Source organism: Raphanus sativus, unplaced genomic scaffold, assembly GCF_000801105.2.
Source record: "Raphanus sativus cultivar WK10039 unplaced genomic scaffold, ASM80110v3 Scaffold0201, whole genome shotgun sequence".
NCBI classification, from domain to species: domain Eukaryota; kingdom Viridiplantae; phylum Streptophyta; class Magnoliopsida; order Brassicales; family Brassicaceae; genus Raphanus; species Raphanus sativus.
In genome coordinates, this window is record NW_026615521.1 from 1 (window position 1) to 53605 (window position 53605).

Here is a 53605-nt window from a genome sequence, read left to right on the forward strand (position 1 = left end):
CCTCATATATACTTACAAGATTTGCCGATAAGGCTCAAAACAACTAACCAAGATTATCTCTAAATAACCGAAGTTATCTCTAAGTATATTACATGTTTATCTATATAGTTAGATATGTACTATTCTAGATAAACATTATCTCACAACACTCCCCTCAAGTGGGAGCATGCGGATTACAAATGCCCAACTTGGACATAAGATTCCTAAACTGAAACTTCCCCAACGCCTTTGTTAAAACATCTGCAAGCATCTCCTTTGTGCCAATGTAAGCTGCGTGATAAACTCCTGCTTTAAGTGCATCTCTGACCCGATGACAATCGATCTCTACGTGTTTCGTCCGTTCATGAAACCCCGGGTTAGAGGCAATATACAAAGCTGACTTACTGTCACAAAACAAACGAGCTGGAGTTCTTGGACGAAAACCCAAGTCAGTAAGAAGCTGTCTCAGCCAAGTAACCTCTCGAGTAGCAATGGACATTGCTCGATATTCTGCTTCGGCTGAAGAATGAGACACGACATTCTGCTTCTTCGTTTTCCAAGACACCGGCGAGCCTCCGATCATGGCTACATACGCAGTAAGAGATCGCCGCGTCAAAGGACATGCTGCCCAATCAGCATCACAGTAGATGGACAACTGCAGGTCTGAATCTGACTTAGCAAAATACCCTGTCCAGCCGATCCTTTGAGAAACCTGACCACCCTTAATGCTGCTTCAAACTGTTTCTCTCTCGGCTTCTTCATAAATTGCGTCAAAATGTGTACTGAATAAGAAATGTCTGGTCTGGTATTTGACAAATAAATAAGCCGTCCAACCAGCCTTCGATACCTAGCCGGATCAGTCATAAACGAACTCTTATCAGACGCCAAGTGATGGTTCTGCTCCATTGGCGTGTCAGCTGGTTTCGAACCAAGAAGTCCGGTTTCCTTCACTATATCCAATGCATACTTCCTCTGAGTCAACACGAACCCTTCACTACTTCGAGCAATCTCGATCCCAAGGAAGTACCGTAGCTTTCCCAAATCTTTCATTCGAAACCGATCACCAAGATACTGCTTAAACCTCTGTATTTCTTCACCATTGTTACCACAAATAATAATGTCATCGACATAAATGACTACTCTTATCTCCACTCCATTACGAGAATAAACAAACAAAGAGTAGTCTGAATATGACTGTGTGAAACCTGCTCTCGTAAGTGCCGTCGTAAGCTTCTCAAACCAACACCGCGGAGCCTGTTTCAGTCCGTAGAGAGACTTATGTAATCTGCAAACCTTCTTGGGATCAGAACTCTCAACACCCTGCGGAAGCTTGATGTACACTTCTTCACGAAGATCGCCGTGTAAGAAGGCATTTTGCACATCCATTTGATGCACCTCCCAATTGTTTGCAGCCACTAATTTCAGAAGACTACGTATCGTTGTCATTTTCGCCACTGGCGCAAAGGTTTCATCATAATCACAACCTTCCTTTTGACGATTTCCAAGTACCACCAACCTTGACTTGAACCTTTCTATTGTTCCGTCAGCATTATACTTGATTTTAAACACCCACATAGTTCCCAAAGCCACACGACCTGGTGGTAAGTCAACCACACTCCAAGTATCAGCAACCTCAAGTGCAGTTATCTCCTTATACACCGACTTAGTCCAACGCTCATCTTGCATTGCTTCTCGAAAGCTTTTCGGCTCACTCTCTGCACACACTGAAGCAAGAAATGCCCTATGTTCTGCAGAAAAACGTTCATCGGAGATATACTCAGTGAGAGGGTGAAGTGTATTTACCTGGAACCGGGTCGAAGAAGACGCTGTAGGAGAGAACGTGGGGGGTAACACTTTTGTTGCAAACTGTATTGTAGGTAACATAATCAGCTAACTTCACAGATTCTTTCTTAGTTCGCTGTCCTCTTCCTAGCTCTTCGTTCTTATCAACCGCGGAGCTTGAACCCACTGTCTCAACTGTCTCCGATGGCACAACTTCACTAGCCACAACAGGTGTATCTGAAACCGCTCCTACTTCTTTAGATGAATCGATTACAGGAACCGTGATCCCCACGTCATGTACGCTAAGTTCCTGCTGTGGTTTCTCCAGGTCCAATTTCTATTATTGCAGGGTCAGTGATCACGCCACTACTCCCTGTTTCCCTCAACTGGAGCTTCAGTTGTTGTCAGCTCATCATCAAGCATCTCAGTGACTCTTGGAACTGCTGTCTTCTCACATTTTTCGTCAGAGAATGGAAACTCTGTTTCTTCGAAAAATTACATCTCTGGATACAAAGAACTCTTTTGTATCTAGATCATACAACCTCCAACCCTTCTTCCCATAAGGATATCCAACAAATACACACCTCCTGCTGCGAGAAGCAAACTTGTTTTATCTCTCAGCTGCTTATGCGCAAAGCACAACGACCCAAACACCTTGAGTTCTGAGTAAGACGGAGGCGTTTTTAGTAGCAACTCTCTTGGACACTTCCCGTTTAACACCCTTGTAGGAGTAAGATTAATCAAATGAGCCGCAGTTAGCACTGCCTCTCCCCAAAACTTAACTGACATGCCTGCCTGAAACAACAGTGACCGAGCAACATTCAGTAAGTGTCGGTGCTTTCTTTCTACTCTCCCGTTCTGTTTGCGGCGTCCCCACGCAAGAGGTCTGATGTATGATTCCTTTGGACTTGAAAAACTTGGTTAAGCAAGTAAATTCAGTCCCATTGTCGCTTCTAATTGTTTCACCATCTTGCCCGAACTGAGTTGCAGCAAACGCAATGAACTCTTGTACAACCCGCTTCACTTCAGACTTTTCAAGAAGTAAAAACGTCCAAACTGATCGTGAATAATCATCTAGTACTGTTAAGAAATAAGAAGCTCCAATAGATGATTTAACACGATACGGCCCCCATACATCTAGGTGAATTAACTCAAAACACTCAGTACTTTTTATTATAACTTGCAGGAAACTGCTCCCTAGTTTGTTTAGCCTGGAAACATACTTCACAAGCCAGAGAACTTTCTGAAACACCAACACCAGATAACACAGAAAACGAAGATAAAACCGAAAATGCAGGATGTCCCAACCGCCTATGCCACAGAGCCGCATCTTCTACCTTCACAGCTTTGTTCACACGAGCAGCTTTGACATCCGTAAAGTAGTATACCCCACCACGTTCTTCACCTGCTCCAATCAGCGTCCTCGAACACCGGTCCTGTAAAATACACAAAGTGTCAGTGAAGAACGCAAAGCAATTTGACTGTCTCAGCAGCTTCGACACTGAGATCAAGGTACAGTTTAAATCTGGTACGTATAGAACATCATATAACGCAATACGATCCGAAAGAGGCAATACGCCAACTTTCACAGAGACTGTAGTACTTCCGTCAGCAAAACCGATTTTACACGGTGACGTGTCTCTGAGATTAATAAGGAGATTTATGTCTCCTGTCATATGATGTGATGCCCCAGTATCAAGGATCACATCTCCCATGTTCTTACCAGACATCTTGTCAGAAGTAGAAGGCTTCTCGTTCAGAATCTGAGTAATCGCACGCCATTGCTCAGGTGTGAGGTCACTTGCAGAACGCTCACTTGGATTTGCATTCGTCGCGTAGGCTGTATTTGACTGGCCTCTTCCTCGTGAAAGACCGCCACGTCCTCCTCCTCTACTAGCCCCGCGAGTTCCTCTGCCTCCTCTCTCTGTGAACCACTCGGGATATCCGACAAGTTGCCAACAGTTACTCTTATCATGACCACTTCTCCCACAATGTGAACAGTTTCTGTCTCTTCCTCTGTTCTGCGGAAACTGAGACGCTGACTCATCACGCGAGCCACCCCGTCCTGTCTCTCCGCCACTTCCGTCTCGTCTAGTTGCAAAACCAACTGCTTCCTGTTGTTGTTCACGACTCTTAGCAGAATTCAGTCGATCTTCCTCTCGAACAACCTTGTTGTATACCTTACCAAGGTCAGGCAGAACATCAGCCTCGATAATAGCTGTGACAATATGACCAAACCTTGATTCATCAAGTCCCATTACGAACTGATGAACTCTTTCATCCTCTCTCTCCTTTTCGTATAAGACTGCTGCATCACACGTACAAGCCGGAGGTGGCCTGTAGGTCTGCAACTCCTCCCACATCTTAGCCAATCTTCCATAGTAATCAATCACCGCATCACCGTTTTGTCTGCAGGAAGCCAACTTCGACATCAACTGATGTATTCTTACCTTGTTTCCAACTGAAAACCTCTCCTTGAGATTTTCCACAACTTATGTGCGTCCGTGATGAACGTCACAGTAGATCTCACGCGTGGTTCGATCGATGTTCTCAACCATCCTACAATCATGGAGTTCACAGTCAACCAGCTCTCCAAATCTGTGTGCCCTTCTGATGGTTTCTGCAAAGAACCATCGATGAAACCAGCCTTTCTCTTAGCTTGGAGTGCGTTCATCATCTCCGTTGCCCATTCATTATAGTTTTCACCCTTCAGTTGCACCGAAGTAATAAGCGCTCCTGGATTATCCGATGAGAATAACGAATAAGGAGAGTTTCTGCCTTTATCACCGGACACGCCGGCCACTATAGTCTTATCGTCGCCCATAACTTGCGAAATACGTAAGAACTAGAAGAAAATTTGAAAAACGATTGATAGATGGATCTATAGCTCTGATACCATGTAAATCAAGTATTTGATGAATATTTTCGTGTGTCATTAGAACAGAGGCAGAACGTCCTCATATATACTTACAAGATTTGCCGATAAGGCTCAAAACAACTAACCAAGATTATCTCTAAATAACCGAAGTTATCTCTAAGTATATTACATGTTTATCTATATAGTTAGATATGTACTATTCTAGATAAACATTATCTCACAACAAGTTCAGAAAACTAATCCACTCCTTTTATTGATATTCTGATTAACAAGCGTTTTGAAAGTTGAATTCATTTTTTTTCTGCTTTTTTCAGATTTTCGCGGTTGGTGGCGTTCACGATGGAGACTGCGATATCGACCATGTCCAGAAACGCGGAACGGAGCGTTGTTATTCTCTTCGATGCAAGTAAGCCTTTAGTAGTAGTAAAGTTGCATTTTTGCCCCCCTAGTAACCATCCAAACCTCCGTGCGTGGGCTCTGTACTAAACCGTGAGTTCTTGGCATGTTTGGTTTTATTAATTTGGATTGTTGTGTGTCGGGGACCGGAATTTTCGGACATATGTATATGCAGATGTCCAAATTGTCCCTTTTATGTGTCGACGCCAAACTTCCTATGTTATTATCAACAAAAGGTGTATCTTCATTATAGTTCTTGTAGCTTTTATTTTTTTGTTTAGAAAAACTGAAGTAGTTTTGATCATTCAAAAAAAAAAATCTTCTTCTATCTAATTATCTCGTAATTTACAGCCGAAGATAATAAAGATATGATTACCATTTACTTCTCAAAACTGAAAAAGTCAAGTCTGATTAATTACCTAACCTTTTGCTCATTCTGTGCGAAGCCTTATTTAAGTGCATCATTAGTGGTAAGTTTCTTGAAATGTGGGGTTAACTATATTATTATTTGTAAGATTATTTATTTTGTAACTTAAATTTAATGAAACGATTATACCATTTAAAATGAAAAGTGGCGTATGGATCTTTAAACATTTAAAAAAAATCTGAATGAATTTTTTTTTTTAAAATTCTCTTCTTTATCATTTGCTTTCATATTTTTTATTTTAATATTATTTTGATATTTTTTTTAAAAAAACCATGATGATACTCTAAATATTTACTTTACAAAACAAATGTATACCTCATTTTACAAATATTTTTTTTCTTGTCTTTCTAATTCGCTTTCATATTTTTTTAAAAAATATGATTACCATAAAAATGAATAATTAGTATATTCGCTTCAAATAAAAAAGTGAAAAAGATTAATTAGTATATTCGCTTATAATCACGCTTATAAAGATTTAAGCTTTTTTTCCTGCACAAAAGCTTTTTTTCACCTTTTTATTCTTTTGAAGGAAAATGTACAATTTTAGTCTATGCAGAAATACATCTTTAAACCTGATTGTACAATTAGTTATTGGTGCCACTTGATTAATATTCTCTTTGCTTTTTTCTTTGATGATAATGCCTACAAAAATAGGCTTTTTCAGATCATCGTCTGCCTTTGCAAATCTGCTTTTGGCGACCCTAAAGATTATTGCAGATAATTACCCATGCCGACTTTACAAGGCCTTTATCATCGATCCTCCCTCCTTTTTTTCTTACATTTGGAAGGTAAATAATAACCTTCGCAGGTTTAATAATTATCCCGACTGTAACTACGTGGATAACTCAAAATATGTACTTAATTGATTGACAGGGTGTACGTCCTTTCGTGGAGCTATCAACGCTCACGACTGTGATCACGTCGCTGGACTACGACGAGACGCTAGATATTAGCCACGTTGCATTAGCATCATCATCATGCTCTAGATCTGCCTCCCTACGTTTCAATGCATCGTCGATTAAATCAACGGCCACGAATGGTTCAGCTTCTTCAAGATTCGCCTTCACCGTATCTCATAACTCCTTAAAGCCGTGGTACCTTTCCTTCACCGACACGTCTCCTCTTAACGCCGCTGTCTCCACCGCAGCCTCTAAAGTTTCTCCGATCAACGCACGGTCGCTATCTTTAGCGTCTCCGGCGGCGCGTGGCTTAATAGACGCGAGACCAGCCGCATGCAGAAAGAGTGTGTTTCCTTCGACGCCGTTGCCGGAGAAGACGTACCGGAAAACACCACTTCCGTCTTTCTTTCAGTCTCCGGTGATGTTTTTTCGCGGGGATAAAAATGTTGTCGGAGGTGAGAAGTCATCACGTGAGGCGTTTGCACCGTACCTGAAATTCTACCGGAGGCCGTACGATGAGACGGCCTATAGGTCTAACCTACGGGGTCCACGTGGATTTGTGTCGGTCGTGTCTTCGCACGTAAGATGTCGCCATGCGTCTTTATCTCAACGGTACTAGCTAGGCTTCTAGCTATGACGTTAAGAATACGAGATTAAGGAACAAAGTATATGCTATTAATTAAAAAGTACTACATTTATCTGTTCCACCACTCTATTATAAACTATCAGTTTCATTACGATGATATGTAATGTTCAATGAGCTTGTTTTTTAATTTCATTTGTTTCTAGTTGAGTCCAAAACAAAAGTTCACTAACAAAGAATATCATCATGTTCCTTAACAGTTAACATCCTCTTTTTCCTATAGATGCATGCATTATTTTTTCATTGTCAAATAGAATGCATGCATTGAATATCCAAATGACGCAGCACGAGCCCACACCCGTCTCAGATCCATTGAATAACCAACGTTGCCCCATAATGTATGTTAGACTAAATTACAAAATGAAAAGGACCCTTTCGTAATTTACAGAGATCAAATTATGGTACATGGATCATTAGCTTCATGTAGAATCCAAACTTTGAAAAACAAAAATTAAAACTGCACGTGCGACGTTTATAGGAATTCGAAGTCAATTGTTACATTTTAAGACACCGTGGTCGTGACGTTGAACAACTTATCTAACAATATTTATATGCTCTTTAATTGGCGAAGATTTGACTATACGCCTGTAAATTATTAAAATTTCAGTGTCGTTTTTGAGTTAAATGCACTTTGCATTTACCTATATGAAAAAAAGCTTTCAACCAACGACACTGATATGGGAAAAATGTCGCATGTCGTCCTTATTTTACAAATATTGTAGTTTAATATATATCTATTTCTTTTGTCATATACTCGTTTGTATTTTCAGTACCGAACTTTAAACAAAAGCTCAAATTTACCATTATTACTCTAGTGTAATAGTATTTGGCTTCGAATGGAAATGGCATCACGCCCTGCACCACAGTTAACAGTAACCAACACTTTTATATATACCATATATTTATACGTTTTTATAACTGTTAAAATCACACCGCAGTTAAAACGCTTGTCCTGCACCGCTCAATCCGTAGTCACCATTCGGAGCCTATAAATATTAGGTAAATAGTCTAGGCAGAATCCAACGTGACTCATTTTTTTATAAATAAATACCATTTTATAATTTATATTTCATATAAAAATTAATTTAATTTCCAAAAAAATTCACATGAAACGTAGAATATATATATATATATATATATATATATATATATATATATATATATATATATATATATATGCTTATATTTATTTATAGAAAATATTATAAGTGCATATTTTTATAGTTTTGAATTACAACTAAAATCCAAATACGTCAATACCAATAAAATATACATCTTTTATTAATTTAGGTAAGTTACTCTAAATTTTTAAATTATATCACTTTGTAATAAATAAAAGATCTATTTTAAACATTTTTTTTAAATCAGAAACTTATAATAAATAGAAGAGGTATAAAGACCTTGTAAACTAAGAGATACAAATATGATGTGATTCAAGTCGGTTCTGTCGTGACCAAAAGTGTATGAATGTGTCAGAACCGAAAATATGCAGACGGACTATGAAATAAAGGATGAGAATTGAAATTGGGATCAATGTTTTCAGATGCGTAAAAAACAGATAAATCAAAAAAAAATATTAAGACAACAATATAATTTTGATCTAAATAGATAATTTATGTTGGTCATAAAAGGTCATGCTCTTATATCACCAACACCACGGTTGACTTTTAACATTTCTTGATGATATTTCGTTCACATATTTCAGCAACGATCCATTCTTGCCTCTTCAATCATGATCTATTGACACCTTTTTGGTTACGACTTATTCGCATCCTTTCAATCACAATCCATTCATACTCTTTTGGTTACGATCCGTTCACACTCTTTCGGTTATGATCCGTTCATATCCTTTTGGTTACGATCTATTTGCACTTTTACGAAAACAATCCATTCACAACCTTTCGGTCACGACTATTTGCACTTTTGGTCACGTTCTGTTTGCATCTTTTCGGTCACGATCCACTCACAATGTTTCAGTATACACTCGCAATGTTTCGGTCACGACCATTTGCAATCTTACAGCACAATCATTTGCACTCTTTTTGTCATGGTCAAGATCCATTCGCACTCTTTTAATCAAGATCCATTTCACATTATTTCGGTTAATATCTGTTTGTACGCTTTCATTCATGATTGTTTGCAGTCTTTTCTTTACGACCCTTTTGCACATTTTCAGTCATGACACTTCCGTACCCTTTTAGTCAGGACACTTTCGCACCTTTTAGATCATGGTACATTTGTATCTCTTGGATCACAGCACGTTCGTACCTCCTAGATTATGACGCGTTCACAACACATTTACACTTCTTCGTTGATGATACCACATAAATATTTATAATTGTTTAATCAGTGTTAATATGAAAATTATGTCTCTTAAATTTTATATGAAAATTTTATTTATTAATATTGAGGTGAAAATTTATTTATTTTGTTTTTACATTAATCATACATATATATTTTTACTTCATAAATACTTGAAATTTTTTATATCTAAAACTCAGTGTATTAATATGAAAATTTGAATCTCTTAAGTTTTAATATATGAAAGTTGCATCACTTAATTTTTTAACATGAAGATTATATTTATTAGTTTTTGGGATGAAAAATTGTGTCTTTCACTTTTATTTGCTCATTTATATTAATTAATATTATACATAAATATTTTAATTGTTTTATATCAAAAATAAGTTTATTAACATAAAATGAATCTCTTAAGTCTTATAAACGAAAAGTTGCATTTTTAGTTCTTAAAATGAAAAATTTCATTCATTTTTATGAATAGACACAACTCTTAAAATTAATAGATTTTAAAAATATAAAGAATGAAAAGATACAACCTTTGACATAAAAATTAAAAAAACACCAAATTATAGACAAACACATCATTTCATAATTGACAACTTTTCAAAAAAAAAATGTATTAGATATGAGATGCAACTTTAATATCAAACAATTATAAATATCAAAAAATTATAACTATTTATGTAAAATATTAATAAATAGATATGAGCAAAGTAATAGTGAAATACAAAACTTTTCATCTAAAAATAATAAATACGATTTTCATGTAAAATATTAATAGATGCAACTTTCATGTATAAACTTAAGAGATTCAAATTTTCATATTAATACACTGTTTTTTATATATAAAATAACTGCAAATATTTATAAAATATTAATAAATGGATGTGAGCAAAATAAAAACGGAAAGATAGTTATTTTGATATGATACTTATATGAATAGTTACAACTTTTAAGGTTAAACGAAGTTATTTGAAATGATACTATTACAAAATATATTTTGAATTGACATATCATCTCAAAACTGTAAATTATGAAAAGACACCTTAGCAATTTTAGAAAATATATTTTTTTATAGACACATCATTTCACATAACAACTTTATTACACAAGACACCTTAACTATTTTAAAAATCTATTTTTTCTTTTACAACAGAAAAACATGTTTCTTTACACTAACTAATACACAACTCTTAAAACAAATAACGAAAAGATAATTAACAAGAAGGAAATTCCTATAAAAAACACACAATTTTTCAACATTGTTTAGGTTTGATATTATTGATAGATAAGTTTATTAAGTGTTTGAAATAATTACCTTATAAGGAATATAATATAAAGTTTAAGAGAAACATTTAAACATAATTAAATTAAGTTTTGTTCAAAAATTAACACATAAGGGGGAAATTTCTCTAAATAGCATCATGAAAAGGTAAACGTAAATATATTTATATATTTGGATTTAGAGTTCGGTAATTAAGATTTACACTTGATTTACAAGACCATGACACTGAGGTAATTAATAAATCTATTTTTAACTAATCTTGTCTTTTCTAATTATTACATCATTTACTAAAATAATTATAAATTTCTGTAACAATAAAATAAAATCTACACTTTTCCTATTTTATAGGTTTCAACACGATCACAATAACAGAGTTTTCTAAAATTAAAGCCAAAATATTATTGCTAAAATCTTGCCTTTAATTATTTTGTATATTTTCCTATAAATAATAATCTAATGTAAATTAATTATTTTAATTTTAATTATTATAAAGTAAATAGTATGTAAAAAATAAATAACATCCTTAAGCGGATGTACGGGACATATTCTTAAATGTGATACAATTAACGAATTACAAGACAACATATAATACTCAATATAAATTATAAAATTACTGTATTTAGAAATATCATAACAAACGATTATATTTAAAATGATCACTTACACAAAATGAATATTTATTCATAAAAGAAGTAAAAACGATAAACCCGTACACTACAAATTTTTAAAATATAAATTATCATTTACACAAAATAAATATTCAGTTATACAAATGTAAAAAAACCTGCACGAAAATTTTAAATATAGATTATTACTTAGACAAAATTAATATTCATTTGTAAAAGAAAAAGATAAAAAAATATGCGCATCAGTACAGATCAAACTCTAGTCTTTTTATTTTAAATGTCATTTTATGTTTTTAATACATTTATTTATAAGTTTTCTAATTTTATGCATACTTTTTAGTTTATTAACTAACATAATCAATTAAATAATGTATTAATTAGATATAAAATAATAAATTTAATGATTTTTGTAAAAAAAACTTAGCGTGAAACAGATAGAGTATTGAATAGTACACTTGTCATGCCAGATTTCAAATGCTCTTAAAATGATAACTAAGAACTACTTTTCTATTTTGTAGGAGTGCCTCAAAATCCTCTTCGTTTGATGTTCTTTTCCTCGAAAACAAAAGCTTTATATGACTTTAATAATAGAGATTCCTAAATATAGCTTTCATATCTTATCTTATGAGATTTTATTTCGTGATGATACTACATGATAACACTTTTTATTCTTTTTGTTAAAAATATATTATACCATGACATAAAAAATTTGATATATTTATACGAATCATGCATTCCACAAGCACACAAAAACATATTAAAATGGACATTTACATTGTTCTAGAAAAAACTAGGACAATTAAGATGCAAATAGCTTTACATAATGATGGAAAGTAATACAAATTAAGAAGTATATCCACGCTGAGCAACCTGGTGAATGGTATGACATGAACAATGAGTGATCTGTCTCTAGATAGAGACACTGTTTGGAATTCCTTTACCAGTAAGTCCACCTTCCCTTGTATAATCCGTAGTGTTCGGGTACAAGAGAGTGTATGGTATGTTAACCGGTCCGGTCCGGTTCTTCAACCTCTTATCGTTGTTTCTCCTTATAATATTGTTCTCTATCACTTCTAAACTCTTCCCAAACCGGTTGAACGCCTCTAAAGGCTCATCATCCGCCGTCCAGTTCGGTGAATCTCTCTGCCCTAAGTAAATCTCGTCCGTCGAATGCATAGACAAAATCTCAATGATGGAGATACCAAGCAGAGTTTGTAACTGCGGCGTGATGGTCTTCAAGAACGCCACTTCCTTGTTTTCCTCCAGCTCAGTGTACTCTTTCGTACCCGGTTCAGGCATGAACCGACGGCTGACGGTAGGTCGGTTTGGGAGAAAACCAGCGTAAGGGTATTGTCCGAAGTTGACTGCTGCGTGAAGAGCAGAGGCGATCCAGATGATGATGGTGCATGTTTCGATGAGTTCGTCGCGGGTTTGCATCAACGGCCACCATGACTCGTTTTGTATATCGCTGTGACCTTCGGTTCGAAGCTCGGTCCACCATGATTGGATCTCTGTATCGGTTTGGACGGTTCTGTCATTCTTGTAATAGAATGAGCAGTACTCTGTCACCCACGTCTTGATCGCTGACCAAATCTCTAAGCCGTCCACTGCGAATGGATAGTCCTCTATCAGAAGTTTAACTCCGTTATCGCTGCTCGGATCTTCAACAGCAACTCCTCTGCAAGAACAGGGGTTTTAAGGTTACTTCTTACACAAGAATTTAAACGTTTACTTGTTACACAAGAATTCAGAAGGTTACTTGTGCATCAAGAAACAAAGAAAAAGTCTTTATATGCATACCGTTTAAGGAGATCTTTGGGGAGAGCCTGATCAGTGAACACCCAGCTCTTATAAATGGAAGAAGACATCTCCATGGCGTAACGACTAGGGAACACCGTTCTCTCCAGAACTCCATCAGAGTTTATGAGGACATGTCGCGCCAATGCGTTGATGTTCATCGTGTCACGGAAATGAGGATGGAGAAGCTTATAGATCGGATGGACCACACTGAGTTGCCTATTTGAAGCGATTATGAACGGTTCAATCACTGCATGAGTCTGCAACCTACAAAAACAATAACATAACCGGTTACTTCGTACCAAAATCACTAGGTTGTTTTACAGTGTCACCATTTAGTTACCAGTGGCTTATAAGCTGGTGATAACCGGAGTCATTAACCGCGGCGTAAGCCTTGGCAAGCTGCCAAACCGATCCCTCGACGCCTTCTTCTGATGGTGTGAAGATTTTGCTCACAGATCCGTGCGATTCACCTTGTGCGTGTGGAAGACTCAGCTCTATGGCTAGAGGCTTCAGTGTTCCGTCTTCTTGAAGCAACAGAAGCGTTCGGGTCGCATAGGTTTTAGTGTTTGTTGAGTTTATCCGTGTCAAGTATGGCATCAGTGCGTCATGGTGATCCAATATGTATAGCTTGTTCTGTTCCAAAGCCTTTTTATATAACACAGAACAAAGCCAATAACAGTTATGATATGACAAGAAAGATTTTACGTGTGAACCAAGAAAGGTGTGTAATATACTTACTTCTTGTACACTTATACCGTTCATGTGTGGTTCTATGTGCTCGTTTCGTATAGAACTATGTTGGTTTCCATATTTTGCAGAATCTAGATAACTCTTCGGAGGAAAATCCTGCAATGTAATTTTTGTACATTTGGTTATATTTTTGACATTTTTTAATGATTTAGAGGTTCTAGGTCCGAATGCCCATGTATTCGTTAGGACGACCATCTTATACGAATGAAAAAAATTAAATTGAGTGATTTGATGAAAGTTAAACCTTGAGAGTGAGACGACTTATAACCACCGGATTGAGTCCAGCAAGCATTTCTCTCGCAAACTCTTCATCGGTTCTCCAAGCTGATCTACTCTCTGTAACAACATGAATCATCTATGTCAAAGTCTGTAAGCATTTTTTTGGGTAATCTCTAACTGTTTATTTAAATAGACTATAATTTATAGATTACGTTTGAGGACGTCAGGCAAGGGAAACTTCAAGAACCGTTCTCCATCATTGCGAACGAGCTCACGAAACATCTCCCATGGAATAATATCACGGAGCTTAGAAATGGTGTGACCATTAGCGAGCTTAATACTACCGTCATAGAGGTGAAAAACGTCTTCGAACGAGTCAAACTCGTTGATAGTCTTGTCGCAAAGAGAGGCTATTTCAGGGACGAGTACTTGAGTCACCGACTTGAGTGCGTACGCGAGGAAATCAGAGAACTTCACGTGGCTAAACCGCTCGTCTCTAGGTACGTAGATGTTCAGGTTTAGTAATGCAAGCCTGCTCTCGGACTTAGGGTCTGATAAAAAAAATGGTGACGTATATGTCAAGTAACTATTGAGTTTTGCTTTATAAGTAATGGTTTTGAATGTTGAGTTGACTAACCGGATTTGGTTGGTTTACGGCCGGTTTTTCCTCGGCGAGGATAAGGGAATTCAGGTGAACCGCCGAGAACCGGACGGGCTGAGTCAGGACCTTTGTCGGGAGCACCCAAGTCGTTGTAATAAGCGTAGTCGTAAACTCTGTCCCATTCTTTGAGTTCTCCTTCTTTCTCGTCTCCTCTTAGATTCTTTAGCTCTTCTTCTCTTAGCTCTTTAACTAGCTCCGGTGTTTCGCTTGGAAGATAAGCCTTTTGTATTTACATAAAAATAAATAGAAACAGAGAAAATATATTAAAGAATGCCAATCACTTTAGTAGTTGTCCGTACCGAGTTACAGAAAAGATTCTCTTAATTAGAGAAATAATTGCAATAAAGGCAGAGGATGACTTGTAAAGATAGACATGTAAGGTCCGGTTTCATTTTTTTTTGTCATGTGTTACACACGCACACGTAAATTCCAGAACTCTAAAATCTAAAATACAATCATAATGAATATCTCAAAAGATTATGTCATATGGATTATGATTATGCTTCGTATCTATCTTATTAAAACAGAAACATTATGTTGGACCTAACATTTATTTTGTAAGTTTTTAAATTAAATACAACTTTATACTTTATAGTTAAACCTACATTAAATCATTAATATTCTTTTTTTTATATTACTATTCATGTTTCCAAATAATATACTTATTTTTCACAACTATCAATGTTTCCAAACAATATATTTTATACTACTATCAATGTTTCCAAACAATACAATAATTAATCTTAATATTTTATATCTATCATTTTCTCTTTAAAATTTTGTAGAAACATCATAATTTCATAAATTGCAAAATAATGAACTTTAAAATTTGGATTATAAGATTACAAATTATGAAACTATTATAATTTAAATCAAATGAGATTACATATTGGCCATCCATCAATTCAATCGGTTAGTCTCGAATTTTAGTGATTTTTGTTAATATGAATATTTTAAAAACCTAAATTGAATTGTCAGATCTCCAGATTAACCGGTATAATCACAATCGGATTGAATTTAGAAACACTGATTTAAATGCAAAAATATTTTAAATATACTCTTTAAAAGTTACCAAAATATTTGTTAAGTTATTAGTAAAATTTTTCATCGTAAAATATTCCGCGCTTCCAAAGCGCGGGTCATAATCTAGTACTTTATATAACCACTAACCAACCAGTACCCATTAAACTATAACAATTAAATAATTTAGTCACCTCTACCTATCCAGACAATAATAAAACCAAACAGAAATGTTTTTTTTTTTTGAAACTGGCCCAAACAGAAATGTTCTCAAATTAAAAATTAGAAATATTGAAACTGGGGTCAAAGAATATTTTTGACAACTTTTGCACATGGACAATCAGAGCAATCCAGATTAGTTATATAAAACTAGGTATTTTCCTGCACCATGTGCAGTAAGAAATTTTTCAAAATTTAATTTATATTTAAAAATAAGGTCTATTAAATGTTATAGATTTTTTTACCAATATTTAAATATAGATTTAATTTAGTTAAATATTAAAGTAAGATAAAATGATTTTCTTAATTTAAAATTATATTGAAGAATATATACTTATACATTTAAATTATAATCTTAGATAGTATTTTCTATCTATTTATATTGTTTAAATATATTAATCAATTTGTATAAAACTAATAAAATGATATAAAATTGTATAATTATCAAAATTTTAAACTAAACAATATTTATAAAAATTGTAAATATATAAGAAACTAATGATTTTACGATTAAAAATCTAATTTTTTAAGAAAATTGTAGCAATTTTTGAAAGATTTAGTAATACAAATTGTTTAATTATAGAAAATAAAATAAAATAATATTTCAAAATTTGTAATGTTATAAATGAATGTATTTATTTTATAGATAATGTATGAGATATTACCATATTTAAAAAGGTTTACCAAAAATAAATATCAATATTAAATATAATGTATGAGTTATTACCATATTCTAAAATTTTTACCAAAAATATAAATAACCATTAAATGAAATAATCCATGTCATATTTTTCCGGAAGCTATGTCATCAATTTTAGTAGCCATGTCATATTTATTTTGTGAAACTGATTGTAAAGAAGACATGTGGCAAAATCACTCTCAAATATAGTCTAGGGGATGCCAAATAGAATACTCTTAATTAGTACCTCGGTCGAAACATGCTTTATATTATTAGTTTATTACTAACCCCACTTGTCTCAATTTCCTTTATAGCGTTTTACCTTGTTGGAGAAGAAAACGCGGTAGGAGCGGTATCTATGGCTCGGATAGATCCAAGAATTGCAAACGAAGTGTATGGGACCGCCTTCACCGCCAGGGAAGTTGCGAAGAGTGAGGGACTTAAGGTAGAATTGACTACGGTGGTGGTTCTTGATCACAAACGCAGCCGGTGGTCCCATAGACTTGTCCCAATCAAACGTCACACCAAACGCGGTTTCTTCTGCGGTTACTGACGTTTTTATCTTTGTCACCCATTTTTCCAGATGTGCTGCTTTTCCAAGTCTTCCTCTCTTCTCATTGGCTGGTTTATATTATACAAAATATGAAAACATTACTTTCTTAAAATAGAACAATGTTAGTGGAAGCACCGTAGCCTACTGGTTAAGGTTTAAAGGCTTCGAATCCCAGACTATGCAATTTCTTGCAGATTACAGGAAATTCAGGTTTCAAGTCACGGAGAGAGCGATTTATTAATGGAAGGCTACAAAAAAAGGAAAAGTGTACAAGAGATCTTCAACATGGTGCAAATAAATCAGGTCAGGAGATCTTCATAGGACGGCTCGGATGATGCAGTTAGGGGTGTCAAAATGAGCTAGCTCGCTCAGCTCAACTCAGCTCATAGTAAGCTCGGCTCTTTCATGAGTTAGCTCATATCAGCTCATTTATTATATGAGCTTCAATATGTAAACTCGTACTCGGATCATCTAGATCATGAGTTAAATGAGCTAACTCGTGATCTAACACAAAATAATTATAACTATATTAAATTAAACATCGATAAAATTACTTCTATAGTATTATTCAAAATTTAATAAAACTATTAATCATAAATAACTTACCGTGAGTTCTGAGTTAAGATAAGCAAAGTGAGAGGAGACGTATGTCAAATTTGAGATCAATGAAATTTGTGAGAGAGATGATATGGTTAACGTAGGTTTATATAGAAAATTTTGATAATTTCTAAACAGGATAGTCTCTTTTTTTCTTTCTTCGGAAAAAGTATAGATAACTTTTAAAAGTTTTATTCCTATATTACTTATGTATATTTTAAATTTTAGTTTTAAAGATAAATATGATAAATATAAAAATTATCTTTTTTCATAAGAAATGAACGAGCTCATGAGTCAGCTCATGTTCATTAACGATCATTCATATAACTCGTGATCTTTTTTAAGCTCGATCATTAAACTCATTTATTAAATGAGCCTAAAATATAGTGATCATACTCATGAAAAAATGAGCTGAGCTGAGCTAACTCATGAGTTGTAACTCATTTTGACACCCCTAGATGCAGTTAGGCGTAGATCCTCATAAGGCAGATAGTATTGTCGGTTGTCGAATCGTCTATGTAAATTTTCTCATAATTGTAATATCATAATAAATCAGCGTTAAAAAAAAATAGAACAATGTTTTATCTTTCAAAAAAAAATTGAACAAAAGAAATCTGGTAGGGTTTATTTTAAATGTACAGTACATGTAAAACAACAGTAAGTATACTAGAGTGTGGCTAACTAATCTTCAGTTCTTTCTCTGGTCAGATTGAAGTTACTATAAGATTTGAAATCCACGATTTGATTTTGACCAATTGATAATAGAGAATCAAGACCACATAAACACCCGAGTAATCATCAGTTTCATCATGAATAAAATATGCAAAACTTTAGTGAAGAAATCTTATTCTAGGAAACAAAAGAGTTTACTTAAAGATGGGTCTGTTTCTATGTAAACGGGTCAAGTTAAAGAATGAAAGAATACCGGGGTGAGGTTGGAGAGAGCTGATGAGGTGGAGAGAGACACGACGACCAAGAAGCTCATGGATTCGATCGAGAAGAGAAGCCATGGTGTCTTTGAAGTCGAGAAGGTTCTTCTTCATTACAACTACTTCTCCTTCTATCTTCATTGTCTTCTTGGTCTTCTTGTCCTTCACATCTTCCTCCACCGTCTTTGTCTTCTTTGTCTTTGGTTTGACGCATAAGATCTCTGCGATATGGGTATGGATCATGGCGATATATATTGCAGAATTTTCTCTGAGTGCGAATGAAGAAAAAAAAGAAAGAATGAGATTCTGTGCTTGGAGAATGACGAGAAAGATGTGCGATTATATAATGTTTCTTTTCATCGACTTTGCATTTGTATACAAGTATATGATGTGAATGTGGTATTATACTTATATTGGTACCTAAACAAGAAGCAAAAGAAAATATTGCCAACAAAAGTTTATTATTATTTTTGGTATACAATATTAATATATGATAACGAATGGCTTTGGAATTGATTAGTGCATGCATTCCTCTCCTTAATATCAACAAAGGTTTTGTAAGTTGTAACACGGAGAAAAATAGTGTTCACATTTTTTAGTATTACCAGTTTACCACCAGTGATATGTCTATTTACCTGTGAAGATTGAATGTCATTTTCCTAAGTCAAGGTCTTTTAAAAGGTATTTTCTTCTTTCTTTTCGACTTTGTCTACCTACTTCCTTCCTATGGCTGCTATTTTTTTTATTATGATTGGATTTTTTTCTTTTGGTAAAAGATTTTTTTTTTTGCACAACTGTTAATATCATATAATTAAAAATTTGATCTTACATATGGAATGTATACCAAAGAGACTGAGACATCTTGGCAAAAAAGGAATAAAAGCAAGGTGAAACTTAGAAACATAGACAATAGAGCTAAGCTATCTAAGCCATAAAGACATCAAATTCCCAAACTGCTTCCTGTGCTTCCTTGCAGTTGCAGTGATTGAGTTCCTTACTTCCCGGTCTATGATTGCATTTTCCTTTAATTGATAACACGCATTTCATGGAATTTAAACAAGAGTTGCGACGAACTGGAGCATTGTACTTGTAGACTTTTTTTGACCTTCGCTACTAAAATCATGGATTCATCCCTGCTCAGTGTGATGTTTAAACCAAAAGACCATAGGACCTAGTTGAAATAAAAAAGGGTGGTAAACCATTCTCTGGAGAGAAAATGTGAAAGCTCCGGTGGCCACGCACTGTGATAATCTGAGTGTAAGCGGATTCGAACTCAGGTCCCGTAGGATCTATAGAACGCCATATTACTATCCGACCACGACATGTGATTACATATTTTACATTTTAATAAAATTTACTTTGGTTATTTTGAAATAAATGTAGAACAATAATATTTAAGTATAAATCATGTTTTGTTTGGTTGAGTTATCATCATCCGGGGATGGCGATGAGAAGATCAAATTGATTCCTAATGAAATAGCTATATATATTAGACTGTGTGTACATTTTTTTTGTAACAAGAATGTGTGTACATATTTAAATAAATATTGGCAATAGGCACCATTTGCTAATAATATAGGTTTATATATATAAATTTTGACCGACGAATATTTGACTATCCTACTTGTAGCCATCATGAATCAACTATCAACCACCCTTCTATTTTTCTCTGGATTTGCTAAAATTTATTCTATGTTTTGTTTGTTTTGAGAAAAGGCATTCTAATTTATTCTATGTTTCTTTTGCTTTTACGTCTACGTTTGTTTTATTTTATCTAACAACTCATTAATCAAAGATGCATGTAGCATGTAGCATCTGCACCCTTGAAAGCATATCCAAAGAAAAGTACCTGGAAACAAGAAACAAAAAAAAAATAGCAGAAGAATACAATGAGCGATTTGTCTATTCAATAATATAAATATATATACATATATTTATATAGATACTACAAAACAATTCATTCAAAAAAAAGATACTACAAAACAAGTGTTACTTCTAAAATATACTACTAATTTGGAAACTGTTTACATATACTACATTAAAGTAAACATGGTGAACATGTTACTACTTGATCCTTAGTCAATGCTGGTTTAACGATACCTTTTATTTGAAACTAACAATACTTAAGGCTTCAGTCAGCCACTAACATACAAAGTTTAAAGGTTATACGATTTTAATAATTTGAAAGAGTTCATTTTTCATCTAAAAAAGATGATATATATTATGCTGTTGACTCGAAAAGAACTATGTTAAATCATGTTCGGTTATGTTTGTCGTTAAGGATTTTGAATTTTGGGAAGCAAAAGCATTCAATAACGTTTCAAGCATTTGTGCGAACATCTTAATCCTTTCAATCACTTCATATCTAGTCGTGGAAGAAACACCAAAAGCAACTATGATTAAAATTGTTTGACAGCTTCTTATATCTCGTCATGGAGAAAACTAAACAATGACCGAAGAAAGCGACTTTTCATACAACTAAAGTAGAAGCTGAAACAAAATATTCATATGTAAGAACACTAGTTATGAAGGGACAAGAATCCAGCAAAATAATATGGGAAATCAACGATCAACAAATAGAAATTAGTTCGTAGAAAAGTTAGGAGAAACAAAAAAAAAGGTTGAAATTGCTCGCTGCTGATACAAGCCCATATCTGTAAAAGCATACAAGAGAAATATCGGTCGAGAGAGACCTTACTGGAGGAGGCGTATACCACTGTCCAAAACATGTTTTCAACCGTATTTGGAATCAACACGTTTGAAAAGTGCAATGATTTTTTTTTTCTTTTGTAACAATGCAATGATATAAATAATAATTTAAGAAAAAGGTTCTGATGCTAATTTTGTTCTTCAGAGGTGTTATTCATTGCTCGTAAATATGGTAAGCTAATAGTAATGATAAGGAAATTGGTAACAACGTTAAAATTACACGAAAGGGATATTGGCGTTGATACTGCCCATGAAATCATAAAAAAAAAAATCAAGTGATATGTGAACCACATGCGTCTTGATAGGGATTGGTGGTTTGTAATTATTTTGCACTAGGAAAAACCCGCCCTACGGGCGGGCGAATAAACAAATTAACAAACAAATTTTTTTAAATGTTTAATTTATTTTTAATTAAACATAACATTAATTTCGCTAAACGAATTGAAACCCAAGAGGTCAATGAAATCAAAATTTATGTTTCAATTATACAGTTTAGCATTTGTATTTGTTTTCATTTGTCTTGTGTTGCTGTAAAATTTTTTTAGCTGAATAGTTGATGTAATTATTAATTTACTAATTTTGCATGGACATTTAGTGTGTCTCTTTAGATTGGTGATTTGTATTTCTTTTTTTTAATTATTGATTGCTGGTATTTATTTTGACGTTTCAATATGTTTTTTTGATATAACGTTTCAGTATGTTTATTTTAATTTTTTAGTATTTGTGATGTTATATGTTTAGGATGTTAACTTTTTTTTGAGGTCACGATTGTAGTTGGGTTTCATCAGGAGTTTAATTGTTCACGTGGTTATAGCTACCATTTTACTGCAATAATGTAAGTTTACCATGTTAGTTCCATAAGTAATTCTATGTTCACTTATTTTTTAAAAAGAGTTTTAATAATGATGGTGGTCGTATAATAACATGACAGTTTAAGTTACGATAGTCTTTTAATTCATAGAGTTAGTTTTATTATTTTAATGTGATCATTGTTGAATCTACATTATGTTCTTTGTGTCTTTGTGTAGATATGCTTTTTTGGCTTCCATCTCAACTTATATGTTTTTTTTTGGGTATCGCATGAATTATTGATCCCTTGTGATTGGTGATTGTCGTATTTCATCCCTTATCTCATTGTGGACACTATTTCTAATTCAAAGTTTTTCATGGTCTGAGTATAAATAATTTATATTTTGTCGATATTGGGTATGTTTTATGTGTACCGTGTCCGTAGTTGTACATTTTTAGATATGAAGAAATTTTATATATTTCTTTGTCATGTTTGTGTGAGGTATATTGTAGAACATTTTCTACGTACTCCAGGCTTCGATTCCAAACTTCTTACGAAAATCTTAAGAAGATTCAAAGTCTCGACCGTTATTATTTCTCGAGGTCACAATTTGTGAATATTAAATATATATGTGAAGAATTTAAGGAAAATATCCAAACAGGTTTGTATTTTCTTAGAGGATCATGAGGTTGATAGGATTGATTCCATAAATCTGTTTGGGTGGAAAAAAACGTTGAATTAAATGAAGTTGCAGAAATCTAAATATATAAATAGTTCTGTTTGTTTCCAAACACTTACAGTCGGTTACAAATTGAATGTTTTATGTACAGAAGTTCAATAATATCTACACTATAGAGAGACCTGATTTTTACCCTAAAGAAAAGAAAAAAAAAGAGGTCTGATATAAGGGATTCGAAAATAAAAGGTATATGGGATTCATCTCTATGTCGACTCCCTTCTAAAATTATTATTACTGAAACCATCTGATTACATAGCCTTGGTTCATCTTTCTTGCTTTCACAACACGTTTACACGATTCAAGCAGTTTGGCTTTTTGGAGTTCTTTTTTAAGTTTTTCCACCTTAGCCACTTCAGCCCTACAGATGTGAAACATGAGAAGTCATTATCCACAGATCAACCACAACAAAATCTCTTTTTAGAATCAACAAAGTTTGGATGCATTAGCAAAATCCCCTTTTTATATCGTCCATCTCTTTTCTCATTTATTTCAACTTATACGGTTTAGCCCTATATTTCTGAAACATGAGAGGACATAACAGGTTATCTTAATAGCTATATGTTTTAAAATCAAACAAACTCAGATGCATAACACCATTTTTGCTTACCTTTTAAAAAGACTTATGGCTTTAGCCAACGACTGTAACTTGAGAAGGACAAATCAGATGGAGAGATAGACAAAAGAAACAAACTACAACCACATAAGCGAGCAGAATTCAAAACCAAATTTTTTGCTGATCCCTTAAAATTTATCCATAATATATATCTAAGTTCATGGTACCAAGCAAAAAAAAGATGAATACATGAACAAAAGAAGTTGGAGAGTGTCACCTTTAAGAGAAAGAGAAAAGAACCCATACGATGTTATTGACCCTCTGAAACAAAAACAGATTCACCACCAATACATCATAAGCAAGAGAAAACACAACTTTCGCATGGAGTACAGGCTTGTTAGGAAAAAAGTAGGAGTCTTTAAGAATTTAGCCACCTTATGGATCTAAATGGAACGACCCCGATACAAACACCAAAAACAAAATCGAATACAAACCATAAGAACAGAACCGAACTACATAAACCCTAAGAGCAAAATCGAACAACAAAAACCCTGAAAACAATAAAATCTGGACGGAATCAAAAACGGTGCCATCGCTAAAAAGAAAGGGAGGTAGTCATACATATGATTTTTTCGGGAATGAGACTAACCTATTTATAGTTGAAAGTTCACACAATGGCAGTAATGGAGATACATTGAATGACAAATCGTGGGAGGAATGGGAAAAGGTTGTTAATGAATGCATTAAAGACGACGACTGAATGCATCCGACTTCTGTAACGTTTCGCCGGTGAGTAGAAAACCATTTGATAAGATACCGGGTGCATGCTCTAAAAGGACATGTCGGGAACGATGGTTGAAAGATTCTACGGAGGAGGTTCAGCACTTCGGCCGGCGACCTTGGATATTATTCCGGAGCGATAAAAACGAAGACCAAATGTCATGGATTTTAGATTTAGATTTAAAGCCCACACCCAAAATATAGCCCATATCTCTTTTACAATTCCTTCAATGAAACTGTGCGTTTTGGCTAAGAGGGACACATGTCAACTTGTGAAGCTTTGAATTAGTGACATGGCATCCCATGTGGACACCTTAGGAGAGATTCAAACTCTATTTTATATAAATAGATTATTACGTTCGCTGTTTATCATATTGTTTTGTGTGACATGATGAGTACTACTAGTAGTACACCATGTTTTATTGTTGTGTTCCTGTAAATTGTTATTAATGTTTTATTTTGGAGTACCGGTCTAACGGTCTATAAAGTTGCAAGCCAAATTTAAAATTTATGTTTCTATATATATATTTTATTAAGATTACAAAATAATATTAAACCTATTATAATATTACAAAATAATAATATAAAGTTGCAAACCAAATTGGAGGATCATCGGTTTGCTTGGATATTATGGTATATTTGGAAAGCAAGGAATAATAAGGTTTTTATCAATTTGGATGTTGAACTTATGGATATCCTAAAACTAGCAGACACATAATCAAAGCTTTGGAAGGAGGCACAAATTCCCCCTACACCAGTAATAGGTCAACAAAATTCGGATCTTCCGTCCATTCCAGGACGGTGGTGTTTTATTGATGGATCCTGGAAGGATAAGGAAATCTTTTCGGGACAGGGGTGGTATAGTATACTTGAGGGATATGATGGTCTTATGGGAGCACGGAATGTCAGGGCTTCCCTATCTCCTCTCCACTCAGAGATAGAAGCTTTAATATGGGCAATGGAGTGTATGCGGAACCTGAGGCAGTACAGGGTTACATTTGCGACAGATTGTTCTCAATTGGTGAAGATGGTTTCGGAATCAGAAGAATGACCTGCTTTTGCAACCTATTTAACAGATACCGAGACTTTAAAAGGAAACTTTCATAGTTCAGATATTATTTATGTATCTCGCACGAAGAATCAAAAGGCCGACAGTCTCGCTAGAAGTGCTATGAATCAACCGACCTTTGTCGTGCATATGGATGCAGAGTTACCCGTTTAGTTTACAGAGTCATTTTGAGTCTGTAAAAGTCGATGACAAAAAAAACAAAATAATATTAAACAAAAAATCAAATTTAATAAACAATTTATAGAAACTTTTATTGTTGAAATATATTTTTTTGCATTTTTCTGTAAAATCATCAACTATATCTATGTAGTTAAGTTTTTTAATCATAGTTGTTCCAATAGAAAATATAGAAAGTTCATTTAATATTTTTGTGACATGGTGTAACACAAATATCTTTTCATCAGTTTTAATTTTAGAAAACTTCTTTCAGTTGTGTCGATTAATACCAAAATGATTAATAATATACGCTAAGTAATTTATGTGTTCTAATAACAATCTTCCGTTTTTTTTTCAAAACTTAAGCACTTCTATAGGCTATCAAATTTCACATATCTTGATTTTTAAAAAAATTTCGGTTCTACAAATAAATCATAGCCAGTTATGTGTGAATTCATACCATTCCTTAAGTAATTATAAAAAGGACTTAAAATCATATATTAAAACTTATAAAACTATAACAAAGATTTATAAAGTCATTTATTTTGACTTATAAATTATATTATAAAATGTAATAAAATTTTAAAAATCTTTTATGAAGGTTTCTGAATCATATAGAAGATATAGTATATTATTTTAATATATATATATAAAGAATAAAATTTATATTACTTCTAATGGAAATTGCAATAGTTGTATCTTAGAATTTTCTATATATAACATACTTAATATTTTAATAACTGATACAATATTAATCTAATTCTATGAAAATAACCATTTAAACTTTGCCAAAAATTAATATTGTAAATATGTTTTCGTAATTCGGATGTCCCAATTAATAGTTTGGATGACTTGTCCTTTCGGGCCGGCCTGATTTTATTATATGAATATTTAATAAACGTTGACCTATCAGTTGAATTTTTTCTTTTACATGTGTAACTAACTACCAAGGGAACATTTTTTCACAGAACTCGGTTATTTATTTGTCAAGGAAATAAATTGTGGTTGTTTTCCTTTGCTAGTGGCATAAAAAATATCTTGGCCTTATATTGGAGGAACTGTTACTGTAAAGGCAATGTGTTAGAGTCGATCTAAAAATCTGCATCGTATAAAAAGATATTTTGTAAGCGCAACGTAAATTACCGCCATTAGAAATTTTGCATCATATGAAAAGATATTTGTAACTATATTTTATAAATATACATTAAAATATATACGGTAATACTGTATACCTGGTCCCGAAATAAAGAGATAAATACGAGTTAAAGTCATGAGCCCACAAAGCTCAATAGGTGGACCGCTAGCTCATTTGGATCTTGCAAAGTGGGTTCTTTTATACCTTTTTTATAAGACATTTTTTGATGAGTAACTATTGAAATTATCTCTAGGATGAATACATAGGTTCACCAATTAATTAAAAAATATTCTTTCAACTCAGTATATTTTTAAAAATAAATAAAATATTTTGTCAAGTTATATTATGTTTTTAAAATAAATAAATAATAATAGTAGTTGCAACAAAAATTTTGTTTTATAAAATACTATCGGGAAAATACTAAATCCTGAATTATAAACTTTAGATCATTGGTAAACTCCAAAATCTTGGTAAATCTAAAACTTTGGTAAACCCTAAATTTTTGAATAATCATAAATTTTTGAATTTTTTAAAAAATTATTTTCAACAGTCAGCAAAACACTAAATCGTAAGTGTAAACCTTTAATTATTCACTATCTAAGGATTTAAAATTTACCCAAGAGTTTGGATTTATGATTTACTGTTTTGCTGTTAAAAATAGTTTTTTTTTTAATTTTGTTTGCAACTACTATTAGTTTTTATTTATTTTTATCTTTTAATTTTAAAAATTTTAAAAATATAATATAACTTGATAATATATTTTTTAATACTAAATATAAAATAATCAAATTCTATTGGTTAATAAATTATAGGTTCACCCCAGTAGATCAACCCAATAATTACTCTTTTTTGATACTTCCTTCGAAGCTGAACTCCATTCACTCAATAAAAATCTGGAAACGAAAAAAAAGGCAAATAAGCAAATATACAGGTGCTAATTTGGTAAAGGTTGTACGTCTTTTAGAAAGTTTGCACGCGTGAGCCTTGTATTTCCAGACGATTTCCGTCTTTTGACTATACTTTCCAAAATTCTGTTATATTCAAGATTAACAATATAACTAGTTGGTTTGCCCGCACATGCGGGCATAATTTTCTTTCAAATATTTATTGATGTATATTTATTAATTCAAAAAATCATTATAATAAGTTATTATTTATATTTTCAGAAAATCTAAATTAAACATCAAATTTTTATACAGTAAAACTTGTATAAATTAATAATGTTGGGACTACACCAAAACTATAATTTTTTATTAATTTATAGAGAATATTAATTTATCGAAATACTAATTGAACCAAAAACTCAGTATGAGACTATGAAATTATATTAATTTATAGATTATTAATTTAAAGAGGTTATACTGTATATGATCAAATATTTTGATAAAAATATATATTTATTATTGTATTAGAATTTTTAAAACACTCACATACTTGAAATATTTTAGAAAATATATTTATACAAATGTTTTTCAATTATTAATATTTAATTGTAAATTGGTGTATATCTTAATTTTTAACTTCTATAATTAAAAGATAAATTTTCAAATAACAATACAATATATAAGAATTATCTTTTTATTTCTGACAATATTAATTTATAATCTATTATAACATATTAATAATAATATTATTAAAGTAAAATTCGTTTTTTAAGTTTTAAAATTGAAAAAATATTTCCAGATACAACACTATATATATAAGAATTATTGTTGTAAAATAAAAAAATATATATATATATAACAATTATTTTTTATTTTTACAATTTTAATTTATAATGTAATATAACATTTAAATATATTATTATTAACTTTAAATTCGTTTTAACTTTTAAATTAAAAATATTATTTTCAGATGACAACATAATATATATAAGAATTATCTTTATATTTTTGAAAATATTAATTTATAATCTAATATAACATATAAATAATAATATTACTAACTTGAAATTCGTTTTTAACTTTTAAATTAAAAAATATTATTTTCAGATAACAACATAATATATATAAGAATTATCTTTATATTTTTGAAAATATTAATTTATAATCTAATATAACATATAAATAATAATATTATAAACTTAAAATTCTTTTATCATATAATAAATTATATATAAAATTATTAAGGGTAACAAAGACATTATTTTCAGATAACAACATAATATATATAAGAATTAACTTTATATTTTTGAAAACATTAATTTATAATCTATTATAACGTATTAATAATAATATTATATATTAACTTAAAATTCGTTTTTAACTCTTAAACTAAAAAATATTATTTTCAGATAACAACATAATATGTATAAGCATTATCTTTATATTTTTGAAAATATTAATTTATAATCCAATATAACATATAAATAATAATATTATTAACTTAAAATTCGTTTTTAACTTTTAAATTAAAAAATATTATTTTCAGATAACAACATAATATATATAAGAATTATCTTTATATTTTTGAAAATATTAATTATAATCTAATATAACATATAAATAATAATATTATAAACTTAAAAATTCTTTTTATCATATAATAAATTATATATAAAATTATTAAGAGTAACAAAGACATTATTTTCAGATAACAACATAATATATATAAGAATTAACTTTATATTTTTGAAAATATTAATTTATAATCTATTATAACGTATTAATAATAATATTATATATTAACTTAAAATTCGTTTTTAACTCTTAAACTAAAAAATATTATTTTCAGATAACAACATAATATATATAAGCATTATCTTTATATTTTTGAAAATATTAATTTATAATCCAATATAACATATAAATAATAATATTATTAACTTAAAATTCGTTTTTAATTATATAATAAATTTTATATAAAATCACTAAGGGTAACAAAGACATTAACCACTCTAACTTTTAACGTGGGAGCTCCGTTGCGAAAATTTACTTCGCAAATAATAGTATAGATCTGGTAACCATTATCTGATTCTGACCGAATACAAGATAGACCCGTGAGAACGAATCGTAAATCCATGCTTCATACAATAATAATTCCACTAAACATACCCTAACAACATATAATCCACTAACTGATGAGGCCAACAACACAAGAAACATATCAGTATACGTTACTTAACTCTTGGTTATTTTTCTAACTAGAGATCACCCACACAAAACACTCAAACCTACTCGAGAAGAATGAATGGAATTTTTTAAAAGAAAATAGAACTCCAGTAGCTGTCTTTTCTTTTTAATTGAAACCGTAGTTCCCTGTCAGAATAATATAAACACTAATTGCATACAATCCCCCAACCCTACCAAACTCCCAAAAAGTTGTCTATCATTGCGTGTGGCCTGTTCCGTCTGCTTCTTTCTCCCGACGTCCCAAGTCTCTTTCGCCGGCACAAGCTATAACCAGAACTCCCAACCACTCGAGTTCTTTTTTCTCTTTTCTTTTTAAGTTCACAAATGGTTTTTAAGGGGGTCTTTCACTCGCCGGCTTGCTGCTTCTGATCTACGGGCTTTACCTGTACCGCAGAGGGAACCGCGTGTACATACGGAAACCCTGGAGGCACCAGCTGATGTTGCTGCGTCTTCCCCATACCTCCTTTCATGTTACTGGCTGATGCTGCAGCAGCGATGGCTTTCGCTGGATCTGAAGTGGCTGTAACGGCTCCTGTGGTACATGCGGAGAGGCTGACTGGATGACAAACGGCGGAAGTAGCAGCTGATGAACCTGGCTGTTGCTGATGTCTTTGAATGTAATAACCACCAGGAGGTCCGGTGATCTGCTGCTGATGATGCTGAGATTGCATACAAGGATTAGAGAAGAAAAGCTGGGATTGCTGCTGCAACCCATGCTTTGGCAACTGTTGCTGTTGTTGTTGGGACTTGGATCCAGAGCTTGTGGTCGGGTTTCCCAGAACTGAAGGTCCGTTGTTCCTTCCACCGGCGGGAGAAGCTGCGGATGAAGACTGCAGGTTCTTGGACGGCTGAGATGATGAGTGAGTAGTAGGGGATGCTTGTACAGTTTTGTTCACAGCTGATGAAGCTGAAGCAGTAGTTCTTGGGCTCCCACCCGCGCTTCTGGAGACGGAAGACGTTGAAGGTGGCCCAACTAACATTGGTGGAGACGCAGCTTGGTTGTTGGTACTTCCTTGCACCTGCTGCATTGGCGAACTAGACGCCATAGGTTTTGAGTTTGATGCGAAAGATATCTGCGACTGCTGGGGACGGCTTTGCTGTTTATGCGATACGTTTCTTACAGACGATGATGCAGCGGCAGCAGATGACGATGGAGATAGTATGGACGGAGACTGGGCTTGGGAAGTGTTTGATGCCCTGGGTGAATTGTTTTTCCACTGAGGAGACTGCACTTGAGTGCCGCTTGACTGGACAAGGTTTTGAGGAAACCCTGAATTGGCATTTGTAAACTTAGTGCTTCCCGCGGGTGATACAGAGATATTATGATCAGGGAAACCACTCCCATTACTCGCCGCCACAGGCCCTTTGGTTTTAGCAGCAGAAGCAGCGACTGAAGTTGCATACCGTTGCTGCTTCTGGAGATACATGGTGGTGTAAGGTTGCTGCAATTGACTCCGTTGCATATGCTGCTGCTGCTGCTGCTGCTGCTGATGTTGCTGTTGCAAATGCTGCAGCTGCTGCTGCTGATGAGACGTCAGGACAGAACTGGAACTCTGTGGCTGAGTAGAACCATGGTTGTGCAAACGGGATGTATCAACGATGCTACCACTCGTTACAGCAGAAACAGATGTATCAGCCAAGTCGGGTTTGTTAGAGAACGCAATAGATTGCGCACCATTCAGGCCACTCGTTTTCCCCGTTGCTGCTCCCGTTTTCCTTTGTTCTTCCCTCGTATTGGCAGTAGTATTAGACCCCGATTTTCCATCATCTGAAGGAGCACTGTAGTTCATTTTCTGCTGGGTTGCTTGAGCAGCAACATTTGCTGCCATCATTTGATAACCTTGCCTTGCTGCTTCCGGAATGCTGTGGAACATAGCGTGATTTTGAGGAATTGCTGACATGTTCAGTGAAGGAGTACTATTAGCCCCGTTGAATGTCGCAAAGGTCATGGCATAACCCTGGGGCGGAAACGATTCCGCACCAGCCTTTGAAACCTGCTGTGATTTCTTTTCGCCATGATTGCTAGAGGATAAGACAACTCCACCAGCTGGGGCTGCTGAACTCATCAAACCCAAGTTGGTTGGTTGCATCTGCATACCATAGTTCTGGCCATAGGCAGCACTTGAACGAGAACCCCGACTGTCAGCGGTTGATGGGCTATCTCCTCCTACAGTCTCGCTATGTTGAGTCGCATTTTCTCTAGGTTGCCTCTGCTGGAAACTCATAGGCTGGGATTGAACTTTGTGAGTTGGAAACCCTTGGGAGTTCCCGGGATTTATCGGTGGCCTCAGCTGTTGGTTCTGCAGATGCTTTTGTGCTGTTGAGGAACCAGTAGAAACACTTCCATTCTGGTTGCTCGGAGCATGGCTCTGGAGCACTTGACCAGCTTGCTGTTGCTGCTTCTGTGGCTGAGAAAATGGAGGCTGGATCATTTGGGAGGGGTAGAACGAACCATTAAAAAATGGTATCGGCTGGCCAGGAGCTCCTCTATAAGCAGATGATGCACCAACATGTGCCGGGACTGGAAACGGATAGCCATTATTCTGCAAGATGGCCAGGTACTGCGTTTCATTGCCTGGCATGCCCGGATAACTGAAGGTCATTGTTGGGGCACCAGCTGAAGCAGGGCCATTAATGGAGTTCGCAGTAGCTGTCGCACCAGACGAAGCTGTGTTGCCACTATTAGGTCGGGTAGATGCGCCAGCTATTGTAGGAGCTGTATGAGGCTGCTGGCCCATGGGGAAAATGAATGTCGGACCATGCTATCATAAAAGAAAAAAAGAAAGAAAAACAATCAGCTTGCAAGAATGACGACAAAAACTTGATATGAGAAGCATGCTTAGACACGACAATAAACAAACTAACCATGATGTTATTGGCTGCTCCTTGAGGAAGAGCTTGCTGAAGCAATATATGATTTCTCTGAGCTGTATCTGAGTTTTTGGATGTAGATTTAGAGTTTTTATCTAGAGCAGGATTGGAACTTCTTCCCAAAACAGTCCCTTGAAGTTCTGTGGGAGGCATAAGACTGAGATTGCTGGCCTTGGTCCCATACAATGAAGCTGAGCCTGCTGCTGCAGGCCAGAACGGATTCATCTTTGTGAATTGCTGGTGAGATTGAATATTCCGAGCGATATAGCAGTGTGTTGCACATCTCTTAGGTCTCGGTTGGTTAAAAAGTAAATGCGAAGGAGGCTGCAAGAGATCAAAAATTTTAAATCAGTACAGAAATGTAGAGAGGATTCTTTGAATCGATCGGCAAGCAACGGAAATTACCTGCACTACCGCAGATGATAAGGAGCTAGTACCCGTAGGGACAACTCCTTGCGTAGGCGGCATGTATCTGTTTAATAATCAAAGAGTTTTTTAAATTAATTCAAGTGAAACAAAAAAAAGAGACTTCCACAAAGTTTCACTTGTTAAAAATTACAAAAAAGAATACCCCATTGTAGGAAGACCCCCAGGCCAGCCAGGCATTGACATATGCATAGGCAAAGGGTTAGCTTGAGCTGGAAATTCAGAAAAGGAAATTAAAAAAAAAAAAAAACTTGCGAAAGAGTAAGACAAGGAAACTAAAGAAAAATGAAATGGCTTTAGTTACCTGTTTTATCTGGAACAGATACTTGTTGTCGTTGTCGTTGTTGTTGTTGCGGTGGCTGTTTCTGAACATGATGATGCTTGTTTATCACACCCACGTGATCAGATTTATCCAGGTCGAGTTTAAGTTCACAACTCCTGTTTGGCTTATGAGGTTCAGTTTCCGCCGCCACCGTACTTCTAGGTCTCTTCTTCTCTTCAGACTCAAGATTTGTCGCGCTACCTCCATCTTCCTTGAGCAGAGGCTTAGCTTCCTGCTTTCATCATGCATACGTGACACGTAGAGAATTTAAAAAAGATGGGATAAGAGAACAAGATAAGAAAAGAGAGCCCCCAAAAAGACAAATAAAGTAATGATGGATGATATTATCTCCAGTTATCACATTAGTACGAAAACTAAAAATAGGTCCCACTCACCGTTTCCACTTCCGTGGCTTTAGGTTTAGCTTCTGCTGCCACACCTTCAATTTCAACCCCTCTCTCCGATGACGATCTAACCGGCGGTGGGGCCTACACCGATTTTTAAAATAAAACTAGGATAATATTAAAAAATGGAGGAAATTAAAAAAAAAATAAAAAAAAAGCTGAAACTTACCATCAGATCTATCTCAAACTTGTCTTTCTCCAGTGAGCTTCTGCATGATAAAAAGAAACACGACTCTGAGCACCAGAATAAAGATAGAAAAGTCACATTTAAATGTATAGATCATAGATCATGTGCTTACGATTTAGCTCCTGAAATGGTAGTAGCTCCGTCACCATCCGATCCAACTCCTGAGGAAGAAGATTCAACTTTCGGCATCACTGTTTCCTCTTTGGACATATCGCTTTCTTTTTTCTCAGCTGATCTCGAATCTAACGCTGCCTGTGGATTGGTCGAATCCAATACTGAGCTGCTTTCTTCAGCGGATCCTGATCTCTTGAGCTGATCGGCTTGACTCTTTGACGGAGCTTCTGCTTCGGATTTAACGGGGCGTGATGGTAAGCTTGGACTGTTCTCGTCCTGGTCGTATTTGACATGCCGCTGCTTCTTTCTTTTAGGAGCTGAAACCAAAGAGAGAGAGATAAAAGACAAAATGATCAGATAAAAAAAAACAAGAAGAGATGGTTATTAAAAGAGAGGACTGTTACCAATGGAGGTGGCATTATAGGAGCCGTTGATGGTGGAAGACTGAAGAACCGTTTGAGAATTGGAGATGGGTGAAGATACTTTGGACTTGACGACATCCACCGTTGTTTTCGCACCTCCCTCGGCGGCGAGAGGCATCCTCATCATCCCGTACAACACCTCAGCGATCTCGATCTCTATCTCGTCTTGAACAGCAGCAACCGGAGGAGATGATGACTTGGGCGGGAGTGGGAGAGGGAGTGGCTTTTGTTTCGTCCCACTAACCATCTTTTTCCGGTGGACTGAAACAGTGGATGAAGATGGAGACGTAGGAGGTGGAGGAGAAGGAGAAGCGGATACTTGGCGGTGGATGTGCTCTCCAGAAGAAGCAAGTAAACCTGACGCCCATGACTCATGTGGTCTCTTTGTACAAGCTGTGCAAAACAAAAGAAGATAATAATAAGATAAACCAATTAAAAAAGAGATTTGATGAGCGAGAGAGAGAGAGAGAGATGATTCTATTGTAGTTTCCACCTCTCTACCTGACCGAGCTTTTCTAGGAACCGATACTCCGATCATCTCATCCGCCGCCGCCTTCCAAGACACCGGCGCCGGCAAAGGAGGCGGCGATCTGAAAGTTCTCGACGGTGGTGCCGGAAAGTTCTTCCTCTGGTGGTGATGATTTGAGAGAGACGATGAGAACGAGGCGGGGGAGATACTACTCGCCGGAGGAGGAGGAAGCATCTTCATCCCCGTCGCTCCCCCGTCGTCATATTCTTCATCGTCGTTGACACTCTCTTCCGAGCTTTCGTCTCCGCCGCCGTGAACCATCATCAACCGTTCTCCTCTGCTCCTTTTACTCCGGCGATCTCGTTCTCTATCACGTTCCCGATCTCGTTCCTTCTTCCCACTCCCTCCTCGATCTCTCAGCCTCGCCGCCTCCTGTAACTCCACCGCACCTTCCTCCTCTGTAACCAAATTAAAAGAAAATCAAACCGTTTGTCTCTCAGATCTGAAGAAGAAAAATGATTTAACAACAAACCTGGAGAATCTCTGAAGCTTCCGGCTCTATGTCTCCGCCGTGACAAGGCGTTACCGGTAGCCGCCGCCGCCATGGGTGGTACTCTTCTAGCTTCTCTGTTTCTATCCATCTTCTTCCTAATCTCTTTCTTTCTTCTATCTCTCTCTCTCTCTCTCTCTCTCTCTCTCTCTATACTAGCTACTTCCCATTATCTCCTTTATTTGTGCTCCCCTCATAATAAAAGCAGGAGCGAATAGATCCACGGCTAGGGATGTTTAAAAGGGCTGGAAGCCCGCGGGCTTGACGGGCATTTATGTAAACGGGGTGAGCCCGTACCCATTTATGTATGTATAATGATTTTACGGGTCAATACAGGGTATGCCCATTAAGACCCGTTTATAAATGGGCATAGCTCTAATATAAATGGGCTGCCCGTTTTTTTTTTCCTTTTGCAATATGTGAGAAACGACGCCTTTACTCTCTCTTTGACCTCTCCACCATCTCAAGCTGTTGTCTGCTCAAACTTTGAATCGAGAAATCGAGAAATCGAGAAATCGAGAAAAGGGTTTCACGCTGTCGTCGGTTTCATCGTCCTGAGAAATCGAGAGAAGGGTCTCACGCCGTCGTCGGTTTCATCGTTCTGAGAAATCGAGAGAAGGGTCTCACGCCGTCGCCGGTTTCATCGTCCTGAGAAATCGAGAGAAGGGCCTCACCGTCTCACGCCGTCGTCAATCTAAGAGAAGGTATTGGTTCTATCTTCTCAGTTTCTTCTGATTTGATTATCTCTTCTCAGCTTATTTGATTTTGTTAGGTTTGTGTTATGCTATGGGTTTCTTTGATGGGCTTGTATAAGAACTTCTGTGTATTGACTTAAGGAGAGTGAATCATCTCTGTGTATTGACGTTTTGTATAAGAAGTTCTGTTTCTAACTCACACTCTCTCTCTCTTTTTGGGATATAGATCGTTAATGTATTCTTCTTCTTTTTTGTTTCTGCAGATATTGTCTTAAAGGAAGGTTTATATTGCACGCAAGGTAGTTGAGGACTTCTCTCACCATTTACGTGAGTACCAACCTCTCCTTTTGCTTTGTAGTTTCTTTCTACTTATTGATGATAGTGAATGTGAAGTTATATTACTGTGATGAGATGATTGCTTTGGTTCTATTTTGTAGGTTCATTCACTTATTTGTTTTGTACTGGTTTTCAGATAACAAGAAGATGGAGAAAGGGGTTGGTTTGAGTCTTTGAGATTAAAGGAGGAGGATGAAGTTGTTTCTATCTTGTTTTTCTATGGTTCAGTCTTGATTTTATGTACTTGAAGTTTTAAATATGTATCAGATTTGTACTGGTTTTCAGATAACAAGTTATGTACTTGAAGTTGGTTTCATCTTTTTTTTCATGGTTTGCAAAGAAAACTTAAAGTTATCTACGTAAATTTGAACTTACGTAGTGCATTATGTGTTGCCATTTTTGAACTTAAACTGAGTTTTTGACATAACATTATGTGCTGACTTTTTTTCTTTGCTTTCAAATTAAAATGAACACGGGCCTAAACGGGCGTAACGGGTTATTCTAAAAATAACGGGCTTGAAATAAACGGACTTTAGCGAGCGTATATGTAAACGGGCATATATGTAAACGGGTTTAAACGGGCAGGGTTTAAAACGGGCAGGGCTTAAACGGGCCTGGGCCGCCCGTATTAACATCCCTATCCACGGCTCATATCTCCTCCCAGTAAAAACCTTTTTCCCAATCTTCACCGTCCGTGTGAATGCATCCAACGGTCTCCGACTAGTTACTTACTAGCGTCGCGACATCTCCACCCTCCATTGTAGAGATCTCACATCAATCAATAACCTATATATTTTCTTTATTTTATTACCAAAAACGTACTCCTCTTTTTATTATTTCAATAGTCAGCATCCACTGTGGGGCCCATTCAAAAATGAGTAGTATTGTATTTTTTTTCAAAATTGTTTGTTAATGTTCGTTTGAAAATATTATTTGGACTACTATACCAAGTTATTAAACACTAAGTTGCCACGTGTCAAGACTTGACATCGCACAGGCTGCCGTGTATGTAATCTCGACCAATATTGTATTGACTTTTATCGCGTCGAGAAATTAAAAAGAATTTGAAAAGAAACAATTAAATATCGAACAACAGATAATATTATTTAAATTAAAGTAAATTAATAGAATTATTATAATGCAATAAAATATTGTTTAAAAGGCTCTCCTGGGGTAGTGCATTGTTGTCCACTAATCGCGACGACTCGTGTGAAAAAGAAGACAAAATACTGACATATACACGTACAAAAACGGTATTATTTTATGTTATTTTTACCCAAAATAATGTATCACTGGCTACAACCGGTAAACAAAGACCCTGGTAAAGGCAATATACTATCGAAATGGAATCTTTGTGACCACCTACACACCGATCCAACCGGTAAAATTAATCATAGTAGGTTCCACTTCTCGACCTCTCTTCTCATCTGCTGCTCTCGAAGTCAATCAAATAGCTAATACTTTACTCCCTCCGTTCCTAAAAATAGGATTTTCTGGATTTTATTTTTGTTCCACAAAGAAAGATTTTCTATATTTTTAAGGTACTTTTGTATACTTTTGAGGATCATTAATTATGAATATTTGAATTGATTAAATTTTATTGGTTGATAGTTATTGGAAATTGTATAAAACATAAATAGTAAACTAAAGTTGGCAAATATTTATTGTAGTCTTAATAAACGTGAAAACTCTAGAAAATCTTACTTTCAGGAACGGAGGGAGTACCTTCTTTGTGGCTTTTTGTTGGAACTGCAGTAAATAAATGGTTGGTATTTATTTTTTCCTCTAACTATTTACTTATTAATTTATGTAGATATTACTTATTTAATAAATTTACCAAAACCATAATAACGTCAAATGACTATGAATCTTTGAACTTTTAATTCTTAGAATCTAATAGTAAAATAAAATCAAATAAATTATACCACCGTTCCTGAAGAGTTCTCGGTATGTCCGATTGATCTCGACGGAGGACCACCGGTGATGAAAGTAGACGAGTTGTTTGCTTCTGTTAAGGCGCCGTTCCGACGAATCCATCGGATGGAGGCATAGGCAGAGTTGGGGGCTAGGATTTCCGCAAATCAGTGGACTCGATTTGGGCCTTTAGCCCATTTTTATTGTATTTTACTGTTCTAAGTGTATTTCGAATTTGGCCCGGATACATGTTTGTCGGACTTGGTTTTGTTTAGTGTTATGGGTAGGCTCTGCCCTTTTATTTAATATAAAAAATTGACGGAAAAAAAAAATTATACCACCATTTTATTTATCTTGTCATTGCTAGCTATTAAAACTTTTATTTATCTTATTTTTTTTGCAATTTGAATCAGCAGAAAGCGTTATCAAACTATAAAACGGTGTATATTTTGATTGAAGAGTTCTCTCTCTAGATATATTAGCTCTGCCTTCTCTCTAGTTTAAGACCACCGTGCATAGTGATTCCGGCCGGCGGGGTGAGCTTCCATAGCCACCGCCGGTCCGGCCTTTCTTCTTCTACTTTTTTTCTTTTCTTGTTTAGTTTTTTTTGGAGTTTTCACCTGCTTCCGGCGGCGCATCATTCCTTCGGTGGCCGGTCGGCTCTGTCTCCAGCGTTGTACCTACTAGAAGGGGTAAACGGTCGGCTTATGGTTTTTCTGGTGCCGTGCGGTGGTGTGTACTCGCCGACGGTTCTTTTGGTTGGCTAATCGGAGAGTCCGATTAGGGTTTCGGTGTATCGGGTGGCTTAGCTTCGGGTCGAGATCCCGTTTAGTCTCGGTGAAGCTCTTCGACAAAGGAAGCCTAGGGGAGGAAGATGTTGGATCTGGAGGCTCTGGAGGCGATCTCGGGACTGCCCGTTGTCAATCTCCGCCTAGAATGAGCTCCGGTATCGATGTTCGACGCGGTGGTTTTGGCTCCGGAGAGACCCGGCGAAGCAGCAGTTGTTTCGTTTTCTCCGACGTTGGCCTCGGTCGGTGGTCGCGACTCGGTGGTAGTGCGACGCGTGTCTAGACGATGGATGTGGTTTCAACATGTTGGGCGTCCAGGCGTGTTTCTTTGACGCGTGGGTTTGGGGTGCCGCGTGGGTTTGGAGATTGGGCTTACGGCCCATTGGTTATCTTCTGTTTAATTGCCCTGGGTTTTGGGCCTTTCTTAAAGTTTGTTTTGTATGTTTATGTATTAGTTTCTGGGTTTTTAGGTCTTAATAAAATCATAGTTGGCAAAAAAAAAAACTATAAAACGGTGTTGAGTTGGCATCCGATCGATTAATCTGAGTCGTTGATTGAATCAAAACTCAACAGCTAAGATGAGAAAAAAAAAAGAATGCATGTGGGACCTTGTTCACCCAAGTCGAGATCACGGAACTTCTGAGAAATGTGGGGCCTGCATTTAGTTGCCAATGGGGAATTGCTCCTCCCTCTTTTAAAACTCTTCCTTTTGGTTTTCACCACTACCGTCATGTTCACCCTAACTATCTCATTTTTATTTCTTTTGTTTTTTTGTCTTTTCTTTTATTTTTCTTGTTATGTTTTTTACTAATTCATATTAAAATACTGCTTAATTTTCTAAAATAATAAATAAAAATTATAAATATATAAATAGGTAACTCTTTTCGATAGAATAATATAAAAATAGGACATGAGAAGAAAATATTTAAAGTAACATTAGTTAGAAAGTAAAATAATTAAACTATTCAAAAATTTTCATTTTTACTCTAATTCATTTTTAAATTTAAATAGTTAATTTAATGTTTAGTCCACAAATCAATCATAAACTAAATAATTTTTTCAATTACTTTTTAAAAGTTTGTTTAGACGATTTTAAAATCGAACTAAATATCCAATCAATCAGTAATCATATATAAAGTGTTTAACTACCACTGACAAGTTTTTTTTAACTTGCCACTAATATTATAAAACTATGCTACTTGAAGTTAAAAAAATGTTTTATGAAAAAATATTAATATCAAAGTTAACTAGAGAACTTCATTTTTTTTCATTCCATGCTTATTGGCATTCTAAAGGTACATTTTCGAAGTCCTGAAGTAATAGATAAATCAGACAATAATTGAAAATATGCATTATTTGATTAGTATCAAATAAATAAAAATTGTATTAAAATATGTAAATTAGTTGTATTATTTTAAAAAACCTGAAACTATTTATACTGTGAAATACAAGGAATATATAAGATGAGTGAACGTGACGTGTATTAGGACCCACGTTGATATATTAGATTCTGTAATTGAAGTATGAGCAAATAATTTGGTCAATGGTCAGGATTCATGTATATAACTCGCAGTTAATGAAAGTCGATTAACTAGACAAAAACAGTAATATTCATATCTACTGTATCTAAAACACCACACGTGTTTGGAGACGCGTGCATGACAAAACACGAAGATATCCACGTGGTTTCAGAATGTTTGATGCGGTTGATAACAGTCATGACACGTGGAAGATGGCTCTATCTCAATTCGTCGACTTGGATCTTGTTTCTTCTGTCGATGCTACTCGTTCGCTTAAATATCTCTCTGTAGATATAAATACAAGAGTTATTCTTGGGTTCACCCCTAGAGTGAACCTAGAGGTTCACCCAACCAATAGTAATCACTCATTTCACAATTGATATCTTTTAAAAAAGGAAACAAAATATTGTCAAGTTATATTATGTTTTTAAAATAAATAAAATGAAAACAAATAAAAATAATAGTAGTTAAAATAATGATTTAAAAATATATTTTTAACATCTTCGAAAAAAAAAACTCTAAACCCTAAATCATAAACCCTAAACCCTAAATCATAAATCCTAAACCGTTAAGTATACCCTAAACCCTTGGGTATACGCTAAACCCTTGGGTATACGCTAAACTCTTGTATAATCTTAAACTCTAAACCTTAAACTCTAGTATATGCAAAAAAAATTAGATATTTTAATGCCATCATCGAAATACTAAACCCTAAACTCTAAACCCTAAACCCTTAGGTAAATCATAAATACTTGGATAATCCAAAATTTTAACTAAAAAAACTAAACACTAAAACAATAAATCTTAAAAATACTAAAACCTTAATCTTAATCCCTAAACTCTTTTTAGGATTAAGGGTTTGATATTTTTAAGATTTAGTGTTTAATGTTTTAGTTTAGAGTTTAGAGTTTAATGTTTAGTGTTTTGACGACGGATTTAAAATATTTTGATTTTTTTTTGTTGCATATATTACTATTTTTATTTATTTTTAACATTTTTATTTTAAAAATATAATATAACTTGATAATATGTTGTTTCCTTTTTTAAAAGATATCGATTGTGAAATGGATGATTCCTATTGGTTGGGTGAACCTTTAGGTTCACTCTAGGGGTGAACCTAAGAATAAGTCTAAATACATTCAAGGACAGAGTCAAAAGAAAAAAAGAAAGAAAGCTAACCTCACGGCTTTTCAAGGACGGTATACGTGACAGCCGCGTTAACTGCTTAAGTGGCTTGACGAGAGTGGTAGGATTACAATATCTCGTTGATTAGTGAGCCGTCATGTAAATTCCTAAGATAACAAAAACAATAAACACTGACAATGCCACGTCAGAGTATTGAGTCCCACCAAATGAATTTGTCGGGTTTCTCTTGATTCCTTTTATTTTATTTTTTTTCCATCTGAAATAATTTATTAAAAACCAAAAAAACCCAAAAGAAATAACAGCACAAAGTCCAAACCCAAGGACAGCTAAAAAACGAGCACAAATATTGGACCTGAAAATCCAAACCTCAAAACCGGAAACGTCCACTTTCAACGCGTCCAAAAACGACGACGTTACATGCGTCAAGCAGAGGGACACGTGTGAAGATCCTCACCGACGAGGAAACACGCGTCACATCTCTTCTTTGAGCGGCACCACTTCGATACTTCGCCAGAATCACGCCGAGAAATCCGTATCGCCAGAAACACACCAGACGACGCATCGAGCTTTCAAAGCCATAGATCACCACGCTGGGAGAGAAAAAACGACGAACACCGAAACCCACCGTTTCACGCTCCAACCGAATTTAGACTCGACGCCGGAGAAAGCTTCCGAACACCGATCCTCCCGAAATATATCAGAACTGATTTGGAGAACCTCCCGTCTCCACCATCTTCCCGACAGAGAACCCATTTCCAACGACTGTATTGAAGGTATATGGTTCTCGTCAGCAACAAATCCCCACTGCGAGCATGCATCACCACTGCGAGCACCTCCGTCTCCACCACAATCGGGACCCAAAAGCCGGCCGCCTTCACCAAGAAGAAGATGATGACGCCAGAAAACGTAGCCGGACGACCATCGAAGTACAGGCACGTCGCCGGAGTCAAAGACGGCTATACCGTGTTGAAGAAACCACCGTGCACTGCGAACAGAGGAAAGAACCACCGCGACTTATCTCTCTTTCTCAAGAGACTAGAGAGAAGGAAGAGAAAGTCTACTATTCCTTTTTAATATTCGTCTATTTTGCGAGTCGTTTCCTTTTATCTAAAATACGATATATAGTAGTATATTTTTAAAAAATTATCATTTATAATTCAGGAAAAATAATAATATGGACAATACTTAAAATAACGATGATACGTGATAAATTTTGGAACTATCGCTTTTTTGCCAACGTGGCAACAATTTTGATCTCAACTGTAGCTAGCGAAGAAAATTACTTCTCAGACCACTGAACATCGTAAGGCTTAAATTCGAAAAACATAATAAATGTGAAAATATTTACTCTTCTCGTATATGAGTATACTCCCTCTGTACCATTTTAAGTGGTGTTTAAGGTTTTTACACAAAGATTAAGAAAATACAAAATTTTATGCAATTTATCTTGGTTATATAAAATTGCATTAAATAAAATTAGTCTGACCAATAAGAAAAACATGTAGTATTTTGTAATTGGTTGAAAGTTTCAATTGACATTAAATTTTATCTAGAAATGTGAGAACATCACTTATAATGGAACAAAATAAAAATGCTTAAACATCACTTAAAATGGTACAGAAGGAGTAGTTTACTATGCTTTTGTCGTATCCGAAGATACTTTGACATACATAACAAAATTCCTTCATTAACGCACTAATGCATAACGAAACTGGCGAGCTTATTGTATTAGTGCATCTCCAACCCCACTCCATAATTTATTCCAAATTGAAAAATGAAGTTGAAAGTTGAGTGGAAAATAGAATGATGACCAAAAATAAAAGCATTACTCCCAAAATAAAATAATGCTTTTATTTTTTTTGTCATCACTTTATTTTTCACTTTATTTTTAACTCTATTTTTTAATTTGGAATAAATTATAGAGTATGGTTGGAGATGTTCTTATTATATACTTAAAACCATATAATATTGAATTAAATCGTATGGTGTTTAAAATATTATTGGATATTCATAGTGATAGTCTGATAGAGGCGTCTAAATAATACAGAGCGAACATGGCACCATGACTGTTTCGTCCATATTATCAGTTCAAATCTAGAAAATGTAGGAAGGTACACATTGCAGCGAATAATAATATTTTATACTGAAACTAGATTAATCTTTGAGGTATAAAATATTCTTTTGTATTAGAAAACCGTTGATAGATAGAGGCTAGGCAACAGATTGTGATGTATTTTAAATTTATTTGTTATACGTAAAGTTTGAATATATTTTAGAGCATGATTAGTCCCGGTCTCTTAGTCGAAGTTTTTAACTCATGATTTGATATTTTTGTTTTTTTTTTATTTTTTTGGCTAGGAAACGGTTCTTATATCTCTTATTTAAGAGACGGTTTTTAAATTTTCTTTGTTAAAATCTAAAAAAAATTAAGAACCGTCTCTTAATCAAAGGTAAGAGCCCCAGTTAAAAGACCGAGATTAATTATGGCCTTAGATACAAAAAAATCAAAATATTTTAACATTGTAGATATAAGTCATTGAAAATTCTCCTAAATAAACATTTTTCATGTTTTTGTCATAAAATATTTTTCAAAGAAGAAAATGACCCAAATATTTTATTCAATATGTAAAAAATCTTTATACTTTATATATATAAAGATACAAACAAATAAACAAAACTAAACTAAAAATAGAAGTTTTCAAATTAAATAATATTTTTGTAGTTTTGAATTATATATTTTCAAATTTAAATTTTTTTTTCAAATTTAAATGTTTTTTCAAATTTAAATAATCTTTTCAAATTTAAATATTTTTTTTTCAAATTTAAATAATTTTTCAACTTTTCTTTTGAATTTTCTTTTGGAAACTATTTTTAACTGATAACTTCAATTTTTAACTTTAAATTCTAAGGTATAATTAGTTAGAGCATGTAAAATGGGGTAACATAGACCCAATCCTTACAACAAAAAAGAATATTAAAATATTATTTTTTTGGTTTTTGTGTCGGATCAGAGCCAAGAAATACGAAACTAAGAACTGATCTAAAGTGAGTTTCGTTACTGTGACGCGGACTCCACGACACGTAGCAACCCATGATTAGTTAGATTTTTTTTTAATTAAACGGAAAAACCAATAAAATAATAATAAAAAAATTTCAACAAACGGGCTTACCGTTGTGGATGCTTTTAGCCATAGAAATTTAAATGTATATATTTATATATTTAATAAAATATTTTGGTCATTTTGATCAACGTTTTATTTGTAACAAAAAATTTGTTAGAAATATAATTTGATATCTCTCATAAATAATTTATTTATGTGTTTAATAATTGATGAGGGAAGAGATTCGTAAGTGGAAGCCTTTTTGCTTGTCATCCTACCATTTTGATGATGGAAAAAGTAATAATACCTAATTAAGTTTATCGGTAACTGAGATTGCTATTATTTTGACCTAAACTCCTCCATAATAGATCAAAAGAAAAAGCATGATAGATATCTTTATTTTAATAGACACAGCTTTTTTTTTTTTCCCATCTATTGATATTATAAAAAGCTAGGAAGCCCATCAGCTTACAAAAAGCCCAAAACATGAGCAAGCAACAAAAACAAACAAGAAAGCCCACACAATGGTCGAAAACACTCGAGCCCAACCATGGCCCAAAAGAAGAAACCTTGCGGTTGATGACGCGTCACGCACAAAGACCACGCCCCTGTACACGTGTGGAAACCTCAGAAACGAGGTGCACACGTCACTGCTCCACCGCGTCGTCACCACCAAAGCTTTCACCACCACCGGAGAAGCCTTCATCGCTTCACCGGGAAACTGAAACACCGCCGGAACAAGAATCCGGCTCACTCAATTCCTCCTCTTCGCCTGGCCTCGTTGTAACGGAGAGCTTCGTCGGGCCAATCCCTAGATCTCATCCCGAGCCACCGAAGTCCACATCTTCATCCCTAACGCTTCCTCCCCAGAGAAACCACAAAATCCGACAGGATCCCACGAGAAGCGAAACCAAGTCACCACCGGGCCACCATCGGAACCGAGAGAGATCCACCAAAACCGCCGTCGATGTTGAAATCAAACGACGCAGAGGTCAAAAAAACCGACCATTCACCTTAAGACAGAGGCGCAACGTCGGAACCCAACAAACCGACCGCCCACCATGATAAGGTGCGACGTCGGAAACATTAGCCGGACGACCACCAAAGAACGGATACGTCACCGGAGACAAAGACGGCTACACCGCGTCAGAGAACCACCGTGTACCGCGAGCAAAAGGAAGGAACCACCGCGACCAACTCTCTCTCTCTCAAGAACCTAGAGAGAAGGGAGAGAAAAGTCTACCATTCCTAAATTTGATTTTTAATAGACACAGCTATTGACAATTAATTCTGTGCCGTTATATTATAGAGGAACTCTTTGATACATTTGAAACGTTCTATTATAATTGACGGTTTTATAGTAATAAATATATTTTTACTTTATGTTTGAAAGGTTTGTAGGCGTGAAAGAAAATAAAGACATATCCTAAATAGAAGATCCATTGAGTTTTCTGTTTTCATATTTTCTTGTGTAAAGATTGTAGCAGGCAATTTAAAATGTCCTCACTTTTGCCAATAGCATCTGAAAATACTTTTTATTACCTTTGCATTATAAGTTAAACTTTGTGGTAAATCTTTTAAAATGGCGGTTAAGATTAATGTCACATGAATGCGGAAAAAAGAAAATTAATAGCAACTTTTCTCGTATAAATCATCATAATCCTATGTTAATAATAACGTCATAGACGGATAAACTAAATTGCAGGCCATAAATTGATAGTAAAAATATGAAACCCAAAGGCCAAAGTCCATTAACAAAACTTCTCATTCAACAAGACGTACATTGATTCAATGATATCCAAAAATAATTGACAGTTAAACAAGTGAGCAAGAGCAAACAAGTTCTGCAACCGACTGTTAGCATCTCCGATGGCTTTTGCCGCCGGATTCTTTCTTTCTTTTTCTTAGTTTTTTTTATTTACCACAACAACAAAATCTCTTTATTGATGTCCTATTCTTCATCAGTTTCGTCTTTGGATGAAATACTATGTCAACGTCTCCTTCTGTCCATTTACCGCTACTATCAATGGGTTCTTCTTCTGTTGATCATGACATCATTGTTTATCACTGGAAAATTGGTAAACATAATCAAATGGTTTCTTTGGTATATTCACGGTGTCTTCTTCCGTAGGCTACAACATTTTCCAGCAATTCTATGTCTAAAATTGGCGTTTTTTTCGAGCAATCCATGCTACTGCTATTGTCTTTTTCAATTTGTTTGTCCAAAACCAACCGCCATGTTCATGGATTGAATTGTTCGTTTGACATGACAAAAGAAGTGTTCCTTTGGAGAAGTGTGTGCAATAAATTTTACCAAGTTACTTTGTCACATTATTATGTAATATTCTTGGACTTCGGAATCAGTAAGTGTTCACCATGGGCATTTCTCTACATGAGCATTGAAAGTGCTTGGGAGAATTCATGGAGTATAAGCAAATGGTTTTACTAGCAAGCGGAGGATGATGACCATTTAGACCTAGCATTTAGCTCTCGTTGTTCATCCAATTTTTTTTTGATGAAGTAATAGATACTAAATAATGAAGTTGACGTGGCTTGGTTGCTGTGCTGGCAGCTAGAGAGCAGAGATAGCGAAAGAGTATAAATAGAAGCTTTACCTTTCTTGTTGTTCATCTATTGTTATACTTGATCAATAGGCTTAATTAGGCAGATTCAGAGAGCTTGTTCTCTGGATTTGATGGGTCAAAGGCATCGTTTAATTTGATGACTTGAGATTGTAACCAGTTGGATAAGCAATAAGAAGGAGTACTTAGACGGTCATCATGAAGATGAAGAGATGCTTCTATTTAAAGGAAGCTTTTCTCTTGGATGATTTGGAAGAAAAGTCGGCAGTAATGACGTTATGGGAAAGATAGTTTTATTGGATGATATTTCAGTTATACAAAGGTCTATTCTATTTGCAATGACACTAATACAGACTAATTGGTATCAGCTCGTCTAAGAAGAGGATGTTCCTTGTTTTCTCAGGACTTGGTTGATATGTATCTTGCGTTGGTTGCGGTCCGTTGGTTTGAAAATGCTTACACGTGGAATCTTTTCCGCGAGTAACAGTTGGGAGATCATTGAGACGTCTTCTATTTACGAGAGACTACGTCATCCGCACTTTTATTTTCTGTATATCAGCCGTACTTGTTGACAGTTGACCTATAAAGCATGCTTTCCTTGGAGCATGAGCTTGAACTCATTTCCTTTAGCTAATTTCTTTGGCCATGGATCTCCAAATTGAATGAGGCTATACTAACCCTTGCTCCGTCGCTAAAAGTCTCGAGGAATCGAAAAAACGCTCCGTTTTACTCTGGCGACAAAAAAGGCGAAAGGCGATTTGGGATTTCTCTCGTTCGATAACGACATGGGTACGGCGGATCCGCCGGATAAACCTCTTTCTCCGATGGAAGCTGGTTCATCTCTGGGGGAAACGCAAGGATCTGATCGGAAAACAAGCAGCGGTGATGATTTGATGGGGGTCTCGACTCCGACGAAGGATTTGGAAATAAGTTTCGATGGTGATGGTTTGAAGAGTGAGGGAGATATGAAGGGGGCTCCGACTCCGATGATAGATTTGCAAAAGAGTTCTGAGAAAGAAGGAGTGGTCGAATCACCGCAAGGGGTTCAGGATCCGATCAAGGCTAAAGGATCTTGGATAGGAGCAGTTCAAGGTCAGAAAGTTCTGAAGAAGTATGATGTTGAGATTGAGATGAAAGACGGGATAGGCATGATAACGGTACCGGAGGAGATCACAAAAGATGTACCTCCGCTATGGGATGACTTTCTGATAGGTAAATTCCTGGATAATGCTCCTCACATAGCTAAGGTGCATTCGATAGTGAATAAAATATGGACGCTGAATGATAAGTCTCAAAAGATTGAAGTGTTTGAGGTGAATGCGACGATGATGAAATTCAGAATATTGAATCAAGCTGATAAAAACAGGATTCTACGAAGGGGAATGTGGAATCTAGCGGGTGTGCCGGTGGTAATGACGAAATGGTCTCCAGTGGTAGAAAAGGAAAAGCCACCAACTCAATCTATTCCGATGTGGGTTCATATTAAGAAGGTTCCTTTGAAGATGTTCTCATGGCAGGGATTGAGCTTTGTGACAAGTCCTTTAGGAGTTCCAAAGAGGCTACACCCGGAGACGGCTCAGTGTCTAAACTTGGAGATGGCTAAGGTTTTTGTTAATGTGGATTTAACAAAAGATCTTCCAAAACAGTTGAAATTCAATGTTCAAGGAGAAGAGATGTTAGTTGAATATAGCTATCCTTGGTTGCCAAAGAAGTGTGGGAAGTGTGATAAATGGGGCCACACGGAAAAAGCTTGTAGTTTCAGAAGAGAAATGGTGGTGAGAGAAGAGAAAAATGTCTTGGAGGAAGGTGAAATTAGAGAAGAAGAAGCTCAAAAAATAAATAAAGAAGCTCGAGTGGAGGATGAAGATAAGACAAATAACACTGAGTCGAAGCAAGAAAGGGAATCGATTAATGAGAAAAATATGGATGATCAGAAGAAAGATGAAGGAATTACGATACCAATGGTGGAAGAAACACCAGTGGCAAAGAGTAAAGAAGAAAATGAAGAGTGGGCAGCAGTATCTCCTGGTAAAGCTAGTAGGTCTCCTAGAATGTTGGAGTTTGGAAAGGTGTCCATACTATCACAATCTAGGTTCTCAGTGCTAACACCAGTGGATGAGGAAAATCAGTCAGAAAGTGAGATTGATAAAGAAGTGCAGATAGAAGAGGAGGAGATAATTTCATCAGAAGAGAAGGAGGAAGAATTGGTCATTCCTAGGCAATGCTTACCTCGTGATTCGAAGATAAATCATAGGTATTTAAAAGGAGGTCAGAAAGTTCAGGAGGCTTCTCCGAGCAATCTGAAAAGAAAGAAACCCCGACGTCAATAATATGTCTGGATTTTTCTGGAACATAAGAGGTTTCAATAAAAAATCTAAACATCAGGTGGTAGGAGATTGGATTAGAAGAAGTGGTTTTCAATTTGGTTGCTTGATAGAAACGAGAGTAAAGGAGGGAAGAGTTAAAGGAATTTTGGAAGCAGTGGTTCCAGGATGGTCTTATCTTACAAATTATGAACATAACAGTCTGGGAAGAATCTGGGTTATTTGGAGTCCGAGAGTGAGAGTCACTCCCTGTTTTCAGAGTGCTCAGATGGTTACTTGTTCTATTCTATTGGAGGGGTGTGTGAAGGAAGTGTTTGTTTCTTTTGTCTATGGTAAAAATTTGGCGGAAGAAAGGAAGGAGTTATGGAAGGATTTGAAAGACCATCAGGATTCTCCTATTATTCGAAAGGCGCCGTGGATAATTCAGGGAGATTTCAATGAGATTTTGGATGGTTTAGAGCATTCGGTGGATACGACATATGATTCTTTGGGAATGAGAGAGTTTAAAGAAGCAGTGGAGTATTGTGCTTTGCTAGATATGTCTTATCAAGGGCCGCGTTTCACCTGGTGCAATAAAAGGGATATTGGGATCATTTGCAAGAAATTGGATAGGGTGATGATGAATGAAGCTTGGGTGCGAATGTTTCCTCAATCCTACTGTGTTTTTGAAGCTGGAGGTTGTTCGGATCATCAGAGGTGTAGAATGGTTTTCAAGACAGAAGTAATGAAACCTAGGAAGCCTTTCAAGTTTGTTAATGCTTTGGTTGACTCGCCTGAATTTTATTCGATGGTGGAAGGTTTCTGGGCAGAGACTGAACCTCTGTTTAACTCTACTTCGGCGCTTTTTAGATTATCAAAGAAGCTGAAAGCTTTGAAGCCCTACCTAAGAGAGCTTAGCAAAGAGAAATTTGGAGATATTTTTAAAAAGACAAGTGAAGCTTATAAATCTCTTTGCTTAGCTCAGACAAATAATTTGGAGGATCCGAGTCAAAGAAATATGGAAATTGAGTCTACTGCTTATGAAAGATGGCTGCTATTATCGAGAATTGAGGAGAAGGTTATCAGTCAGAGAGCTAAGGTTCACTGGTTAGATGTGGGAGATGGCAACAATAAGAGCTTTCATAGAGCTGCGAGAGTAAGAGAAGTCAGAAATTCTATACGAGAAATTAAGAGGGCGGATGGTACTATAGCAGACAATCAAGAAGACATAAAGGAGGAAGCAGTAAACCATTTTAGGAATTTTTTAACTCACTCCCCTGAGGATTATGAAGGTGCAAGATTGGAGGAGTTAAAATCCCTACTTGAGTATGAATGTTCGGAAGAAGATAGAAGCATGTTGTGTGGAACAGTAACTATAGAAGAAGTGAAGAAGGTTCTGTTCTCTATGGCAGGGGATAAATCACCTGGTCCTGATGGGTACACGATGGAGTTTTTCAAAGCAACTTGGGCTATCACGGGAAGAGACTTTGCTATTGCAGTTCAGTCTTTTTTCGACAAGGGTTTTCTACCTAAGGGCATCAACTCTACCATCTTGGCGCTTATTCCCAAATCGACAGAGGCTATTACCATGAAAGATTATCGGCCCATTTCATGCTGCAATGTTATCTATAAGGTAATTTCCAAGCTCTTAGCCAACAGAATGAAAAGATTACTTCCCCTTTTCATATCTCTAAACCAGTCAGCATTTGTTAAGGATAGACTGATTATGGAAAACGTCCTTCTTGCTTCTGAGTTGGTAAAGAACTATCACAATGAATCAGTTTCAGAAAGATGTGCCATCAAGATTGACATCTCGAAAGCTTTTGACTCGGTTCAGTGGTCTTTCTTGCTAAATGTGTTGGCTGCGCTGAATTTCCCGGACAGATTCATCGTTTGGATAAAGAAGTGCATAGAGTTGGCTTCTTTCTCTATTCAGGTGAATGGTGAGCTAGCTGGTTATTTCAATAGTAAGCGTGGGCTTCGTCAAGGCTGTTCTCTTTCGCCGTATTTGTTTGTGATATGCATGCAAGTTCTCTCAAAACTCTTGGATAAAGCTGCACGAGAGAGGCAAGTTGGATATCATCCGTACTGCAAAGAGATGAGCTTGACACATATTTGTTTTGCTGATGATGTACTGGTTTTTTCTGATGGGAAGAAGAGTTCCATTGAAGGTATCTTGGCAGTTTTCAAGCGATTTGCTAGAATGTCGGGGCTTAGCATCAGTCTGGAAAAGTCAACATTGTATCTAGCTGGAGTGAAAGAAGTAGATAGTGTTGCCATTTTAGAACAATTCCCTTTTGAAGCTGGTGCTCTTCCAGTAAGATATTTGGGTCTCCCGCTTCTAACAAAGAAGATGAATGCTAAGGATTATAGCCCGCTTATATCCAGGATAAGAAATCGTATCTCTACTTGGACGGCAAGGCATCTCACATTTGCAGGGAGACTTCAGCTCATTGGATCAGTTTTATATAGCATCATCAACTTTTGGATGTCTGCTTATAGGCTGCCAAACAGTTGCATCCATGAAATCAACAGCATATGTGCGGCTTTCCTCTGGTCTGGCCCAGTATTATCGCCGCACAAAGCAAAGGTTTCTTGGGCAGATGTATGTAAACCGAAGGAGGAAGGGGGTTTAGGATTGAGAAATCTGTTGGAGGCAAACACTGTTTCTTGTTTAAAGCTGATTTGGAGGTTGATGGCAGTAAGAAGTTCACTGTGGGTGCAATGGATTTGGAGATATCTCATTAGGAAGGGGTCTTTTTGGAGTATAAAGGAGAGTAGTTCTTTGGGGTCTTGGATGTGGAAAAAACTGTTGAAGCTAAGAACACTGGCTTTTCAGTTTATGCAAGTGGAGATCAATAGTGGTTCTACGACTTCGTTTTGGTTTGATAATTGGTCTCCTCTAGGAAGACTAATTGAGCTAACAGGAGAAAGAGGTTGTATAGCCCTAGGTATTCCTCTGCATACTACAGTGGAAAGAGCTATTCAGATGTATAGGAGCAGATTACACAGAGTTCCTGTTTTTCGGATGATAGAGCAGGAAGTAATGAAATTGAAAGAGAGAGGTATGAACTTGATGGAGGATGTGTGTTTATGGAAAAGGGAGAATGGGGATTTCAAATCAAATTTCATCACTGCGCAAACTTGGGATCTCATTAGAGTCCACTCTGTTAAGGTCCAATGGAGTAAAGGTATTTGGATAAAGGAAGCCACTCCAAAGTTTGCTTTTATTACTTGGATAGCAGTTCGTAACAGATTGGCGACAGGAGATAGAATCTTCAGATGGAATCCACAGGCGGTTGCAGTGTGTTGGCTCTGTAAGGAAGAGTTGGAAACGAGAGATCACTTGTTTTTTGATTGCAAATATTCAAAAGAAGTGTGGAGTGAGACTATTGGAAGCTTGGCAGGAAGTGTGTGCATTCATGGATGGGAGCGAGTGATGCAAGTGGTGGTGAATGGAGTGCAAGACAGACTCTCGACTTGTCTACTAAGATACTGTTTTCAAGCAGTAATATATGTGTTATGGATGGAGAGAAATACGAGAAGAGTTGGAGAACCTTTGAAGCCGGTTGGTTGCTTGATTGCAAGACTGGAAACAATGGTGAAAAACAAGATTACGTCTCTCAGGAAGAAAGAGGGGGCCAAGTATGTGCAAATGAGGAGATTTGTTTGGGAGAAAATAAGCATCGGAGTTTGATTTGAGATGTTTTTTTATTAAGCAATTAGCAGTTTTTACACTGTAAACAAGTT

General features: G+C 35.5%; 4 protein-coding genes and 2 long non-coding RNA genes across 7 annotated transcripts; 2 read left to right on the forward strand and 4 right to left on the reverse strand.

Annotated features, from left to right (window-relative positions):
- Positions 1-2935: 2935 nt before the first annotated feature.
- Positions 2936-4242, reverse strand: LOC130501453 (uncharacterized). Its single transcript, XM_056996381.1, has 2 exons — positions 3485-4242; positions 2936-3197 (listed from the first exon to the last, which is right to left on the reverse strand). Exons 1-2 carry the CDS (start codon positions 4191-4193, stop codon positions 3163-3165), a joined length of 744 nt encoding a protein of 247 aa, XP_056852361.1. The 5' UTR covers positions 4194-4242; the 3' UTR covers positions 2936-3162.
- Positions 4243-4268: 26 nt separating this feature from the next.
- On the forward strand, positions 4269-7197 carry LOC130501457 (uncharacterized). The gene is made up of 4 exons (XM_056996384.1): positions 4269-4429; positions 4954-5045; positions 6117-6250; positions 6336-7197. Exons 1-4 carry the CDS (start codon positions 4269-4271, stop codon positions 6978-6980), a joined length of 1032 nt encoding a protein of 343 aa, XP_056852364.1. The 3' UTR covers positions 6981-7197.
- Positions 7198-11918: 4721 nt separating this feature from the next.
- On the reverse strand, positions 11919-18901 carry LOC108807444 (linoleate 9S-lipoxygenase 5). Its single transcript, XM_018579733.2, has 9 exons — positions 18640-18901; positions 16887-17185; positions 14623-14866; positions 14198-14536; positions 14011-14102; positions 13755-13862; positions 13357-13661; positions 13017-13280; positions 11919-12894 (listed from the first exon to the last, which is right to left on the reverse strand). Exons 1-9 carry the CDS (start codon positions 18884-18886, stop codon positions 12126-12128), a joined length of 2667 nt encoding a protein of 888 aa, XP_018435235.2. The 5' UTR covers positions 18887-18901; the 3' UTR covers positions 11919-12125.
- Positions 18902-22905: 4004 nt separating this feature from the next.
- LOC130501456 (uncharacterized) lies at positions 22906-24511 on the reverse strand. Its single transcript, XR_008939679.1, has 2 exons — positions 24084-24511; positions 22906-23239 (listed from the first exon to the last, which is right to left on the reverse strand). It is a non-coding gene; the product is annotated as an uncharacterized LOC130501456 (long non-coding RNA).
- Positions 24512-29747: 5236 nt separating this feature from the next.
- Positions 29748-35620, reverse strand: LOC130501454 (protein TIME FOR COFFEE-like). Of its 2 annotated transcripts, XM_056996382.1 has the most exons (11): positions 35453-35620; positions 34953-35378; positions 34434-34844; positions 34028-34346; positions 33898-33937; positions 33720-33812; positions 33307-33556; positions 33148-33214; positions 32982-33048; positions 32571-32900; positions 29748-32467 (listed from the first exon to the last, which is right to left on the reverse strand). In XM_056996382.1, exons 1-11 carry the CDS (start codon positions 35559-35561, stop codon positions 30050-30052), a joined length of 4530 nt encoding a protein of 1509 aa, XP_056852362.1. In that variant the 5' UTR covers positions 35562-35620; the 3' UTR covers positions 29748-30049. The 2 variants fall into 2 exon arrangements, with proteins under 2 accessions (XP_056852362.1, XP_056852363.1); XM_056996383.1 differs by lacking the exon at positions 35453-35620 and having other exon boundaries at positions 34945-35083.
- Positions 35621-35871: 251 nt separating this feature from the next.
- On the forward strand, positions 35872-36809 carry LOC130501455 (uncharacterized). The gene is made up of 3 exons (XR_008939678.1): positions 35872-36174; positions 36429-36492; positions 36638-36809. It is a non-coding gene; the product is annotated as an uncharacterized LOC130501455 (long non-coding RNA).
- The last annotated feature ends 16796 nt before the right edge of the window (positions 36810-53605 follow it).

Coding starts and splice junctions, on each gene's coding strand:
- LOC130501453 (XM_056996381.1), bottom strand. CDS start 4,193: ATGTCGAAGTTGGCTTCCTGCAGACAAAACGGTGATGCGGTGATTGAT. Junction 3,198..3,484: donor TACTTCTGACAAGATGTCTG/GTAAGAACATGG, acceptor TGTATTTTACAG/GACCGGTGTTCGAGGACGCT.
- LOC130501457 (XM_056996384.1), top strand. CDS start 4,269: ATGAACGTCACAGTAGATCTCACGCGTGGTTCGATCGATGTTCTCAAC. Junction 4,430..4,953: donor TTTCTCTTAGCTTGGAGTGC/GTTCATCATCTC, acceptor TGCTTTTTTCAG/ATTTTCGCGGTTGGTGGCGT. Junction 5,046..6,116: donor TGTTATTCTCTTCGATGCAA/GTAAGCCTTTAG, acceptor CTACAAAAATAG/GCTTTTTCAGATCATCGTCT.
- LOC108807444 (XM_018579733.2), bottom strand. CDS start 18,886: ATGATCCATACCCATATCGCAGAGATCTTATGCGTCAAACCAAAGACA. Junction 14,867..16,886: donor GCGTTTTCTTCTCCAACAAG/GTAAAACGCTAT, acceptor TAAATACAAAAG/GCTTATCTTCCAAGCGAAAC. Junction 13,863..14,010: donor TAAGTCGTCTCACTCTCAAG/GTTTAACTTTCA, acceptor ATTACATTGCAG/GATTTTCCTCCGAAGAGTTA.
- LOC130501454 (XM_056996382.1), bottom strand. CDS start 35,561: ATGGATAGAAACAGAGAAGCTAGAAGAGTACCACCCATGGCGGCGGCG. Junction 34,347..34,433: donor CTATAATGCCACCTCCATTG/GTAACAGTCCTC, acceptor CTTTGGTTTCAG/CTCCTAAAAGAAAGAAGCAG. Junction 33,557..33,719: donor AAGCCACGGAAGTGGAAACG/GTGAGTGGGACC, acceptor TGATGAAAGCAG/GAAGCTAAGCCTCTGCTCAA.